The sequence below is a fragment of the Natator depressus genome, chromosome 3 (assembly GCF_965152275.1).
Source record: "Natator depressus isolate rNatDep1 chromosome 3, rNatDep2.hap1, whole genome shotgun sequence".
NCBI classification, from domain to species: domain Eukaryota; kingdom Metazoa; phylum Chordata; order Testudines; family Cheloniidae; genus Natator; species Natator depressus.
Genome location: NC_134236.1, coordinates 156904207 through 156973094, shown reverse-complemented (window position 1 = coordinate 156973094; position 68888 = coordinate 156904207). Strand labels below are relative to the sequence as shown.

At 44.3% G+C, this 68888-nt stretch overlaps 2 long non-coding RNA genes across 2 annotated transcripts in view; one reads left to right on the top strand and one right to left on the bottom strand.

Moving 5' to 3' along the window:
* LOC141984154 (uncharacterized) overlaps positions 1-6107 on the bottom strand; it is a 23075-nt gene extending 16968 nt beyond the window's left edge. The window contains exons 1-2 of the long non-coding RNA XR_012638668.1: positions 5874-6107; positions 5473-5581 (exon numbers count right to left, since the gene is read on the bottom strand). This is a non-coding gene — a long non-coding RNA (uncharacterized LOC141984154). The remainder of the gene's footprint in view (positions 1-5472; positions 5582-5873) is intronic.
* Positions 6108-10125: 4018 nt separating this feature from the next.
* Positions 10126-45415, top strand: LOC141984153 (uncharacterized). The gene is made up of 5 exons (XR_012638667.1): positions 10126-10264; positions 28698-28805; positions 29753-29963; positions 31029-31085; positions 45281-45415. It is a non-coding gene; the product is annotated as an uncharacterized LOC141984153 (long non-coding RNA).
* The last annotated feature ends 23473 nt before the right edge of the window (positions 45416-68888 follow it).

Genomic DNA, 68888 nt, shown 5'->3' with positions numbered 1-68888 from the left:
GTGCTCTACAGTTGCATTACTGGTATCTTTGCCTTGTAAAGCACAGTAGTATTCCTTGAGTTGGAAAGACGTTTTAGAAAATCTGATTCTAGTCTCTCCATTCACTTTGTTGTTCCATTCCTCCTCTCTTTATTCTCAGCTATTTTCCACTGGGGAATCATGTGAACGTGTAACAGTGGCGAAGCAGTTGCTTGGATAACCAGAGTTGCTTAGCTACAAAAAGAAGAGGAGTACTTGTGGCACCTTAGAGACTAACAAATTTATTTGAGCATAAGCTTTCGTGAGCTACAGCTCACTTCATCGGATGCATTCAGTGGAAATGCATTCAGATACAAAAGTGCTCTTCCTTTCACTGTCTGAAATCACCTTTGGATAACAAAAACCTTCTCTCCGCTCCTCTCAGTGGAAACTTCTTTGACAAGTTTAGGTTAATAAAATCTATGTGATAGATCACTTATCTGCCACATTCCTATTTCCTATGTACTTCCCTGTCTTCACAGCTTCCCTGGCTTAAGACTGATGATAGCCTCTAATGCTGCAGCAGCTCAAGAGTACTGCTTGGAGCATGTGCATATTGTTGCCAGTAATTAGGGCTGGGATCCTGTGATTTTCCTGAGGGGAAGGTCAGTGGCCATATGCTTACATGCAGGCAGCTCACTCACTTTGCGATATAGAAACAGAATTTAGGACCATAACATCAGAGAAATGTAGGGATCTCAAAACCTCACCTAGTCCTCCCAGCTGCACTGAGAAAGGATTAAATATACCTGTTCTAGACCCCCCTAGAGATGTCTGTCATTCATTCCTGTTCCTTAGAACTCAGGTAGCGGCAGGAGCAAGAAAGGCCTTTAAAATACAGCTTACCCCTGGAACTGAATGGGGGACAGTTTCAAACTAATAATAGTCTTTTATTTGTAGAACACTTTGCAGCCTGAAAGGCCTCAAAGCACTTCACAGGCTCTATTCAAACAGTGAAACTAAAACACAGTCACCTCTGGGTTCGAGGGTAGCACAGAGCCCCTGCACTGCACAATAGTGTGGAGCAGGCCCGACGACAGGGGGAGAAAGGGAGCAATTGCCCAGGTGCCTGGGCAATTTAAAAGGGCCCCAGGGACACCCGGCTGCCAGTGCCGCAGTAGTGGAGGCGGGAGCCCCAGGCCCTTTTAAATTACCAGGGCGCGCTGCAGGGCTCCTAGGTGCGTGCAGGGTGGTACCGGCGGCAGCGAAGGCAGCCGGGCGGGCATGTGGAAGCCCTGGCTGTGCCCATTAACTGTTCTGCCCTGGGGCCCGGAATTGCTGTCAGTGGGCCTGGTGTGGGCTGTAGCAGAAAAAATGCCTATCATTATAAAACAGGTTTCAGAGTAGCAGCCGTATTAGTCTGTATTCGCAAAAAGAAAAGGAGTACTTGTGGCACCTTAGAGACTAATAAATTTATTTGAGCATAAGCATATGCTCAAATAAATTTGTTAGTCTCCAAGGTGCCACACTATAAAACAGAGAGCGCTCTGAAGGGCTAAGTTCCCACGGTCTCTTTGGATGCTACTGGTGTAAACTTTGCTGGAGAGATGCAAGCAGTGTTATGTGAGAAGGGGCTGTGGCTAGAGCATGTCAGAAAGGTTTGGGAAAAAACTGTCCCTGATTTTTGTAGCAATTGTTCAAAATGCAGAGTGAAATCCTCTGGGGTAGTGACACACATGATTTCTATCTCCACAGGGCCCCTGTTCGAAAGAAAGGAGACTGGTATTGAGAAGAAACTGAATGTTGTGAGACTTGTGAGATGGCTGGTTTGAGGCTGCCCCGCTGTGGAAGCTGCAAAAGAGAAGGAAGTGCAGAGATGCCATTGCTCACCTCTGCTGGGAGTATCAGATCCACATGAACAGCAGCCACACGGACAAAAACAACGAGGAGTCAGGTGGCACCTTAAAGACTAACAGATTTATTTGGGCATAAGCTTTCATGGGTAAAAACCCACTTCTTCAGGTGCCACCAGAATCCTCGTTGTTTTTGTGGATACAGACTAACACGGCTACCCCTCTGATACTTAGCCACATGGACATTAACTCAGCACCCCAGGAAGTGATGTGCCACAGAACAAAGTCACAGCAGATCGCTGCTCGTAGGGACAGGAGCGGGAACGGAGCTATGAGGAACATCAGCCTTTACCCAGGAGACAAAATTACTTCAAATTAATCCAGTAACACTTCCACATCTCCTCCCAGCACTTCTCACTGTGACACCCAGCCCAACTCCCCTCCCCCTCCGTGACACCCAGCCCCATCCCTGCCCCTTCCCATCCCCCTCATTGTGTTACTGACCCCCCACCCCCATCTCTCATCACCCTCACTATAACAGTGATGCCCCATCCCACCATTAGCCTTCCCTTCACTGGAACTAGTTTGTACCTTTCCTGCTTTTATACCTCATCTCCCCTTTTATTCCCTCACTATTTCTGCTCTGTGTCTTTCCCTTCTGTGGTCAGAAGGCTCCATAGCACTGAGCTCCGCTGAGCCCTTCTCTCCTGAATGCTGTCTACAGACAAACTGTATTGCATTATAGCTTAACAGGGTAGAGCTGCTGGAGACCTATTTGAATTCTGCACGTGTCCAATCCCACAGCATGTTGTTTCTTGCACTGCTCACTTTGCTTGTGACAGAGGCTTTTCATTTCAAGCAACTGATCGTTTAACACGTCATTAAATCCATCCCTGTATGAAAGGGGGACCGTTAAAACGCCGGGCCCTGAAAGCTGTGGTTGGTGACTGCTTCACAATGACATCTGATTTGGCTTCTTTTATTTTTCTTTCCCTTCCACTCCTTTCGTTTTCTGTCCCAAAGGGGGAAATGGGAGAAATGACCAAGAATGAATTCTAAGCAACAGGAAGTCATTTTCCAACTGGTGCTGTCACTGTAACACATGTTAAACTTTATAATAAACAGGCTAGCAGGAGAAAACAGGTTTCAGAGTAACAGCCGTGTTAGTCTGTATTCGCAAAAAGAAAAGGAGTACTTGTGGCACCTTAGAGACTAACCAATTTATTTGAGCATAAGCTTTCGTGAGCTACAGCTCACTTCATCGGATGCATACTGTGGAAAATACAGAAGATGTTTGTTTTTATACACACAAATCATGAAAAAATGGGTGTTTATCACTACAAAAGGTTTTCTCTCCCCCCACCCCACTCTCCTGCTGGTAATAGCTTATGTAAAGTGATCACTCTCCTTACAATGTGTATGATAATCAAGGTGGGCCATTTCCAGCACAAAGCCAGGGTTTAACAAGAAAGTCTGAGGAAGGGGGCGGGGGTTAGGAAAACAAGGTGTTACCTTGCATAATGACTTAGCCACTCCCAGTCTCTATTCAAGCCTAAGTTAATTGTATCCAATTTGCAAATGAATTCCAATATGGACACAAATCAGATGTCAAGAATTATAACATTCATAAACCAGACAGAGAACACTTCAATCTCTCTGGTCACGCGATTACAGACATGAAAGTTGCGATATTACAACAGAAAAACTTCAAATCCAGACTCCAGCGAGAGACTGCTGAATTGGAATTCATTTGCAAATTGGATACAATTAACTTAGGCTTGTATAGAGACTGGGAGTGGCTAAGTCATTATGCAAGGTAACCCCTTGTTTTCCTAACCCCCGCCCCCTTCCTCAGCCGTTCTTGTTAAACCCTGGCTTTGTGCTGGAAATGGCCCACCTTGATTATCATACACATTGTAAGGAGAGTGATCACTTTACATAAGCTATTACCAGCAGGAGAGTGGGGTGGGGGGAGAGAAAACCTTTTGTAGTGATAAACACCCATTTTTTCATGATTTGTGTGTATAAAAACAAACATCTTCTGTATTTTCCACAGTATGCATCCGATGAAGTGAGCTGTAGCTCACGAAAGCTTATGCTCAAATAAATTGGTTAGTCTCTAAGGTGCCACAAGTACTCCTTTTCTTTTTTCAGGAGAAAACAGGCACCTTTTCCGAGCATGTTTCTAAAGCAGAGATGGGCCTAAACCAAAACCCCAGATCTCAGCATGCTAGAATGCTTGAAAGTGCTTGAAATCCAAACTCAGATCTGGATTTTTCTAATGTCCTCTATTGTTCCAAGGGGACTGAACCAAAACTCCAGGCCTAAACAGCCCCAAACTTTGGAGTGTTCGAAATCTGGATCTAAATACTGTAGCTTAGGGCCATCTCTGTTTAAAGTAAAAGATAAAGCCCTTCTCATTTGGTTCTGTTTTTTCTTGGTATCACACTATCCAACACTTACAGACATAGATCAAGATAAAGAATAGCAGCTCATGCAGAAATCTCTCATGTTACCTTACGTGGTCTAGTTAGTTTGAAACTGGGTTAGCAGTTTTAGATTGCTAAGCAAGAACAAGATAATAGGGTCAGCCACATCTTAACAGAAATTTTCTTTGTCAATCTCCTCCACTCACATTCGCGATCACATGGACCTACCCCCACCTATTTGCAATCATGGGAACACATGCTCCATTTCATTTTAATAAACCACTTTCCTTGCCATTTGTAATTGCATAACACATCTGTGGACAACTTCAACAATTGCATACATGGAAAAGTAACAATGGAAAAGTGTTCATGTATTTTTATGGGTTTAGTGAATTGGGGGGGGGTCATTTTTGGACACCCAACTAGAGAGATCTGAAAGGGGGCTGATTTTCAATGGATTCACTTTCTGGAAATTGTCCCTTTAGGAGGGTGTTTGAATATAAACTCCAAAAAACTGAGGAAATCAAAATTTCTAGTCCCTTTTGTTTGTTTCATAAAGCAAACAGTGTTTGAAATACCTCAAAAAGAAAAGGAGTACTTGTGGCACCTTAGAGACTAACCAATTTATTTGAGCATAAGCTTTCGTGAGCTACAGGTATGCATCTGATGAAGTGAGCTATAGCTCACAAGAGCTTATGCTCAAATAAATTGGTTAGTCTCTAAGGTGCCACAAGTACTCCTTTTCTTTTTGCGAATACAGACTAACACGGCTGTTACTCTGAAATCTGAAATACCTCAGTTTTTGCCTCTTGTAAGAATAGAGTGGAAAAGAGTGATACTTCCAAAACCACTATATGGTAATTCTTGTCAAATCTTAACTTTTTAAAGGTGACCCACAAAGGGGGGAAATATATTAGGCTTGTGCTACCCATTCCCTTTAAAAATTATTTACAATGAAGTCCTGCAAGTTTAATTTCGATTTTTTTCCGACTTTTTTTAAACTATCAAAAATTCAGGTCTTGTCTATCAGCTCAGAAAGATTCTATGACAATTGCAGAACTAACAGAATGATGACAGAAAGAGCTAAACTAAGAAATTGGGAGGGGAAGTGATTTTTGTCACTTTTGTTTAAAACACTTTGGATTTTGTTTGGCGTAGTTAGGAACTTTTTGACTCAAATGCCTAATGAACATTTTTGGGGAAAGGACATCTTCGGCAAAGATTCAACTTACCTGTCCCTTCTATTGAAGTGCACCAATTCATAATAAACTTATAATAAGTCCAAAAGTGTTCCAGCAAAATCATGGAATGACGCACTTGATATTCCTAATATTTCTAAGGCTAAAAACAAGAAGGAAAGAAAAACACAAAAACATTTAGACCTTCTTTATAAATAATAAAGAAACACAAAAGGCCGCAAGTCCAGTCTTTAAAAAATAATCCTTTGCATGTCATCTTTAATGGCAGCCCCTAGATTTTGGCTATTTTTTTCTCCCTTGGTTGCAAATGCAACAATGTTTTTTCTTATTTTTTTTCCAAGCTAACCAACTGTAGAAGTCTCTTCCTTTTTAGCAGACAGGTATTAATGACTGCAGATTTGGGGAGGAGAAGGGAAATCAAATATGTGGCTTACCGGAATGACAGTCAGTTCTGTTGCTGTGCACTCTGATGGGGTTATCATGCACTCACTCACTCACTCACTGAACATTGCCATGCCGCTGACATCCTACTGCCTCTATTAGTAATGGCTGTTGCCATGGCCACTGAATGATGAATCACTTTTTGAGTCTGTCGTATGAATCTCTCCCAACAAAGTTGGGCTCAGACCTGTAATGCTGGTTATTTTTAACCACATGCTGCATAATGTAGGAGCTGATGAACATTCACGGGTCTTCATTAGTCAGCCATTTCCAGCTGAAAGGAGGTGGCGTTAATCCGGACCATGGTTAAATGAGAACAAAATGGGAGAGCTGGAGCTCTCAATAAGGCTGGGGACAGGAGCTCAATGAGGGTATCTGCTTGATGCACCTTCAATTCAATTCCACAGTATGCATCCGATGAAGTGAGCTGTAGCTCACGAAAGCTTATGCTCAAATAAATTGGTTAGTCTCTAAGGTGCCACAAGTACTCCTTTTCTTTTTGCGAATACAGACTAACACGGCTGCTACTCTGAAACCTTCAGTTGAAGGGCTCAAGCTTGGTTCTGCTGAAATCAATGAGAGTTTCGCCACTGGCTTCAAGTAGATCGGGATTTAGCCCAATGCAAAGGAAAGGAATCAGCTCCTTCAAACCATAGCGTCAAACCCCGTTAGGGCTGGGTCAACCCTACTCTTTGGAGATAGATAAACTGAGCCCCATGTAGTTTGGGGGTGGGTGTCTGTCTGTTTCCTGAGCCCTTACAAAACAAAGATATTTAAACCACCCAGGACACAACTTTTAAGAGTAGGGGATTCTTTCCAACAGTTCCCCTCTCCACCTTTCCCTGTACCTTAGAGGTGGCTGCATTTCAACACCATTGTACGGTTGGGAAAGTGCTTTGGGTTCTGCTCTTGTCCACAAAGTTAGATGAATTTGAAGAATCTCTCCCTGCACTTCCCCCTTCTCCTGCCCAGTTTCCTGCCGATTTGGTCCCAGAGTGCAGGCTGTTTGCAGCTGTTCTTTTCCTTGTGTGGCATTACATATGTGCATCATGACACAGCCTGATATCACAAAGCCAGACATGAACGTGAGGTGCTGGGAGTTGGTTGAGCCGGCTCCACTGTGACTGCTTTGGGCTGGGGGAAGAGGCGTAGGATTTCCCTGCTTCCACGTGTCCTTCTCCTTGTTTTATGCTCGTGTTGTGCCTGATGTGCAAAATTCTGATCCAGACAGGGAGGCAGATCTTCAACGGGTGTAAATGATCATAGGTTCATTTCAGTCAATGGAGCGCTGGACAGTTTACACAAGCTTAAGATCTGAGATCAAAAACACCTCACAGTTCAGGGGGTTGGTATCGCCCATAGACAACCAGCTAGAAAATTCAGATCCAGATCTAGGTTCAGATTCTGAACATGCCCCAGAGGTCAGGCTTGTCTGGCTCTGAGGATAGCTCAGGGATATTTCCAGTTTATTTGTTGACACCTCTGGGAAATTTTCACAAATGGAAGATGGGAGCTGGGTTTCTGGTCTCACCCATGAAGCTGTCTCCTCCACCTACCAGAAGGGTGAGGTTCTGGCTCAGAAAACTCAGAAACATCAAATGTAATTTAAAAAACCCCAACAACTTTGTGTCTTGTTCATTTCAGTTTACACATGCTGAAAAATTTCTGCATCTAGGCAACTAAGCCGGACTGAGGACAGCTGTCTTTCTCTCTCACTTCAGCAGAGAGTGTAAAGGCAACACAATACAGGAGCGTGACTGTTTGGAGTGACAGTTCAGATCTGGATGCTCTGACCCAGCAAGGCAACATTTGCCATTTATGTAACTACTATACTCAGTCTAGAAATGTGGTTCCTGAAAACGATGCTGGTTATAGGTCACTCAGTACATACGCGATGGCTCATCCTAACCCAGAAGAATGGGAGAACGTAATTATTTTGCTGATTTTCATAGTGAGGCACAGTTTGTGGGATATATATTCATGGCCCCTTCCCTGGCACCACAGGAAAAGAACCAGCCCCACCGCTCATTTTGGCTTTATGTTCCCGGCTGGCAAGCTGATGCCTCTGAAAGAGCATAAAGACAGTGGCCATTCAAGCAACTCACTCCCCCTCCGTGCCTCCTGGCCATCGTGCAGCACAGATACAGCAAAATGACATTTGTGTGGCCCCGAGACAGATGTGATATGTCCTGCTTTCCTCCTGCTGTACCACTACAGAAAGCAAGATCAGTAAGGAGTGGGGGGACCCTGTAGGGCACCTGTGAGGTTAAATAGCTACTGCGACGTCTTTTCACAGGCTCTGTGTTTAAGAGCCCACATGGCTGGATTTTCTTCTGACCCATTGGAGGCCTGATCTTCAGCTGGTGTACATGAATGTAGCTCCATTGAAGCCAAAGGCCCCATACCAATTTACGCCAGCTGCAGAATTGGCCCTAGAAGTGATGTTGTCACAGGCACTTTGTCTTATTCAGTTTTTGCCAGTGGCTAAATCAAACCCAGGGGAGGCTTTAAATTAAGACATTCTCATTTAGATTGAAGGGAATTTGTGTGTAGGAATAAAGGAACCAGCATGCCGGATTACACCAGGGGTCCATGTCATCCAGTGTCCCACCTCTAGCAGTGGCCAGCCAGCATCAAATGTTTTAAAAGAGGGTGAAAGAACCCCTAAAGCAGGCAATTATGGAACAACCTGCCCGTAGGAGAAGTTTCCTCCTAATCCTAGCCCTGAGTGGTTGCTTTATGTGCTGAAGGATGAGTGTTTATAACCCCTTTCATGTTTTTGCTCTAAATAATGTAGCTGAAGCTGTATTCCTTCCTTACACTCCAACTCAGTGAGCCAGATTCAGAGGTAAGGTGGAAAGGGGGGGGTGTAAATTACATACTGGGGAGTTGAGTGTGAATCTCAAGCGAGTAAGGCAGTCAATCTAGTCTAAAGGAGTCTAAGGGCTTGTCTGTACGTGAAATGCTACAGCAGCACGGGTGCAGCACTTCAGCATAGATACCATTTACACCGATGGGAGGGTTCTCCTGTTGGTTTAATTAATCCATCTCCCCCAGAGGCAATAGCTAGTGAGATGGTAGAATTCTTCCATTGACCTACCAATGTCTACATGGGGTATTAGGTCAGTTTAACTGTGTCGCTCAGGGGTGTGCATTTTGCACAGCTCCGAGTTGTACCAACCTAATTTTCTAGTGTAGACCAGGCCTAAGTCTAACAGGCATCTACATCAGAGTAACATACACATTCAGAGGGCTAGAAGAAAATGTAAGTCACACACCATCACAACTCTCTCTAGCTCCACTTAAGGTATTGCTGTCCCCACACCAAGCTCAGTCCTTGGCCTCTCTACTGAAGCTATCATGAATGGTGGCAATTAAATGGTCATTTTTGTGTTCTAGTAGGAACCCCACCGACAGCATCGAGATTATTTCATATGAGCCACTAACCAGCCACTATCAGGTGGTCCTGACTTCCAGCCATTACCAGCAGGGCCAGATTCAAAACAATGACCTCCATGAGAAATGAGACTTTCTAGCTATAATAATGTCCAGCTTCTACTGACACAGGCCAGGTGTAAATCAGTGGCCTACTAGTCAATAATGTTACAATATGTTATGTTCCCACTCCTGATGATCTGCAGTTGAACCAGTGATCTACAGGTGAAAGGCATTACAGCCCATAGCAATCCCTTGAGCCGTCTACTGTACTCCCCTTCAGCACTATATGTATGTGTGTGTGTCTACGTGCAGAAACCCAGCTCTGACTTGCATTTAACTGTACTGCAACTCAATTCCTGGGACCTCCTGGGCTCTGGCTAGGAATGTACACACAGCAAATGAGGGTCTAATAGCTGTATTCAGGGGGTTGACAAATTTGGAATGGAGCCTTCACTATTGCATGTTGGAAATGTTTGTTTATCTTCCTGCTTCCTCTCCCAAACAATTCTTCCCAGCTGGGGCATAAATAAAGGAACAATAGCTACATATTTTTATGATCTATCTGTGAATCACTGGTAACTAGTTTTTCCATTTTGTCACCCGCATGCTTTCTTGTAAAGAGTGGGGTTTTTGTGTGTGTTTTTTTTTAGAAAGAGACCTGTGATGGGGCAGAGTGGCCCCGCACTGGTACCACAGGGGTTAACCCTTCCTTCCTAGCAGAGGAAGCCATGCCCCGGAAGCTCTGCTGGACATGCTCCAGCTGGAGAACAGGTATAAAAGCCTGCAGAGCTGCTCAGTCTGGGATGAATGCTGGAGGGGAAGGAGGCATGCTGCTAGCTCTTGAGGTGGAAGAGCCAGTGTACCAGGATACAGAGGCCAGCTAAGCTGGGATGCACCCTGATACCCAGACAGAGGACTGCCTGAAGCGGAGAACCCAGTGTTTATGGTAGGATGTGACCCAGGGGAACTTCACAGGCAAACAGTGTTAGAACCACACAGATGCTTGGCATGTTGTGGGTGGATCCCCTGCTGAGCTGGTGGCAAGGGGAACTTGCCACTACCTGGGTTGGGACCTGGTGGAGAGGGTGGGCCTGGGTCCCCCTGCTGCACTGTGGGAATCCTATGGACTCTGGCTGCTAGGCTGTACTACTGCACTTGTGAGGGGATTGTATGTACTCTAGCCATTATGCTGCATTGCTCCCACATGGGGTGTGATTTGTATGGACCTTGGCCATTGGGCCACACTGCCCTGATGCTAGGGGGTGAGTTACCTGGACTCTGGCCACTAGGCTGCACTGCCCTGCTTGCAAGGGGATCATATGGACTCTGGACATTAGGCTGCACTGCTCCTGCATGGGGAGGGATTTATATGGACCCTGGCCATTGGGCCACATTGCCATGTTGCTTGGGGGTGAATTACCTGGACTCAGCCTGCTAGGCTGCACTACCCTGACCAAGGGGTGATTGTGTGGAGCGAGGCCATTAAACTGCAACCGGCTTCCCACAGAGGTGGGCCTGTGAACTTGTGAGTGATAAGGTGTGGATGCCCCATCCAACCCCCACCACAATAGGGTGGTGTGGAACCAGGCCTGCCACAAGACCCTATAAAGGAGTTTAAGCTGAAATAGACGTTGTTTAAAGTGTCTTTGCAATTAAGCAACAAAATGAGCCTCTTTTTCAGAAGTCGGGAGTGCCTAACAACTTCAGTTGCAGTTGATGGGATGTCTGTGTGTTCAGTACCTCTGAGAAATCCACTTCAACAGGAATTTTTTAAATTACGTTCTAGCCACGGCATGCACACCTGGATTTTAAACCTCTCACAGTGCAGGGGCAGTTGGCCCTTGAGAGTGGGGGAGGGAGTGCTGCCTGTTATAAAGACTTGGGGGCACCAGCACAATTCAGATCCAGGTTTTGATTTCTAGTACCCAAAGCCTGTGCGGTGATTGGATTTGGGATCCTATCCAACTCCAACTGAAGTCCATTGACTCAAGTGCAAGCTGGAATGTGCCCCATTCTGGTTCCAGCTCTGTGACTCCATTTTTTTCATAACTTCCTCTTTTAAATGTCAAATGGATTTTTGACAGCTGTTTTTTCCTCTTCCAGCACAGCATCCTCCAGCACATTACACACAGAAATTCGAGGGCTGTCAGAACCATATGGTTGGTAAATGTTTGGTGCAACAAGTGAGCTTTATGCTCACTAAGACCCACAAACTGATGATGCAAATCTGTAACCTAAATATAGTGTGCAGCAAAAAGTCCCTGTTTGAGCACACAATAAGAGACCTCAGGGGATGTCAGATGCAGTTACAGCACAGGAGCACAACCAAAGGCAAATAGAGAGCATGCAATGAGCTTTTTGGCCCAAATCTGTCTCACTCCCCCATCCTGAGAGATCTGAGCACCTTCATTAAAACCAAAAAGTCTCTAGCAAAGGCTGACAAGAATAAACATGTAGTAACTAGATCAGATCTTTTGTCCCTTACCTACGGGGAGGTCCAGAACAGAAGATGTAGCCCAGAGGAGTGGGGCAAAGGGAGTTTTAAGCCACTTTTGTGCTTCCCAGGGTATGCCTACATTGAAATCAAAGGTGTGACTATCGCATGTATAGACATTCTCAAGCTAGCTTTGATCTAGCCAGCTCAAATAACGAGCAGTGATGCTACGGCAGCACAGGCTAGCTTCTGGAGTACATACCCAGGGTCCTGAGTGGGATTGGACAGCCCATGCTGCCACAGTTTCACTGCTATTTTTATTTGAGCAAGCGAGTGCGGGTTATGTCTACATGTGCTGCAGTCACACCTCTGATTGCAGCGCGGACATACCCTCAGATTCCAGGCTGCTATTCGGTCCAAAACAATCCTGGACATAACCTAAAGCAGTCCCAGGGGTTGGTTTAGCTTAGAATAACCACCTCAGGGCTGCCTATGGGCTGCATTGTGGATCACAGTCCCCCACAGAACTGCATGCCATGGCCACTGCCCCTCTTGCCCCCAACAGATCCTGTAAACTGGGGCTTGCAAGGGAGAGGGTAGCATAAGGCCAGTGTTCCTGCACTGGAGGCTTTCCTCCCTGTCCCCTTGCAGATCATTTACAGACCTTACAAAGCAGGGTCTAGTGGCCAGAACCAGGAGCAGAATTGGCGCCCATAGGTTCCCTAGACATGAAAAGTAACTACACAGAAGCTAACTTAAGTAAGGTGGCCCTTGGGCTAGGGCTATGTGGTCAGGGCTTCCCTTTGCAGATTTGAATCTACTGAGTTTGAGCCTCCAGGAAAACCGGCCAGGATGCTTTGCTGCCAAATCTTTGGAAACAAAACCAGTTCGGGTCCTGAACCACTTGAGAACTGAACCCATTAAGGGTATGTCTACACTGCAAATAAAAACCTGTGGGAGGACCGTGCCAGCTGATGTGGGCCAAGGGCCTCAGGCTAAGGGGCTGTTTGCAGTGTAAAGATTTGGGCTTGGGTGGGAGCCCAGGCTCTAGGACCCTGCAAGGTGGGAGGGTCCCAGAACCTGGGCTCCAGCCTGTGCCCAAAATCTAAACAGCAATTAATCAGCCCCTTAGCCCAAGTCCCACAAGCTGGCACAGGCCAGCAATGAGTTTTTTTTATTGCAGTGTAGACATAACCTAAGGTTCCAGAAGCTTTAGCTGTGCCCCCTGGCAACACCTGACACAATCCACTTTTATGCCTTTAAAATACTTGTAGAGACTAAAGGGTGGGATTGTCAAGAGCCACTAAGTGAGGGAGGTGTCTCAAGCGTACACTAAATATATGCATATACATTTTGTTTCATGAGACTAAAGCTTTGTGAACCCTGAACTGTTGACCTTCAATAGGAATCCGTAGGACAGCCTAAAGAGATGAGCTTTGGAGTCTTGCCACTTTCGACTATGTAGATGTCTTATGCTCTAGTAATTGTTCATTCTGCAGCTTACATTAACCATAAACATTTTCTTCTTTTAGTTTAATTTTAAAAAGTCTCATGTTTTAGTGCCTTAGATCAGAGGCTCAGTCATCTTGTCCTGACTTTTCATAGGCTTTGTCTAAACTTTTTAAAGTTTTGCTAGTTTAACTGCACAGTATAGGTAAACCAGCAAAACCCCACTAGTGCTGATGCAGCTATTCCAGTATAGAAGTACAGGCTACACTGATTCAAGAAACCAGCATAATCCATACTCATGTAAACACTTTTATACAGATAGAACTGTATCTGTACTAGGGTTTTTACCTTTATAGTTATGTCAGCAAAAATCCACTCCCTCTCCCCAACCAACACAGCGATGACAATAAAACTTTTAAGCGGAGACTGAGTCTTACACTTCCTAAGCGTGATCCTAAACACCCTTGTGGCTGCTGCAGCATTTGCTCACAGGGAAAAGTAACATCAGGGAAGGATTTAGGGTGGGATTGTCAAGTCTCAGTGAGTTGGGAGCACAAGTCCCATCAGCCTCATGACATATTTGCTGTGTTTAATGTGAGAAGGGTTTTGTCCTCTTTTTAAAAAGTCAGATTGTCCACTTTTCCCACCTCACTCCATCTTCCATGCCTTTGTATGTGCTTCTGTACTATCCCTCTCCCTATGCTTCCTTGCTGCCGGGCTGGGCTTTCCTCTCCCACTGGTGGCTGACCACTCAGCTCTCCTCCTAAGTGGCGCTACTGGCCAACAATGTATTAAGCCTCACACCAATCCTCGCAGGAAAGTCTTAGTGTCATTTTATACATAGGGAAAGCTGAGACGGGGGGTTAAAACTTGTCCCACCTTGCACAGGAAGTCAGCAGAAGAGCTAGGAGTGGAACCCAGCTTTTGTGGCTGCTAGCCCTTGATCTTAACCCTCTCACAAACCTTGTTTGCTGCCAAGCTGACACTTTCAAGCACTCCTTATTCTCTAGTTTGTGTTCTTCTGCAATGTATTACTCACTCTTTAGTACTTTTGATGATTGTATATGGCTGTTGAAAGATTCATGCTTTATCATTTCCTCTCTTACAGGCAGGGACTGCTGGGCTCAGATTTGCGTGTCTCCCCCACATTCTACCCTCCTCCCCCAGTTCTCTGGCACATTCATATTTTAATATGAATCATTCCTCTTTCAGGCTCCCACAGATAGAAATGTTTCCACAAAAATACTATTGGCTCTCAAAAGGTTCTGTTACTCATGTCTTTCCCATATTATCTAGCACGCTTCTCTAAGGAAGTCATTCGGCACCGCTTCCTAGGAATACATTTGTATGATCTTCAGAATGCAGTGCAGGGATGGGGGGAAAGGATACAAGGGAAATGATTTGGGCAGAAACTATAGTAGACTTGATGCACTCATTTCCCAGCAGGTCAGACTTGGGAATTGACACTTTTGAAGACAAATATGTGGAGATGACCATGGGTGTGTAAAGTGGGGGAAGGTTATGAGTCTGTCTATATGCAGATGGGTTTAGCAATGTATGTAGGTGCACATGTTTATATGTAATGTGTATGTACATGTCACATCTCTAGATTTGGCCACTCTCCCTATCTCTCAAGGTTTCTTTTCCCCTGACATACCAACCAATGCTGGGTAAGTGCATCTTCCTCACATGAGACTGGTTACCCTTAAGGTGGGAGTGGGAAAAACATGACTGGATCAGCTATCCAGGGCTTGGCTCAGACTTGTGCCTTTGTGAGCAATCCTATTCTGTAGTAGCACCTACTAGTTAATGGGAAAGGAGTGAACCCTCATAAATCCATTTTCACAGGTTCATGGCTTTCTGAAACATTCACCCTTAGGGCTGAAATTTTCCATTTTTGGTCTTTGCCTGGAGGTTGGTTTGTTGTTTTGGAAAGTTTGAGCAAACTCCCTTCGGCTGTTTGAGTAATTGGGCCTGGGGAATTACATTTTTACCATTACCAAAAATATAAAATTCCATCCTTAGGTATATTTTAAAAAAACAAAATCCAAAGCAGGGCTACAAGAAAAAAATGAGTGACATGTGAAACCTGGCCTGGAACTCATCCTCATCAAGGATGTTTGCTTTGCATACCCCAATAGGAAAACTTTATTACAAAAAACCCCACCTAATTTAATTGGGCACCTAATTTAATTGGGGGGGGGGAATCATTCTGAGCAGAATTGGGTGAAATTTTCCAACAAACTTTTTTTGGGAGGGAAATGTGTTTTTTCTCCAAATTGTTTCAGTAAACTAAAATTGACATTTTCAAAACATTTCCTTTAGAAATCTCCTGTAATTGTATTTAAAAAAAAATTCTCAGTCTAAACCATGTTTTGTTGTACCTGAAACAATTTTTTTGATTCAGCAAAAAAAATTTTTAAATGAAATTTTCAGAATTGCCAGCAAACCAAAAAACTTCTTGTTTGCTCAGCTCTATTTCTGAGCGTAATACACTGGCCTAATTCAGGTGTCCCCCTAGTGTATGGACAGTAATTATAACCACCTCCTACTTACTCTCACCTAAGGATCTATTTTAATTCAGATGGTAGATCCTGAACACAGGTGCCAACTTTCCAAAGTGCAGGGGGATGGGGGTGCTCAACCCCCACGCCACCTCTTACCCCATGGCCCCAGCCCTGCCCCACCTTTTCCTGCCCAGTTCTGCCTCCCTCACCCTGAGCACTCCACTTCCTTGCTCCTCCCACCCAGAGCCTCCTGAATGCTACAAAACAGCTGATAGATCAGCTCTTCCCCTTCCCGCCCACCACTATGGGGCTTGCTGGTGGGCAGGATGTGCTATGGAGGGAGCCAATTGAGGGCTGCTGGTGGAGGCTCAGCACCCACCATTTTTCCCCTGTGGGTACTCTAGTCCTGGGGCACCCAGAGAGTATGGGCCTATGGTGCTGAAGATCCCTAGTTCAGCTCTTCCTGATGAGTGTAAGGCCTGGTCTACATGTGGGGGTGGGGGAGCAATCTAAGTTGCGCAGCTTCAGCTATATGAATAATGTAGTTAGATCTACTTACCACGGTGTCTTTGCTGCTGTAAGTCAACAGCTGATGCTCTCCTGTGACCTCCTCCTGTGCCTCTCGCCCTGGTGGAGTACTGGAGTTGACAGAGCGCTCAGCGGTCGATTTATCATGTCTAGACTCGATGCGATAAATCACCCCACCCTCCCCTCCCCGGGATCAATCGCTGCCTGTTAATCCAGTGGGTAATGTAGACAAGCCCGTAGTGTTCATGAACAAGGTTTGTTACACAAGCATGCTCAGTGGACATCTGCTAAAGTTTCTTCAACAGAATAAAGCCTGCCCCTTTGGAACATCACTGCATATGCTTCCTGCCAGACCTGATTAAAGGGCAGAGACCGACAGAGGCTGCTGCTGGGACAATTTGCACAGAGATTATAAAAGTGTCTCCTGGCAACACAGCCAAATCCTCAATGGGGGAGATACCTTTATGTCAGGAACAGGTAGAAATTGGGGCATGGGGAAAAATTGCAGATCCCAGGATTTTAGTCTCTCTCTCCACACTTTCTGCATTTTATAGTAATCTGCAACATCTAAGCTTCCAATTTTAAAGGCCCCACGATCCTTTCAATTTATGCACACAGAAGAGGGAGTTCTACCTCTGCAGCATGCTCCCTGTGGAGCTGAAAGCCAGAAAATTTGATCCATATTCCCAATCCTCCCAAAGCTTTGGGAGTACAGCTGAGCAGGAAATAGACCATTTGACACTGGACAAAACTGAGACCTTTTGAGATTATTTTATTTAAAAAAATAAAATAAAACCCACACCAGAGACACACTCCAGCATAGCTAATACCCAAGTGATTAGGGTACTCATCCGGGATCCACAATGTCCCACTCCAACTCAGATGTGACTATACTGGGATGGATATGGATCTGTTTCTCACCTGGATTAGAGAACCTCTCCAGGAAGAAGTTTCATTGTAACTGGTACATTCCCATAAAAAGTTTGAGATGAATCACCATTTTCCTTTGAAAAACAGGGTTGGAAAATTCCTGTCCTTTTCAATTCAGGAGTATTCAGCTCTGGGCTTTGTCTAGGGCCCCCTCTAATATGAGAACATGCACAAACACAACCTCCACATACCCAGCCCTCACAGAGCCACGTCATACTTCTGTTAGCACGTCTCTGAAAGGGCTTCTGGCTAGGCAGCAGGTTTTGCAGCTGAGTGATGCAAATCCCACCCTCCTCTCATGCCCCAGGAGTGGAGAGCATTCTGCCTCCTCTGCCAAGCTCTCAGACCTGCTGGCTAGGAAAGCAAGAGCCTGAGTCTGGTCCCTCCTTGATATCCCATGAGTCATCCTTCCCTCCTGCTGCTGCTGCAGCAGCCCCTGAGCCAGCCTTGTAGAATGATGATTTACAGCCGCCTCCTCTGGCAAAGCTCACCTTAGGAAACCTCATTCTATTTAAAAAAAAAAAAAAAAAAGTACTTATGGCACCTTAGAGACTAACCAATTTATTTGAGCATAAGCTTTCGTGAGCTACAGCTCACTTCATCGGATGCATACTGTGGAAAGTGTAGAAGATCTTATTATATACACACACAGCATGAAAAAATACCTCCTCCCACCCCACTCTCCTGCTGGTAATAGCTTATCTAAAGTGATTACCAGCAGGAGAGTGGGGTGGGAGGAGGTATTTTTTCATGCTGTGTGTGTATATAATAAGATCTTCTACACTTTCCACAGTATGCATCCGATGAAGTGAGCTGTAGCTCACGAAAGCTTATGCTCAAATAAATTGGTTAGTCTCTAAGGTGCCACAAGTACTCCTTTTCTTTTTGCGAATACAGACTAACACGGCTGTTACTCTGAAACCTCTCGTTCTGTTTGTTTCATTTAGACTCGCTGCTGCCTCTTTTATACCCTTTTTTTTTCCCCCTTTAAGCTTCTTGTTGAAGTCATAAAATAGTGGGTTAGCGGGTGCTATTATTTGAAGGAAGTTTGTTTGTTTTTTTTTTAAAGACCTCACACCTCTCATATTTTAAGTGCAGCTTCTTAGTGCGTGTCTGGGCCCCTACATGCCATCTTACCTGTTCGATCTACAGGACTGGGCCTTCTGGAGCCTGGGAGTTACATAGACAGAAGGGATCCTCGGGATATGGCTCTGCGGTCTCAATTTTGGGGAAGCATTTCATTCATTTCTGACTTTAAAAGGAAATCGGAGTTTGCCCCTTTTAAATTGCATCTAACCTTCCCCCATGTTCATTTGAGAAAGCACAGCATGTTTGATCTGATTTTAGATTTTGGGGGGCCCAATTTTCAAAGCCAGGCATGCAAACACAAATGCACAATTGTGCACCTCCACTATGTGTGTGCAAATTACTGAGATAGCATGCACCTACTGGCTGTTGGCATGTGCAAATAGACAGCTATGGGCCTGATCTTGTTCACTGTTACACCAGGGAAAATCCAGTCATTTCACTGATGGGAGTTTGGACTCTAGAATGATGTGACTGGATTAATACTGGTGTAGTATAAAAAACCCTTGGGCCTATGGACCAGAGTCTCAGCTGCATGGCTTGAGTTAGTTATAGCACCTCAGGATCTGGTTCTGTGTGGTTTGTGCATGCAAATACCTGATTTGCTTTTCCTTAATCTTCAGGAACTTTCTGAAGCAGCCCATCAAATAGTACTAAAGAACAAAGAGTAAATAGCGTGGGACACAATTACCTTGTCTCTTGTAAAAAGAAAAGGAGTACTTGTGGCACCTTAGAGACTAACCAGTTTATTTGAGCATGAGCTTTCGTGAGCTACAGCTCACTTCATCAGATGCATAGCATATCGTGGAAACTGCAGAAGACATTATATACACACAGAGACCATGAAACAAAACTTCTTCCCACCCCACTGTCCTGCTGGTAACAGCTTATCTAAAGTGATCATCAAGGAGGGCCATTTCCAGCACAAATCCAGGTTTTCTCACCCTTCCCCCCCCCCCCCCCCCCCCACAGACACACATACAAACTCACTCTCCTGCTGGTAATAGCCCATCCCTCTTTGAAACCTCTCTTTATAATGAGCATGATAATCAAGGTGGGTCATTTCCAGCACTAATCCAGGTTTTCTCACCACCACCCCCCTCCAAAAACCACACACACAAACTCACTCTCCTGCTGGCAATAGCTCATCTTACAATGTGCACAGCAATAATCCAAGTTTAACCAGAACGTCTTGGGGGGGGGGGGGTTGTAGGAAAAAAACAAGGGGAGATAGGCTACCTTGCATAATGACTTAGCCACTCCCAGTCTCTATTCAAGCCCAAATTAATAGTATCCAATTTGCAAATGAATTCCAATTCAGCAGTTTCTCGCTGGAGTCTGGATTTGAAGTTTTTTTGCTTTAAGATAGCGACCCTCATGTCTCCAACCCCTCAGACAGAGACAAACACCTACAAGATCTCTATCAAGCATTCTTACAACTACAATACCCACCTGCGGAAGTGAAGAAACAGATTGATAGAGCCAGAAGAGTTCCCAGAAGTCACCTACTACAGGACAGGCCTAACAAAGAAAATAACAGAACGCTACTAGCCGTCACCTTCAGCCCCCAACTAAAACCCCTCCAACGCATTATTAAGGATCTACAACCTATCCTGAAGGATGACCCAACACTCTCACAAATCTTGGGAGAAAGGCCAGTCCTTGCCTACAGACAGCCCCCCAACCTGAAGCGAATACTCACCAACAACCACATACCACACAACAGAACCACTAACCCAGGAACCTATCCTTGCAACAAAGCCCGTTGCCAACTGTGCCCACATATCTATTCAGTGAACACCATCACAGGGCCTAACAACATCAGCCACACTATCAGAGGCTCGTTCACCTGCACATCCACCAATGTGATATATGCCATCATGTGCCAGCAATGCCCCTCTGCCATGTACATTGGTCAAACTGGACAGTCTCTACGTAAAAGAATAAATGGACACAAATCAGATGTTAAGAATTATAACATTCATAAACCAGTCGGAGAACACTTCAATCTCTCTGGTCACGCAATCACAGACATGAGGGCGCTATCTTAAAGCAAAAAAACTTCAAATCCAGACTCCAGCGAGAAACTGCTGAATTGGAATTCATTTGCAAATTGGATACTATTAATTTGGGCTTGAATAGAGACTGGGAGTGGCTAAGTCATTATGCAAGGTAGCCTATCTCCCCTTGTTTTTTTCCTACAAACCCCCCCCCAAGACGTTCTGGTTAAACTTGGATTATTGCTGTGCACATTGTAAGATGAGCTATTGCCAGCAGGGGAGTGAGTTTGTGTGTGTGGTTTTTGGAGGGGGGTGTGTGTGTGTGGGGGTGGTGGTGGTGAGAACCTGGATTAGTGCTGGAAATGACCCACCTTGATTATCATGCGCATTATAAAGAGAGGTTTCAAAGAGGGATGGGCTATTACCAGCAGGAGAGTGAGTTTGTATGTGTGTCTGGGGGGGGGGGGGGGGGGGGAGGGGGAAGGGTGAGAACCTGGATTTGTGCTGGAAATGGCCCTCCTTGATGATCACTTTAGATAAGCTGTTACCAGCAGGACAGTGGGGTGGGAGGAAGTTTTGTTTCATGGTCTCTGTGTGTATATAATGTCTTCTGCAGTTTCCACGATATGCTATGCATCTGATGAAGTGAGCTGTAGCTCACGAAAGCTCATGCTCAAATAAACTGGTTAGTCTCTAAGGTGCCACAAGTACTCCTTTTCTTTTTTCTTTTTACGAATACAGACTAACACGGCTGTTACTCTGAAACTTGTCTCTTGTGTTAATGTCAGTGATCTTTTGCTTACGTCATGCCCTTTTTTATGCTGACAGTAGTTGGAGTGATTTTTAGTTTGTGGGTACAGTGGGTGTAATTACAGCTGCAAATCAAGAGCTCATTTTTACACGCTCAATGACTCCCTCACATTTGTGAAAAATGAGGCCTGATGCATAGAGAGAGGTGGAAAAAACCTAGTGGCAAGAGAGCACCTAATTTGGAGGTACAATTGCCACCACTGTGTACACAAACAACAAATCACTCAACATAGCAGCAGGATAAAAAGCGGCATGACAGAAGCATGTGATTAATGGCAGTAAAACAATACATAAGGTGATCATGAACAATCATTGTGTTCATTGTTGCTATTTGGTGGGTTACTGAACTGAGTACCTGAAGGTGAAGGTAAAGCAAAGCAAATATTTACATGCTGAGAAGGCCAGTTAGACACTTAGGGCCAAATTCCACTCTCAATACCATTCACAGTACCATTCCAATGAATATAGCGAAGTCACTCTGGCTTTATGCCAGTATTACTGAGAGCAGAACTTGTTTGTTTCTACTGTGTTTTGTGTAAGGTGCCTAAAACATTTAACAACCAACCTAAGACAAAGTGGTGGTCATGATGTACCACTAAATACTTGTTGAGATTTTCTCCGAGTTTATCTCAAGATCCATTGTCTGCAATTATGTGAACAAGAAGACCATTTGTGGTTATGCTGCTAAAGTGAGGGTAACTAAATTCCATGCTTCAGGGTGTAAACTAGTTGTCGGCAGGGGTCAGGAAGGAAATTCCTCCCAACTCCTTTTCCCCGTGTACAGTCTGACATATATAATAAGATGCATGATGGGGTTTTGTTTCTTGTTGCCTTCCTTTGTAATATCAGATTAGATGAACTAATGTTTTGATCCTGTATGATAAATATGCTGTAATATATTTCTCCCCTGCTCTCTTAAAAGTGCTGACATTATTGATAACGAGACTGAGGCTGGCAGAGTGCAAAGCTCTGTTTCCTAGTTAGGCCCCCAATACCTTTGCCTCAGGAGGTCTCTGTCCCAGCTTCCTAGGTTCCCTGTCCTAGTCATTCTCTCTCTAGTAAGTCTGATTAAATACAAACAAAGGTGCAAATCCTCAAAGATTTTTAGGCTCCTAACTTCCCATAGCCCCAGAAGTTCCCTGGCATCCCTATTAGATAGGGATCATTCTACTTAGATCTTAGGCATTAGAGACCAAACCTTTAAGTCCTCATTCAGGTAAAACCCTCCTGGAGACAGCTCTCTAACATGCAACCTTAATGGGTCTCACTTAAGGTTAACTAGGCCAGCTGTCCTGTCTAACTGAGGGCTTGTCTACATTACCCGCTGGATCGACGGGCAGCGATCGATCCAGCGGGGGTCGATTTATCGTGTCTAGTCTAGACACGATAAAATCGACCACCGAGCGCTCTCCCGTCGACTCTGGTACTCCACCGGAGCAAGAGGCGCAGGCGGAGTTGATGGGGGAGTGTCAGCTGTCGACTCACCGCAGTGAAGACACCGCAGTGAGTAGATCTAAGTACGTCAACTTCAGCTATGTTGTTTACGTAGCTGAAGTTACGTAACTTAGATCGATCCCCCACCCCCCTCAGTGTAGACTAGGCCTGAGGCAGCAAAGCAGCTCAGCTTTTCTCCATCCTCATCTCCAGACAAAAAGGAAGCAACTCCCATCTACTCCGAGGGAATCACAAGACTTGACTAGGCTCCAGATTAAATATAAATCCCACCAATCAGACAGGAACAGCAGTGGGGTAATTGTGCATCTCCTACAGCAGCCACCTGTAAACCACCTCAGCACTTGTTTAAGGCTCATGGTGGTTTGCCACAGCATGGAAACTGGGTGAGCTGCTTCTGCTGACCCCCAAAAGAGCTTGTACAGTCCCCTCCATATGTACATATGGATCCTCTTCAGCAAATAAAAGGGGCAGCTTCTAATCCTGTAAGGCAATTCCAAGATCCCATTATCAGCATTTCTTGAACGGTCATGACTGAGTCTAAGACTGAGATGGTCAAAGATGCCTGAAATTCTTTCCTAAGCCTCGCCATTTCTGACCCTTCACAGATTTCTCCTGTGAACTCTTGAAAATGCAATTAAAATAAAATTAAAAAAAAACCCCACAGCTCATGTCTGAAATCTCTGATTCAGCCAGTCTCTCTGTCTATAAAACATTCATTAATAAAGCCAGCCTTCTAGGACACTGATTCAATAGAGGCAACTGTCTGCCTCTATCCCAGTTCATCAAAAGTTCATTAGGTTTCTGCTCTGGGAGTGCAGCGTTTAATTCTGAGCTGAGCTTTTAGAAGTCAAGGGGACATCTCATTTAATGGTTTAATGCCCTTGACATTGCCATTTGCTAGGTTGGCAGTGCAGTTCAGCAGCCCTCCACGCTCATTATGCTCCTCTATAGAGACTTATGCCAGACTCCCTACTGCTGCAAACTGGTATGACCTTATGAGAGTCCATGGAGCTCCTGCCAGCTGACGATCTGGTCCTTTGCTTTATTTCTGTTAGCTAATCAATCAAAGCCTCCTTTTGCATTGCTGCAGTGTTGTGGATTCCAGTGAGTACCTTGACCAGACATTTCAGCTTGGCTATCTGAGTGCATGTGTACACACACACACACACACACACACCCGCACCTGAAATTTGTACTCACTACCCCCATACCTAAAATATATCCATAATGAGCCATGCGAGATCTAACAGTTTCCGTGGGGATGATATTCTTCTTCACAATATGGCCTGAATTACTGCATGATACTGTACTCTTAGGGCTTTATCCAAAGCAAACTGAAGTCAAAGGGACTCTTTCCATTAACAGTGAGGGCTTTGGATGAGCCTTAAATCACTGCTGCATTCCACCTCAGAAGTTGCTAAACTTTACAATACTTTGGGATCACTTCAGCCCTCACTGAAACAGTATGAAGCCATGTTGGGAATTTATGATTATCACTAGAACTATTCAAACTTCGGCATTGGCTACATGTCACATGGACCCTAAGTCTTGTGGCAATGCAAAGATCATCTGCATAACTAAATCTTCACACATCAAGGAATTCTGGTTGGTCATTTGTGCATACATTAAACAGCAAGGGTGATGGCACTGAGTCTTGGGGCAATCCATTCCACTTTTTCCATCAATTTTTTCCCACCATCCATCTCAACACAGAAATGTTGATTCTCAAACAGGAAGGAGGAGTCCTGGATTATCTTGCTATTTCTCTGAATTCTTGCCAGTTTCAGTAGAAGTGCACAATGGTTCACCATGTCATAAGCAGCTGACAGATCAAAAAAACACAGCCCCTGCAACTTTGTAGGTTTTAAAACCATCTTTGGTGTACTGAGTTAGGTTTACAACTTAGCCACAGCATAAACGTCTTGGAGGGAAACCAGCTCAGTCATCAGTCAGCTGCCTGTCTGCTAATGGCACTGTTCTACCCATTATCATGTACTCACATTGCTTGTAAGTAGAGTAGAGTAAAGATATTGGTCAAACTCTTTGCAGAGTTAGGGCTTTATGTGGTTTGAGTAGTGCAACCACTTGGGCCTGTCTCAACAGCCTCGGTATCAACTCTTGCATGGATGCAGTGTGAAGTCAAGCAGCCACTTTTGTGCTCTTGTCCTGAAATGTAATACTAGTTCATTAGATATACCATCAAGTCTGACTGCCTTTCCACAAAGCCCGTTGCCAAATCTGTCCACATATCTATTCAAGGGACACCATCATAGGATCTAATCACATCAGCCACACCATCAGAGGCTTGTTCACCTGCACATCTACCAATGTGATATATGCCATCATGTGCCAGCAATGCCCCTCTGCCATGTACATTGGCTAAACCGGACAGTCTCTACACAAAAGAATAAATGGACACAGATCAGAAGTCAAGAATTATAATGTTCAAAAACCAGTCGGAGAACACTTCAACCTCCCTGGTCACTCAATTACAGACCTGAAAGTCGCAATACTCCAACAAAAAAACTTCAGAAACAGACTCCAATGAGAGAGCGCAGAATTGGAATTAATTTGCAAACTGGACACCATTAAATTAGGCTTGAATAAAGACTGGGAATGGATGGGGTCATTACACAAAGTAAAAACTATTTCCCTGTGCTAATTTTTCCTCTACTGTTACTCACACCTTCTTGTCAACTGTTGGAAATGGGCCATCCTGATTATCACTACAAAAGTTTTTTTTTCTCCTGCTGAAGTTGCATAACTTAGATCGATTCCCACCTTAATTGATTAGTCTAGTTATAGTTGGCATGGCAACACCCATTTGTTCATGTTCTGTCTGTGTGTGTGTGTGTGTGTGTATATATATATATATATATATATATATATATATATATATATATATATATATATCTTCCTACTGTATTTTCCACTGCATGCATCTGATGAAGTGGGTTTTAGCTCACAAAAGCTTATGCCCAAATAAATTTGTTACTCTAAGAAAAGGAGTACTTGTGGCACCTTAGAGACTAACAGATTTATTTGAGCATAAGCTTTCATGAGCTACAGCTCACTTCATCGGATGCATCTAACAAATATATTTGAGCAAAAGCTTTCATGATGAAGTGAGCTGTAGCTCATGAAAGCTTATGCTCAAATTTGTTAGTCTCTAAGGTGCCACAAGTACTCCTTTTCTTTTTGCGGATACAGACTAACACGGCTGCTACTCTGAAATTTATCTCTAAGATGCCACAAGTACTCCTCATTCTTTAGATAAGTTAGATGTTTTCAAGTTGGCAGGGTTGATGAAATATCTCCAAAATACTTAAGGAACTGGCTGAAGAGATATCTGAGCCATTAGCAATTATCTTTGAGAACCTGTGGAGGATGGGAGAGATCCCAGAGGACTGGAAAAGGGTGAATATAGTAACTCTATAAAAAGAGGAATAAGGACAACCCAGGGAATTGCAGACCAGTCAGCTTAACTTTTCTACCTGGAAAGATAATGGAGCAAATAATCAAACAATCAATTTGTAAGCACCTAGAAGATAAGGTGATAAGTACAGTCAACATGGATTAGTCAAATCATGTCAAACCAACCTAATCTTCTTTAACAGCGTAACAAGCCTTATGGATGGGGGAAAGCAGTAGATGTCATATCTTGACTTTAGTTAGACTTTTGATACTGTCTTACATAACCTTCTCATAAACAAACTAGAGAAATACAGCCTGTGTGAACCTACTATAATGTGGGTGCAGAACTGGCTGGAAAAGTGTACTCAGAGTCATCATTGATTGCTCACAATCAAGCTGGAAGGGTATATTGAGTGGGGTTCTGCAGAGATCTGTCCTGGTTCTGCTTCTGTTCAATATCTTCATAAATGGTTGGAATAACGGCATAGAGAATACATAAAGTTTGCATACGATACCATGCTGGAAGGAGTTGCAAGTGCTTTGGAGGATAAGATTAAAATTAAAAATGATCTGAACAAACTGGCAAAATGATCTGAAGTACATAGGATGAAATTCAATAGGACAAATGCAAAGTACTCCACTTAGAAAAGAATAATCAATTGCACATATACAAAATGGGAAAGGACTGCCTAGGACAGAATAGGCAAAAAAGGATCTGGGCATTATAGTTGATCACAAACTAAATATGAGTCAGCAATGTAACACTGTTGTGAAAAAAGCAATCATCATTCTGGGATGTATTAGCAGGAGTGTTGTAAGCAAGATGCAAGAAGTAATTCTTCCAATTCACTCAGCACTGATAAGGCTTCAGCTGGAATATTGTATCCAGTTCTGGGCACCACACTTCAGGAATGATGTGGACAAATTGGAAAAAGTCCAGAGGAGAGTAACAAAAATGATTAAAGGTCTAGAAAACATGACCTATGAGGAAGGATTGGAAAAAATGGGTGTTTTTAGTCTGGAGAAGAGAAAACTAAGGGGTGACATGAGGACAGCCTTCAAGTACACAAAAGGTTGTTATAAAGAGGAGGGTAATTGTTTTTCGTATCTACTAAGGAAAGGACAAGAAGCAATGGTCTTAAACTGCGGCAAGGGTGGTTTCAGTTGGACATTAGGAAAGACTTCCTGTCAGGGTAGTTAAGCACTGGAACAAATTGCCTAGGGAGGTTGTGGAATATCCATAATTGGAGGTTTTTAAGAGCAGGTTAGACAAACACCTGTCGGGGATGGTCTAGATAATAGATAGTCCTGCCTCAGTGCTGGGGACTGGACTAGATGACCTATCGAAGTCCCTTCTACTCCTATATGTCTGTAAGTGACAACATCAGGTCTTGGTTGTAGTTTTGAAGTGATAAGCTAGAGGATGATGACCTAAGTCTTGTGATGCCGTTTCTGTTACATGCAGGGGCAGGAGCTGGGGAGGGAAGGAAGGAGGGACAGGAGTCGAAGAGTTTTTAATCACTAGAGAGTACTCCCCTACAGAATCTGGAACTGAACCAAGGATTCCTGAGCCTCAACTATCCTTGTCAGCAAACATGTATATGAAACCCACTAGCAAAGTGCCCCCATGCTCCTCTAGGGGCAGGTTCACATAGATAACAGCCTTCTACTGCTACCAAAAACTCTGTTTCAAATAGTAGAGGACTGTGCTGTGTATCTGAAGATCCCAACTTGCTGATGACCCAAATGGAAGACCGATGTGGTTCCACGTAATGGAATTTTTGTTTTTTTAGATATGTACATTTTCAGAAAACCTGAGATTTTTAAATGATAAAAAAGCAAAGTTAAAAGAACATTAAAGTTGCAAAATCAAGCACTCGAAAGATAGGAAATGCTGGAATAAAAGTTGTCTATGTAGCCTCCTAAAACTGTAGCTTACAAGCCTGTTGCACCCCAAGTCACACAGAAAATATGCATGAATTATACTATATATAGTGTGTGTGTAATATATACACATTCCCATTCCCAAAGGGCTAAAAGTCAGCCTTGCTGGCTCCTTTACCCAGTTACTTCTTGAATCAAAAGCATCATGGCTCCATAGTTCATCGTCTCCCCACTCCCCTATGCACAAGTTGGTACCTAGAGTTTTATTCAGCCAGTATTAATCAAGGTATCTCCTAGCGTACCGTAGCTTGTAGGTGCTCACCATGGCAGTGCAGCATCCTTGTAGCGAACACAGGCACTTACCTGGTCTTTTTTACTCTTTTGTGTGAAGAAGCAACATGAGCCAAATATTGAATGAGCTTCTTGGTGTTCTCTGTCTTACCAGCTCCTGATTCACTTCTGCAAAGACAGAGCCTGGGATTCATTCATTCTAATTTCACATAAATAATGCTTCTTATGAACCTTGGGACCTTCATAATAATTCTAGCCCATTATGGATTATAGAAGGGGGATCAGTAAGAGGAAGTGTATAGCAACCAGTCTGGTTTTTCTGCTTTTTCACTAAAGCCTTTCCTATCTTTGAGTGGGTTTGCATGCTTTGGACTGGGTGCCAAAGCTGGAATGGGATCAGTTCACGCTTGGAAGATCAGAAAGGTGAAATTTTGTTTTCTCTAGTGCAAAAAAAAGGGCTTAGGCTGAAACAGGAGGAAGGTGGGTTAAAGTCTGATAGGAAGCTGTGAATAGATGGTTTTTATTTTAAATGTTCCATCCATCCCTTCTCTGTTCTTAACTTTCCTCCCTTGTAAATTTCTCCCATACCAGACAAGTCCATACATCATCATCCACCTTGAAATGCCACCTGAGGCCTGGCTGTTAGGGGCTCCTGCTGCTCAGGTCACCAAGTACAAAGCCTACAACTTGATCCCTAAGGTAACATTATACTCTTCTGTTTAATACCATTAAGCAAAACCACTTGTGTTTGTCCACTTAAGTAACCAGAGAATGTATTCTGGCAAAGTTACAGGATATCCAGTTTCAGCGAGGCTCTGTTTAGACAGTAGGGTAACTGGTCCCCACGAAAAAATCCATGTGTCAGAAAAAAAAAGTGCTGCTGTACCCGTTTGGATTGGGATTTTCTCCTCTTGTTAAGCAGGGTTGGTCTCGATCAGCACTTGGAAGAGAGACCATAGAGGGCCTGTAAGAAGTGTCAGGAGTGACTCAGCAACCAGAATCAGTACTTGCTGAACCAACATAGTGAATGTGTGGGCCACACTCTGCTACTGCAGGTGCAGCCTTTGGAAGGGGGTATAAAACCAAACGACACTTCAGATTCTGCCCCACGCATCTGAATTTCCACCGCAATGCTGGACCTTCAAAGTGATGTGCCTGGTAGGCAGGGCAGCACTTGAATGTGGTTGCCTTCTGACACAAAGCCTGCAGTGGAGGGCAGCAGCTGGAGGGACAAAGCAATGCAACAAATGGTGGATTTTGGCTTGGGGGATGTTTTGGACATTTCAGATTTTAATGGGTTTTTTACATACGTTTTACCAAAAGGGGGGACTAAGCACCAAGCTGAATACATTGCTCTTTCCCCCAGCGTACCTGGAGTGTGGGGGGAGGGAGTGCAGAGAGAAGCTCTTTACAACAAAAGGGCCACTTTTTGCCCTCAGATTGGGACGGGGCGGGGGGAGGAATCAACTTTTTGATAGACTATATTTAGTAGCAGCACTTGCAGGGTGAGACTGAATTTGAAACTTTATGGTGCCGAGTATAGTACAGACATGTGGTAGGTGACAGCCCTGCCTTATAGACCTTGTAATCTAAATAGACAAGATAGAAGAGGTGAGAATGGAATCATTAGTATCCCCCTTTTACAGATGGAGAACAGAGGCACGGAGAGATTAAGAATCTTTGAGGAACTGGGCCTCAAGTGACTTGCCCAAGTTCACTCAGTAAATCTGTGTTAAAGCTGGGAATGCAGCCAAGATCTCATGAGTACCAAGCTTGTGCCTCAACCACAAGATTGTTCTTCCAAAGGAGAGTTTCCTTGTTAAAATGACTCTTTTCCCGAGGATACTAGGATCCCAGGTAAAAATCTTCAAAAGTCCTGAAGTAACTTAGGGCCTAACTCCCATTTTCGAAAATGACATAGGCGTGCAGGAGCCTAGGTCTTGTTGAAAGTCAGCGGGAAAGCCTACACACGGTGGGGTTGTTTGGTTTTTTTGCTTAACATGTAGTTTTTTTAAGAGTCCAACAAAGGGAACTTTTCCTCACAGCTCGGGTAATGCTACCTCAGACTGAGAGACTATTTGGCAATTGCTCTAAAATGGGGAGAAAACTGATGAATCACAGAAAGGTAAGGCTGGAAGGGACCTCGAGAAGAAGTCATCCAGTTCATCCCCCCCTGTGCTGTGGCAGGACCGAGTAAACCTAGACCCTCCCTGACAGGTGTTTGTTCAACTTGTTTTTAACAGCTTCTAATGATGGGGACTCCACGACGTTCCTCAGAAGCCTATTCCAGAGCTTAACTACCTGTACAGCTAGCAAGTTTTTCCTAATATCTAACCTAAATGGTAGGGCCAGATTTCTAAAAGGCATTTAGGCTCCTAAAGATGCAGTTAGGTGCCTAGTAGGATTTTCTGAAGTGCCTACAGTTAGGCGCCTAGGTAGTTTTCACAATCCCGCTAGGCACTTAACTGCATCTTTAGGAGCCTAAATACCTTTAAATGTCTGCCCCTTAATGACTTAATAGGAACAGCAACACATTTAAAAAACAATTCATCAACAGACAAATGGTTGGCTTGGCAGCAGTGGCCTGAGCGCAGACTGAAGCCCCTCAAGGCTGCAAGTTGTCAGCACCAGGAATTCTAGTTCTAATTAGTTAACCCAATGGCAGTTTGAAGCAGAAAGTTACTTCTGAAGAAACTCATACTCAGTCTTTTAATTCTGTCACTTACCAGCGCCATATTTCAAAAATTCCCTTGAACCCAGAGAGTCAGTATTATATCAAGTTACTTTTTACCAGTAAAGCATTAGACTGGCTTAAAATGATCTTACAGCCGTGAAGGGGATGGTGGGGGAAAAGCATCCACAAGTGCCTCTGCTGTTTGTTCATACGCTTTCTTGCTCTCTTTTCCCCGGACATTCACACAGGTGTATTGTGCTTTCATGGACTTCTGGAGAGTGGCTTCAGAGATGGATCCTGAGCTGGTAAGTCAACAAAACTTCATTGACGCTACTTGATTTACATCAGCTGAGGATCTGTCCCTCTGTTCATAAGAACATGGGTGCCTGCTCACAAATGAGAATATTCATGCCAGACATGTTTACTTTAGGCCATTCAACTTGGGAACAGAAACCATGCCATGTGACTTAATTAGCCAATCACCAAGCTCCAATACTGGACATCGAATACTGCATGTATCACTTGCTATGACTACTTCTTGAAAAATCCAATAGGATGAAACCTGTTTGTAAAAATTATAGGAACAATGAAATTGTGATCAGCTTGTAGAGAGTTGAAATACAAAAGAGGGCTGAATCCAAGGTATACAGGGCTGATCCAAGCAGCTGTCATTATGACAATGTACTTACCAGTCCAAACATGCATCTTCAATCTAGACAAGCTTCATTTGTGATTAAAAAAAAATACCAGCAAAGAAAAAAGTATTAAGGACCTGATTCTGATCTCATTTACACAAGCTTTGGGGAGGGGGGGGCGCACCACTATTGGCGTCAAAGGAATTACATTAGTGTAAGAGCAGAGTCAGAAATAAGTTCCCCATGAGAGAGAGAGAGAGAGAGAGCACCATGTACAACTCACTCTAAAATACACTCTTATCTTGAGCTGTCTCCAAGGCACTGTCCCTGCAGGCGACTAGAGAACTCCTCTACATTTCAGAGTGCAGTATATAGAAATAAAATCGCAACATAGCTGCATTATACTTACATAACTACTGAGTTGCAACAACCTTTTGTGGGGTACTTTGGCATTTCTGTTTGCAAGCCTGGCAACAACTTGAAAGTGCAGAGGAGAATGAAAATGTAAGAAAACAACCTTTAGAAAGGAGTTGTTTGAACCTCAACAAAGAGCACTAAATATATTCTCATTTTGGGTGATGATTCAGGTTGGCTCAGATTTTGGCCCAATCTGTGGCAAAAATCCTATTGATTTCAATGGGAGCCTTGTTGTGAAAGGACTGCAGAATCAGGCCCTTTATTGTGCATCCCTCATTCCAGCATTATAGTCAATAACTGATGCCTGCTAAATGTTGCAGAAGGTTAACAGAGAATCTATTTCCTGCCACTGATAGAGCTGCTTGTGCATCCCAATAGCCACCTCCAGCACATAGTGTGTCTGAAACTTATGGTGTATCACAGTCAAGTTAACAATAAATATATAGTACAAAAACCTGGGGAGATCTTCCAAAGGGTACCCAGGTGCAACAGGGAAAGCTTTTTGAAAGACACAGAAATAGGAAGGCAACAATGATCAATTCAAGAAGTCACCACGTGTATAATATTCCTTTGATAAGGTGAGAGATTAGTGATGGATGAACCTCAAGAAGTTTTTGAAACTTTGAATAAGCAGCCAACAGTTGAATACTTATTCCAATCTCTTGAATCTCGACAACTGGCCTGGAGGTTGTACAAGAAGGGGCTTTTCTTGGGAGATTGCTGCTCCTTTTTCCTTCCACTTGGGCTGGAAATACCACAGGGACAGCATCTCTCTCCCAATTTATTAGAACTACCACTTCAGGCCCCCCGCACAATTGACATTATCTAATGCATTCCCTTATTGATTCAAGGGACGTGGACAATGACCTCTAGTGCAGATCTAAGGCACCATTGTGGGGTGGTGAATGTGGAAAGTTCCACTGTCATGGCATATTCTGTACCTGACTCACAAACAGAGGATTTCAGTCTTCAGCGAGGACAATCTAGCACCTCTCATTTAATAAAGAAAGCTGATAATCTAACGGAGGCTACAGGCTCAGACCCCAGCAACTAATGAAAACAGGTTTGAAATTCCAGTCTCTGAAACAATACTTGTAAGTTTGCCATGGCAAACTTGGTATAACATATGTAAAATTAGGTACACTGAACATATCAAAAACACTCAGGTTAAAAAGTAGTCAACTGTATTGCATCTCATGGAGCTGGGCCCTTGTGCATTTCTCTTCTTCAGAGCCAATAGCCCTATTTAACAACATGCAACCTGGTCACTTAACATTTGCAAAAATGTTCTCTCTCCCTTTCCTCTTAACTAAATGAGTCAGATTTGTTGTTTGCTCAACCTCTAAATCCTCTTGTGCAAAGATCAGAAACACGTAGGCAGCATATCAATCACAGCAGCCACAACTGGAAAGCACAGTGCTGTCTTTTTCTCTTCGAACAACTGATGTATCAATTCAACATCATGTTGGACAGCTCTTGTGCGTGGATGGTAATGGAAGTTATGCTAACCTTAATCTTCAATACCGGGCTATTGCAAGACTCAGCAGTCACCATGTGAATTCAGGAAGACAGGAGTCTTATTTCACTCAATTTCAGATTGATAGTGAATTTAGGGGCTAGGGAAAGGTGCCAGACTGACAGCCCAGCCTCTGACCGCTGAATAGGGAGAGGGCCTGTGATGGGTTGGACCCCTTGGGAAGCCACCTGAGGTGCTGAGATACCATTGAGTCTTCCTATTCTGCCAGTATGGGCCCACTTTAACCTGTCTTGCTGAGCCAGGCTCTTAAAAGCTCCTCTAACACAGACAGGCAGGGCAACACCCTGCTGCAGATCAGCTCTGGGAGGACTCGGCTTAAGGGCTTTGCTCCAGCACTCAGATGTCCACCTCCCTTGGAGTGCAGACCCAAAGATATACTATGAAATTCACTCCCTCCCTCAAAGTGGAGAGAGGTATGCACACTTCTTGTCCGCTCCCACTCCCCCTGTTAGAAATTACAGAAACTGGGTTTAATAACAAACAAAACAAATTTTATTAACTAAAAAAGGCAGATTTTAAGTGGTAAAAGGGGTACAAACAGAACAAAGCAGATTACTAAGCAAATGAAATCAAATATGCAAACTAAAAAAAATGGTTACAAATAGTATTTCTCTCCCTAGATATCGTTGCAGGCAGTTTGCAAAGTTTCTGTGGTTCAGAGTTCCAGTTATATTCCTTTTCAGACTGGACCCCGTCTCAGTCTGGACTCCCCCCTTGCCTTCCCTTTTGCAGTCTTTCTTCTTGGGCAGACAGGCTATGGAGAGGAAAAGTCTTGTTTTGCCTTCCTCACCACCCTTAAATAGGGATTTACATAAGGTGGGAATCCTTTGTTTCCCGAACTTGACTCCCCTTTCCCTTACAGTGGAAAGTTACAAGAAGTTCCAGGTAATGTTTTAGTATCAGGTGACAGGACCACCTGACCCTGTAGTATCACAGCGTCCATGAGTCAGTGGCAGTATGGAGTGTCCACAGGAAGGCCAAGCTTTTCACAGCTCAGTGTCCTCGCTGATGGGCCATCCGCCCTGTCTGGCTTTTCCATTGTTGTACCTGAAGTGTTAGCAGTGGGCGCCTCCCAAAGTAGCATAGTTGAAATACAGATACATAGTCAATATTCCTAACTTCAGATACAGAAATGATACAGGCATACAAATTGGATAATCACATTCAGTAAATCGTAACCTTGCCAATGATATTTCACACGAGCCATCTTGCATACAGTACATCTCAGTTATGTCATATTGATATCATAAGCATATTTTCATAAAGAATATGGAATGACATGTCAGAGGGCCAATGTAAGTTTACTCCACGCTGCCGCAGTGTTCTTCTGTAGGAACTAGTTCTGGGGTTGAAAGAGGAATTTAGTCTCCATATATACAATATTGTCCTTGAATTCTCTGCTATCCTTGAATTCCTTCCAACAAGGTCACTGACTGGTGCCAACAACTTAGATGCTTGTCCAGAAGAAAGTGGACTATAAAGATCCACTCACTTTCCTGTCAGTTAATGAGGACTCTTGGTCATATTCCAGCCTCATTGGTTTTGAGCCAGCAACTTCAAGAGGTAATGATCCTTAGCCTCCAGACCATACTCTAAACTATCCCATCCTAAGCTTTTCTTTGGATCTGTGTAGGTTTAATATTATTGATATTAAGTCAATCTTGCAATTTTTTACATTACAATAATGGAAGGCATGATTTCTTAGAGTAGTTTTACTACTTTCACTTCTATAGTCCATTTTCATTCAAGTCTGGAAGAATTTCATAAACCATTAATGATGCCCTTGGAAGGAGGTAGTTTCTCCATTGTACAAATGGAGAAACTGAGGTACAGAATGTGTGACCCACATGGGTATAGAACTCAGGAGTCCCAATTCCCAGTGTTCTTAAGATGCAGTGACAGTGAGAGCTTACAGAGCTGCTTTTTTGAGGTTTGCCTGTTTCACCCATTGTTGCTTTGTTACACATGCCAGGCGATGGGTATAATCAATAGTAAGCAGGCAGCATATTAATTATCCTTTACATAATGCAAATGTGACTGTATTAATAATCTGTGCAAATCAGGCAACTGTATCGTGTAACCTTTAATTACTCACACAGCTCATCCCATTCCTTTCTGTTAGAGTTTGCTTTACTTTTTATTATCTCGCTGGGTTGTCATTCCCTGGAACCTTGCAAAGTAAAATGCTTAGTGCAGCTTTGAATGAGCCACGTCTGCCTGAAAGCCCTGCACCTATTCAAAAGCTATTATATTTATCTCTCCCCATTGTGCCATCCAGTCGAGAAAGCAAGTGCACATCTCAAAAGCACATGGAAGGATGTAAGCATCAATGTATGCGTGTGTGGAGTGGCTTCTCAGAAAACACATTGCATTCAAAGAGCCATTTGTATGGAACCATCTATATTATAATGATGACAGAAGAGACTAACAGCTGCTAGTCACATTGCATGAGGCCAGAATCTGCAAAGCAGTTAAGTACGTGCATACAGCACTTAGGAAGAGCTAGTTGAAAAAAGTTTCAATAGGAATGATTTTCCAGTGAAAAAATGGCCATTTGGCAAAAGCAAATTTTCTTTGAAAAAAATTCAGTTTTGGAAATAAAACATACTTGATTTTCTCCTGGGAATATCGAAATGACAGCTCTCGGGTGCCTGCCTTTCAGTCAGTATAATTGACAAACGCTTGCCTGGAGGGCCCTTCAGACAGCGCACCCCGACTCTGGGTCTCTCAGCCCCCCACCAGCTGCAAGGTTGGAGAATCCCTGCCTCCCCACCAGCTTCAGGGACAGAGAGGAAAAGGTGTGGGGGCAGGCAGGGAGACTCGGTACCTGGGCTCAGTGCCTCTCCACCCTGGCTAGAGCTGGAGGGGAGGTGAAGTGACCTGGTGTGTTCCCTTGTGAAACTGACAACTACCTTCTAGCAGGAAAGCTGAAAAAAGTCCGTTTGGGTTTTCCTGAAGTGGAATTTTGCTTGAAAACCATCCCATGAAAAATGTCATGTTTTTGACTTTTTTCATCCTGGATCAGGACAAACTTTTTTAAGTGAGAATCATCACAGGAAGGGATTTCAGTTTTCCAGCAAGCTCCACATGTAAGCACAATTTTCTTTTGATTTGAGTTAAGCATTCACTTAAAATAAAGCATGTACTTAATGGCTTTGCTGAAATGGGGCCATAGGCCCTGATCCAACACCAATGAAATCAGAGTTTTGCCATTGACTTCAATAGGAGCAGGATGAAGACCTTAGGCCAGGTTTTTAAAGCTATTTAGGCATTGACAGGCAATGGGATTTAGGCTCATAAGAGCCTAAATCACTTTAGAGAATGAGACTTAGGCATTGCAATATTGAGAGCAGCAATGCCTCAATACTTTTAAAAATGTGGGCCTTAGTATTTTGCTGGAAGGTGCTCTGTTACAGAGTGATAGATGTTATGTAAGAACCTGAATAGACAACGTTAAGGGGAAAGAGTTGTGTGTTTCTTTCCACCTGCATATTGTCTACAACACTGTCAAACACTCACCAGTGCTCCATAAGGTATCTCCAACAGATACCAAAAAGCATTGTGTACCCGACCTTCATCAAATGTGTGCTCAATGCAACACCTTAACAGTGATCGCATACTCACTTCTATCAATTGTACCAACAGATCAACACACCTGGCACACATTCCATGTATTCAGGATGTTAGGGCATGTCTACACTACAATCTTAAGTCAACCTATGTTAGGTTGATTTATAGCCACCGCATCCTCACGAGGAGCGCTTCTGCTGACTGAAGAGAGGCAGTGTGTGTGTGGGTGAGGAGGAGGGAGGGCTGAGAGCCAGGGCTCTCAGCTCTGCCCAGCTCCTCCCCCCCTCAGGGTTTCTCGCCTCCCCACTCGCTCCAGCAGGAACAGTGGGGCAGCCGCCCAGGGCTTCTTGCCTCCTGGAAGCTGCAAGATGCTGCAAGCAGGACCGGCTCTAAGCACCAGCAAAGCAAGCATATGCTTGGGGCGGCACAGTTCCAGGGGTGGCATTCCAGCCATCTTTTTTTTTGCTTGGGCAATTGCGCTCTCGGAGCTTGGGGTGGCAAAAAACCTGGAGCTGGCCCTGGCTGCAAGTGGAGAGCCCAGGTGGCAGCCCAACTTGGAGCAGAGACCAGGAAGCAGCCCGGCTGGGGAGCTGGGAGCCAGCTTTCTTGTCAATTTATGTCAACAGCCATAAGGAACGCAGTGTCTACAGAGACACTGCATCACCCTAACTACACTGACATAAGCCCTAGGCCTCTTGTGGAGGTGGAGTTATTATATCAGTGTAGCAGGGCACTTACATCGGCGTGAGCCAGGCTATGGACACTGAGGCTATGCCTACACTTGTGGAGATTGTGCGCTGTCAGTTTCACAGGTGATAGGAACCGGTGAAAGAAAAGCACCGGTTTGTGTACTCACTTACTTCCACAGGCGTCAGAGACTGTTTACATTTGCAGCACTTCCATCGCTGATGAGCGCAGTGCACGGAGGGCAGCTATCCCACAGTGCAGCTCTCTCCATTGTGACGATAAGTCTTGTGGGAAGGGGGGGTGTCCAAGCGGGGGATCATTTGCTCCATGGAGCAGCCATGGTCACTTGGCCGGATGAGTACTTGCAAACAAAACAGGAAAGGGAGTTTCAAAGTTCCCAGAGCTTTACGGGGGGAGGGTGGACGTCTGTTTACCTGGCATCAGAGCAGCAGAGCTGCTGGCCAGAGTGGTCACCTTAGGCACTGTGGGATATCCTCCGGAGGCTAAAAGCTGTTTACACAGGAAGAATGTGGCTCCACTTTCACATCACCGCAAAAGGATCTTCGGTAAGAGCTGTACGCCTCTCGCGGAGGTGGTTTTCTGTTGGTGGTGAAACTTCTGAGTTTCACCGCAAAAAGTCATTGGCAAGTGTAGACGCTCCCACGGTTTTTGTGCAAAAAAGAGACTTTTTGCCCTTTTAAATGACAAGTGTAGATGTGCCCTGACATAGATTGACATAAGTTCCCTTATGTCAACCTAACTCTGTAGCGTAGACCAAGCTTTATTTTGCCTTAATGCTGCTGATGTGACTGTCAAGGTTTTGCCTTTTATTTTCTCTGTCTCAATGCATTTTTGTAAATCAAATCACCACGAAAAACTCATAGTGCTCACAGTTGGTGTTCTCTATTTAGGTTTTTGCCATCTCAGTGAGATTTCCACAAAATAAAGGTTTAAAGCTCCTGTTAAAGACAGAACTCTGTAATGCAACTTTAACGACAGTGCAGCCACCTAATAGAATAAAATAGCTCCATGGAGAAATTTTAAAATATCAGATTATGCCTGGGTCCATGGGGGGAGGAGGGGAAACGGACAAGGATTCTTCCTTCTCCACAATATTCGCACCGCCTTAATCAAGGCTCCGACATAATTCCATAGGATCTTTCTTGAATTTCTGCCCCCATTCCAGTCACTTTTTGGGTATTTCTTTACTACATATGCCATAGATTATACAGAAAAATAAAAGCTGGTTAAATAGTTATAGGGCATTTTAAAAATGCCCTGTATCAGTGGCTGTTAGTTTATTGATTATATGCCAGTGTAACTCCAGTGATTTCAACAGAATTACTCCTGGTTTACACCTCTGCAAGATCAGAATCAGGCCTATTACTTTGTTTTCTTAAGCATTTGTGAGGCTACCTGCAGGTTTTTTTCCGGAACTTTTTAAATGCAATTAGTTCTTCTAAAGTCCCTCCTGGGGATTGTTTGGTTAAATAACTTACTGTTACTTTGCTTTACAAGATTAGAGATTCATTTCTGTATGTTAAATTAATGCTTCAAAGTAAATGAAGTCAGTTGTGGAATAAAGATTTCTACTTCCTAAAAGATCAGAGATATTAGGGTTTATGGGGACAGATTATCAAACCTGGAAATGTAAGAATTGCCACACTGGCTCAGATGAGTGGTCCACCTATTTCAGGACCTGTCTCTGACACTGGCCAATTCCAGATGCTTCAGAGGAAGAAACCTTGTTGAAGGCAGTTCTGGCTAAGTTTCCCCCAGGGAAAGTTTCTTCCAAATTGCCAGTAATTAAGGTTTGCTTATGCCCCACAGTTTAAGGATTTATACCCCTTTGAAAGCTCTTAAAATATTTACTGCTATAACTCTGGTTGTTGTTACTCATAAATATTTAATCCTTTTTGGAATCCTGCTTGGCTCACTCTTGTGGCAATGAGTTCCACATACTAACCATGCATGGGGTGAAAAGATATTTCCTTTTATTAGTTTGAATTGACCACCTTTCAATTTCCTTGTAAGTCACCTTGTTCTTGAGACAGGGAGAACAAATGCTCCCAATGTGCCTTCTCTCTATTTTGCATGCTTTTATCAAGACCCCTCTTATTTATCTCCACTCTAAGGTAAACCGTACCAATCTTTCCATCTCTGTTCATATGAGTCTTATCATATCCCTCATCATTCTTGTCAGCCATGTCTGAACGCCTCTATTTCTATTATCTTTTTTTTTTTTTTTTTTTTTGAAGAACACACCTAGTAGTGTGGCCAAGGCCAGAGGCAAGGAAAGGGGAGTGAGGAAAGTGTGTACTTCCCCTGAGGAGAGCATCACGTTGCTTAATGCACTCCTGGAAGGTGCTCGCATACTACGGTGATGAGCGTGGTATAAGGATCTAAATAGAATAATGCTAAGTTTTGACGAATACAGGCACCATGGGGGTATAACTAAGGGCAATGGGATGAAACTGAGCAAAGAGATTTTTGGCTCAATGTATAAAATCATGGAGGAGTTCAGAACCCTAGCTCAGAGAAAGAGGTGTGGTAACCAGTAAATGGAGTCACTTAAACTAGCCTGGACAGACTGAGAATACAGCCTAGAGAACCAATCTGCATGGGCTCCTGGGGACTGACTGCTTGATTTAAGGGGACAGTGTCAGATTAACCATGTTTAGTACAATACAAAATAAGGAAACAATTTTTGCTGACTATATTACAAACACCACCTTGGGTAGTTACAGCTGAAGATCTTTAAAATGTATTATTCCATGACTTAAAATGAACATAGGGGAAACTGGTTGTGTTTGCTGTTGAGGGAAAGAGACTTGCTCTGAATGACTGCTCTGTCCTCCTAATCATCATTTTCCACTGCACCAATCTTTGTGTCATCTGCAGATTTTATCAGCAGTGATTTTATATTTACTTCCAGATCCCTGATGAAAATGCTGACCCGTGTTGGGCCTAGTACTGATCCCTGCAGAACTCCACAGGCAACCTCCCAATTAATGATAATTCCCCCTTTTTTCTTTCTCTTTTTTTTTTGGGGGGGGGGGGGGGGGAAGACTGTCAGGTAGCCAGCTCTTAATCCATTAACATGTGCCCTGCTGATAATGTATACAGTTAATATTCAATCATAATTACAGGAATCAAATTGTTACATACAAATCATAGACACTAAAGATGGAAAGGGTCTGTTAAAAGGAGATGTTAATTTGTGGCAAAATATAAGCTTTGTAAAAATAAACTTTTCCTGAACTTACTACAACAGAAAGTTTTCCAGGGTGTCCTTTTAAAGTTTCAACTGGCTTTTTTAGTAATTAGCCTCTTACTCCACTTTTTCATGCTCTCTGTATGTGTGTATATATATATCTTCTTACTAGATGTTCCATTCTATGCATCCGATGAAGTGGGCTGTAGCCCACGAAAGCTTATGCTCAAATAAATTTGTTAGTCTCTAAGGTGCCACAAGTCCTCCTATCCCTTCAAGGGTTAGCATCCCCAACAGGGGGACATTCTGCCATGGTCTCATCCTGCTCCCATTTAAGCCCAGGGGGAGAGTCCCATTCACTTCAGTGGGAGCAGGATCAAGTCTCTAGAGTACAGGAGCTGGAATGCAATTATGGAAAAATAGTGGTGGAGTCTCCCTCTTTTAATGTCTTCAAATCGCGACTGGATGCTTTTCTGGAAGTTACACTTAGTAAAATATAAATTATTGGGCTCAATACAAGAGTGACTGGATGAAAAGTAATGGGCTTAGATATACGGGGGAGACTGAATGACCTAATGGCCCCTTCTGGCCATAAATTGTGAAACCATGAATAATTCTAGTTACTGACAAAATTAAAATGACTCATCTAAGCTTATATTATCAGTCAAACCCCCCCCCCACCCAACTTTTTTTAAAGACAAACCATTTCTTCAGATCTGCAGTGCTACAAACTACTGACTTGAAACTAAAGGAGATCAGTCTTTAAAAGGAAAGATATTTATAATGTTTCAGAAACTAAGAAATGTTACTTCTATTCACTAAAATATGGGAGGAACCCTGCGTGTGATTTCTTCTCATTACTCTGAGCCCTGGTGTGTAAAGATGGCCCCCAAACAAAAGTCAGGATCTGAACATGTCTGAACGGTGGGATTAGAGGTTGAAGTTTTCAGCATGGGTCTGTCTCTGACCCTTAAGTTTGACCCCCTAGAAATGTCCAGTGATATTCACAGTGCATAGACATAATAATCAAACTGCAGGGAGCCTGCTAGTTACTTACTCAAAGACAATTGCCATACGCACCCCAGGAAAACAAAAGGTGTAGGAGTATAGGCCCATGTTAGACATGAGTGAACTATCAGAGATTAGCATAAGCAATAGGTCAAAAGAAGTGACCAAAAAATGAATTCCTGAGGGGAAAAAAAGGATGGTTTATGTGAAACTGGTAGAGACCCTTTGGAATAGCAGTGTTGTCATATTTGGGAAATAAAGAAAACATGGTTACTTGGGCCCCAGGTTCAGTAAATAATTGGTTAGAAATGCTTAGTCCAGTCTTTGGGAAAAATATGGCTAAGAGAGCAGAGTGTAGCTCTAAATGGCTTCAGCTGGCTTTAGCTAAGGTCCAAGAATCAGCAATGACACCACTTGCTTGTTATAGCCTATAAAAAAAGCGAGGGTTTCTCGGGGTTCTTTATCAGAGCTTTTCCTTACCTCTCTGGAGTCATGCTGCGATGGGGAGGCATCTCCCAGGCCTGAACCTGTTGAGAGAATTCAGCCAATGCTTATAACTGCATTGTTGCTAGGCTACAGAATAAAAAGGTGTTTATGCTTACATTGACATTTTGGGTGTGACCAACACCACATGGAATTTTGCAGTAATAAAAGAATGCTTGTGTGGAAACAAACAGTCATCATAGTAAATCTGAATCAACTTATTGAGAATTACTTCCAACAAAAGGTCTTTTTAAAGAGGGTTTTCTTTACAAAAAGTGCAGTTGTCTAGTGTTTACAGCCAGGGATGGAGGGTCGAGGTTTGTAGGTTCAACCACTGGCTGGCTCTGCATCCCTGGACAGCTCATTTAAACTTTCTATGCTTCAAATTTACCCATCTGTAGTATCATAACACTGTTTGCCTACTTCACAGGATCCTGAAAGGTTTAATTAAGGTGTTATTAAAGTTCTTGGAGAACACTTCAATCTCTTTGGTCACTCGATTACAGACCTCAAAGTGGCAATTTTTCAACAAAAAAACTTCAGAAAGAGACTCCAACGAGAGACTGCTGAATTGGAATTAATTTGCAAACTGGACACAATTAATTTAGGCTTGAATAAAGACTGGGAGTGGATGTGTCATTACACAAAGTAAAACTATTTCTCCATGTTTATTCCCCACTCCCGCCCTCCTGTTCCTCACATGTTCTTGTCAACTGCTGGAAATGGCCCACCTTGATTATCACTACAAAAGGTCCCCCCCCTTGCTGGTACTAGCTCACCTTACCTGATCACTCTTGTTACAGCATGTATGGTAACACCCATTGTTTCATATTCTCTGTGTATATACAATCTCCCCACTGTATTTTCTACTGCATGCATCCGAGGAAGTGGGCTGTAGCTCACAAAAGCTTATGCTCAAATAAATTTGTTAGTCTCTAATGTGCCACAAGTACTCCTTTTCTTTTTGCGGCTTTAACACAGCTGCTACTCTGAAACAGATTAATACAGTGATTAGTTAGATTTGTGGGCTGTATCATCATAATTAACTTCCATAAACTAGCTGATAACTCACCATTGTGATCATAGGCCTGCATGTACGTGAGCTTTGAAAGATGAAATCTCATGCATCCTCTTGCCCTTTATTCACTTAGCAAGAGGAATCTAATGCTCAGAATAGCAGTGGCACCTTTCATTTTGCATGTAATTAAGTGAATTATTAACTTCTGGCACTGTAAATATGGTATTAAGTATTCTGTAGTGTTGCTCTGTGCTGTTAAACAGCTCCTGGGTTTGAACCCAGAGGTGGCTGCATTTCAGCAGCAAGCAAAGTGATCTCTCCCTCTTGTTTGTATATTAGTCCAAAAGGCCTATATGAATGTAAAATACTTATTCTTATTTTTTTCCCATTACAGTAAGTGCAGGAAGCAGGATAGAAAATTCACACCACAGCTCTTGCTGCTGTAGGGAAGAGCAAAGCACAGTTCCAAACCACAGCAGATGAACTTCTTCTCCTTCTTTTAGTTTTAGGGCATTAAAATCCTTCCTTGCTTTTTATCAGTTTCTGATATAGTATTTATTGCAGCTTCCCTCAGAAGAAATACCAGTCCAGAGGCGAAGCTACTGCCCAGAGAGAGCTGAGCTTCCAAGGTAGTGCTAATTAGTCCCCGTCTGAGAAATCTGGTTAAAGCAAGTGAGCAGGTGTCTCTGAAAATTGGAAATAATCTGTACAAACATGTTCTTTTCCTATGTGACGGCTACACTAATTATACCTCACTGGGTCACCATTCCTTTCTACATAATCGCTCTCTGCTGAGCATGCACACTGCCTCGCATAAACATCACCAGTGGAAACACTGTCGCACTTGGGGGCAGCAATGGATTAACTCATTTCTGTTGCCATGGGCTGAGACCTAACCCACTCCACCTAAGGGCCGCAAGTAAAGTTAGCCTCCACCCCTTTAGTCAGCATAGGATACTGGCAGCAAATAGATAAATGGAGTACATTCAAGAAGGCCTGGATATTGAAGTCAAAACTAGGAAGCAGCTCTGAAATACATGACCGAGTCACACAGAAAAATCTTTTCTATTAAACTCTATATAGCCCTTTTCTCTCTTTTGACCAATGTTGTCCTGATCCTTGGCCAGGACAGAACATAGTTGAATACATCACTGCTTGGAGGCCAGTCCCATAGTCCCTAAGCAATGCAAGAAAGGTTACAACAATGTGAAAAATGCACCCAGGGGAGCTTCCGCCCGGAGGGGATAGCTCAGTGGTTTGAGCATTAGCCTGCTAAACCCAGGGTTGTGAGTTCAATCCTTGAGGGGGCCATTTAGGGATCTGGGGCAAAAAAAAAAATAAAAAATTGAGGATTGTGCCTGCTTTGAGCAGGGGGTTGGACTAGATGATCTCCTGAGGTCCCTTCCAACTCTGATATTCTATGATTCCCTACCACATGATAACCTCTCTATCCTCATTTAGGTTCAGCCCTATGTCAATGTAGGAATGGTTTATTCATGCGATATTCTATATTCCACGTACATCGCCTCTAATCAAAGCATTATAACCTCTCAGAAAACAAAGGATCCCCTAGAGTGAATTTGTAATTAACATATTAAAAGGGATTGATTCCACCAAAGGTTTTAGAGGTAATCATGGGGGCTTATTACCTTTTATGCAAGGTGTTTTTGTTCAGAGCTTGACAGGCACAATGGACTCATGCCTTTGACTTGATCAAAGGATTAATTTTAAGGATGAATACAGAGGAATACAATTTGGGCAAGTGGAAAGACATCATTCAGCATAAGCTGGTAACAGAAGAAGGAAATCAGGTGTGCGTTTATTTGGATGTAAGTAACAGACAGAAGTGAGGACCTACTCAAAAAGTGGTTGACTTGCCTCACCCCATACACCAGTTTTATACAAGCATAACTCCTGATTTACATCCACAGAAGTGTGAGAAGAAGCAGGCCCAACCCTTCTAACAGGAAGATGTGACGGTAGATCTGGACAGAGAGATGAAGTGGTCACCCAGGCTATATTCTGCACTAGGATTACACCTGTAGATCCGAAGCCCAGGATCATCTCAAAGGGAAGAGGTTTCTATATGTTGAAGAAGATTTATATTCACGCAGATTGTGCCAGATTTAGAGATGATGCAAGAGGACATAAGTCTGGGGCTAGGAGAGTTTAAGTTGTTGTAACATGCCCACATAGTGGCCCAAAAAGAGCTCCACCAGATTAGACAACTCTAAATTTGGACCATCCTCTCAGGAGATTCTCGCTTTGCCATAACTCTGCCGGGGGTCAGAATCAGTAGGTTTGGATAAACATGAAAACCTTTGGGTGGTTAGCTGAACTGAATCTGTGCACTTTTCACAGTCAGCCTATTGCTATCTGCTACATGCCTTGCTACTTTAAACTCAACTCCATCAGACCATAAAGTGCTTGTAAATTTCAGCCACAAGCCAGTGAGTGTCTGTAAATGCAACAAAAACATACAAGTATAAAAGTAAAGGGAGGAAATCCAACATCAGTTCAAAGATGCATGAAGAGTGATGTCCTCCCCCATCCAAAAGTCCTAGGATGGCAGTCCCATAGCAACCCTTTAGGATACGGCATCACACATAAGGTTTGGATGGGGTCTCAAATCTCTTTTTTGGTGACTTCCTGGGAAGGTTCTAGCTGTGTTTTAGCCCAGAACTATAGAACAGCTTATGAATCCAAACAACCCATCTATGTAGAATAGCATTCATGAACCCAGCCCCTGATTGGCATGACCCTCCAGTCTTGAACCTGTGGCTGCAGGCACAGCAAGGCTTTAGCCCTCTACTTGGCAGCCTGCTGACGTTCACCTACCTGGGAACCTACGAAGCCCAGTCCCAGTTTGAGGCTCCACCCCTACAGTCCTATTGGCGGAGTCCCAGAGCAGCTGACTAGATGGCTGGCCCTACTTAAGCCAGCACCAGAACCAGGAAGCTATCTGAATGACTGGGCTCCACCCTGTTCTGGACAGCATGCCCTATGCGCCCTGCTCCTTGATTTCCTGGCATTCTGACTTGGCGTGACTCCCAGCATCTGTTTTGTCGTTCTGACCTCCAGGCTGTCTCCAGACTCTGCCCTTCTGGTATCCTGACCCAGCGGACTCCTAAACTCTTGTCTTGTGACCATGGACACTCAGTCTGGCCGCCTACAACCCAGCTGTGACACTGATGAGGCTAACACAACTATTTCTTGCTTATTCCCAACCCTACTCTTTACAAAATGCTTTTTGGGTTATTGTTAGCATTACATTAGCCCCTAGAGGCTTCAACTGAGATCATTCTGCCAGACCCTGAACATATACAGAGCAAAAGGGTACCTGCCCTGCAGAACTAACAATCTAAATAGACAAGACAAGGGGAGGGAGAGAAAACAGATGCACTAAGAGGTGAAGTGAACCTAGCTGTCCTGGTCACCAGTCCAGTGTCCTAACCACTGGCCCATACTTCCTCCCTTTTGGAGAGTTTTACCTTGCTAATCATAACAATTCATTAGTAGTTTTCACCTCAGCCTCCTTCACAACCTCATCAGCAGCATGTGCCACCTTGGTGCGATTACTAGCAACACCACGTTTAAGGGGGATTTACATTACCAAGGATTTATACCATCATAGATGGGAAGCACACGCAGGTTCCTTTCTTCATATTTTAGCCATGTGCCAAGAGACAGGATTCCTCGCTTCTAGGCTCACCTCTATCTCTGACTCACTGTGTGATCTGGAGCAAATGAAAATTTTTGTGCCTCAGGTTACCCATTTTAAGATGGGGATAATAGTCTCCCTGGAGTGTTTGAGTCTTTTACAAAGCACTGAGGAAGCTCTTCAAAAACCTTTGGATGAAGGGTGCTATAAGAATTCGAAGTGCTGTTGTTATATCTGGCGGGGGCGGGGGTGGAATTTACAAGTATAAGTTTCTAAAGTGTCCAGCATTGTCTTTTCCAGGTCCAAACAGCAAAGGTTCAGTTTCCTGCTATCTATGATTCTCCTGATTCGATCCAGGCAGTGAACCACTAGGTGTACTCTTCTCAATGTCAAAAGTATGCCAGCATGTTTTGAAAGAGTTTCAATGTTCTGCTTTTCAAATTGACACTTGCTTCTAACCTTTTTTTTTAATCAGGATGAAGAGGCACCTGTGGCCTAGAATGCATTCTTGCCGTGGAGACAGTCTGGTAGTTCCATCTGGTTATATATAGGATAATAAATGGGGACAGATGCAATGGCTGAAGTTATGATAAATCAATTGAGGGATCTAAATAATCTAGTGACAGCCAGAGCAGTAAAGTTGGACCTGGCATATTTCAGCCCAAAGGTGAAACACAGATTGAGGCAGCCTGGGGCTCTAGCAGGTTTGGGAAACCCAGAAAAGTTCCTTAATATACGGATGATGGAATTCAAGAAGATTTGTCCTGATGGCAGCATCAGTAACAATGGCACCTGGACAGGTTTTATACAGCTATAAATAGGACGTCATATGCCTCATTTGCTTTCTGGGGGTGAACAGAGGACAATGCAGCTCAAGGTGTCACCCTTAAGGACAGGGCTTTTGCTAGTGACGCTACCCTCTAAATTTACAGCAATGGCTATAGTGCATATGAGCCTATGCACTAGCGAGGGACTTGAACCTACAGCCGTCTAGCCCCAAAATGGAAGATTTGTCCTGTGAGCCATAGACCCTGTACACAAAGCAGTCACTGTATTTGCATGTTACTAATGAAAGTGTACACTGGTGTTTTAATGGAGATTTAAGATCGTAGGAAGCCTCAGAAAGCCCTCACCCTTAATTATCAAAATGCCTGCTCTCTGTTGCTGTTTGCCTTTCTACAGTAGCCCTTAAATGCCCATCTGAAAGCAGTAGACAAGTGTGCGTGCTCCGTGATGCAGCTGTGCCCTTGCAGTTGGTCAGTGCTTTCGTTGTCCCAGCAGCTGCTGGGAGTCACGCTGGAGCGTGGGCTGCAAATATGGAGAAGAAAGAAAATCCTTCAGCAAACAGAAGTCCTTTGTAAAGCTGAGTTCACACATACTGTCCTGCAAACGCATCTAGCGAAAAAGTCAGTTACAGCTCATATAGCTAGAGCTATTACGAGGTGAGAATCAAACTGTTGATTTAGTGGCAGACGCATAACTTGGGCTGGTATTTAAGCTGCTGCCATGAATTATATCCCTGTATGAAGCTTGTATCAAATCATATTTTCCTACTCTGTGAGCTAGTCACCTGTTGACCAATTGCTCCGGCAGTTGTTCATTGTTGTCTCCAGAGGGAAATAACTAAAGCTGACACACCATTTCTCTCCCTAGCTAACACAGGAAAGAGCCCACACTGTGCCTGACTCCTCCTAACGTGATCGCTAAGCCCGGACCCTGAGTCCATTGGAGTCTATCTAGATAGACCTTTTAGGTGTTTAGCTGCTGCCCATTACTATAGTATCTGACCTGAGCACCTCACAATCTTTAGTGTATGTGAGGCAGGGCAGTGCTATTAGCCCCATTTTACAGGCAGGGAACTGAGGCACAGAGGGTCGAAGTCCCAGTTTTAGGCTCCACTACGATCCACAGAACTCCTGCCTAACACTGTAGGTGCCCAAACTCCCTCGGCACCTACGTTTCTGCCTCTGAGTATGCATATTGCTGTGACCCTCTAAGCATCCAGCTGCCTATCTCCCACCTAAGCCCCAGTACTATCCATGTCTGGGAAGACAGGCGTTCATCTGCCTAAATTGCATGCAGGGCCCCTGTGCACACCTACCAGATTGGGTCCCATCTCTAATCCGGCTGGAGGGTGGCCAACTCCAGGAGTTGAGTCTTTAAGAAACACACTAATTATGGCAGGCCTCACAATCAAATCATGTGAGTTGACAGCACTGTGAAGGCCAGTCCAAGGCCTAGGCACCACGTAAGTCCTGCTTAAGCCCTGAGGGTTTAGATGGGGCCTACGACTCGTGCCACAGGGAAATTTCACCCCGGGGGATTAAAAAGAACCCACTGCCTCCACAGGCAGCGACTGTGACACCATCACATAGCATGCTTCTCCAGAGGCATTTTCCCTTGTAAAATGGGATAGTGCTCTTAACTGTGAGGCTTAATTAGCTCACCTTCACTCTTGGGACTGTGTAAGCGAAGTGTCCAGTTCAGAGTCAGCAAGTCTTAAGTGAACAGTTGGGTTCTGCTTGGGAAAAGCTCAAGGGTCTAACTCTGGTTTTGCTGCTGCTGCAGCAGGAGAGAAAGTGTAATTGCGCATATACTTTCTGGTCTAACCTCTGCCTAGCTGTTTAATTCTGCAGCTGCTTAGGTTTGCCGCATATCGATGGGGTACACTGAAGCCTAAAGGAGAGAACTCTGAAAAGTGGGTAAGACCCTGTGCTGGATTTGTGCTAGGTCCACTTGGATTAAGCCCCAGCAGTTTAAGAAGCTCCCTTACTTCCTTTCATAACAGGTCCAAATAAAATAAAAGCAAGCCACACACACCCACTCCTGTTCTGCCACGTTCCAGCTGTGAAGAAATGTGCTTTTCTCTGATGCTGTTTCAGCTTGCAGAGAAGTGTTGCTAACATATTCACCCGCTGACAGAACAGACTTGCTGGATAGTTTATGGCACCTTCTGTACTCTCATCTCAGAGTTGTAAAACAATCTCTGCTGTAGCTACTGTGAAATGTTTGGCTAGTACAACCACATCCAAAAGTATCCAGCAGGGGAAAAAAAAAAAACCCACAAAGCTATTGAAAGACGCACACAGATCAGGAAGTATATTATAGATCTTGGTTTGAGGAAGGGAAATTAAATACCCAGACCCCTACTCATTATATGCCCCCATATATATTTGTCTGATCCATTTATTATCTGAGTCCAGTGTAATTCACACTGGGACATGCTCTGGTCTTCACCATGAAAAAGTCACACCAGACTCCATTGCTAGTTTACTGCTAGGTTTCTCTGATTTGGCAGTAGTACAATTTTCTTTTTAAATCAGACTGGAAGCTGTGGGGCACAGTAAGCATAGCCTTTTGCTATATTTATAGCATCCTGCTGTCAGAAGGGAGGCAATTCATTCACAGGCTGGTCTTCAAGATGATGGTATAGAGACTGCATTGTTTTGAATGGGTTGCCTTTACTAAAGGTATATTTCACGTGTGCATTTCCAAGGCACTCGGTTTTATTCCTCAAAGAATTTAAAAGCAGCTGTGGGAATGACACGCCATACATGGAAAGATAGATATGAAAGGGAAAACGTTACAACATTCCAGTACTGATCAGGGACATCTCTTCGGGAAGCCCACATTCCAAGAGGGGCCAGATTCTCAGCCTATCATACTGATGCAGGGACACTGGAACAGCTTTTATAGTGGGGGTGCTGAGAGACATTGAACTAAACTGTAAACCCTGTATATAAGGGAAACCATTTCAAGCCAGGGGGTGCTGCAGCACCCCCCACGCCCCTAGTTCCAGCACCTATGTACAGTTGCTTTGTGCTGCTCAGCACAGGTGCTGGAACTAGGGATGCTGGAGATGCTGCCGCAGCCCCTTTCTTGATGTGGTTTCCATTATATACAGGTATCAGAGGGGTAGCCGTGTTAGTCTGGATCTGTAAAAGCGGCAAAGAGTCCTGTGGCACCTTATAGACTAACAGACGTATTGGAGCATTGTTTTTCTTGGGTGATTACCCACTTCATCAGATGCATGTAGTGGAAATTTCCAGAGGCAGGTATAAATATGCAAGCAAGAATCAGGCTAGGGATAACGAGGTTAGTTCAATCAGGGAGGATGAGGCCCTCTTCTAGCAGTTCAGGTGTGAACACCAAGGGAGGAGAAACTGTTTTTGTAGTTGGCTAGCCATTCACAGTCTTTGTTAAATCCTGAGCTGATGGTGTCAAATTTGCAAATGAACAGAAGCTCAGCAGTTTCTCTTTGAAGTCTGGTCCTGAAGTTTTTTTGCTGCAGGACGGCTACTTTTAAATCTGCTATTGTGTGTTTGAAGTGTTCTCCTACAGGTTTTTGTATATTGCCATTCCTAATATCTGATTTGTGTCCATTTATCCTTTTAAGTAGGGACTGTCCAGTTTGGCCAATGTACATAGCAGAGGGGCATTGCTGGCACATGATGGCGTAGATTACATTGGTGGATGTGCAGGTGAATGAACCGGTGATGGTGTGGCTGATCTGGTTAGATCCTGTGATGGTGTCACTGGTGTAGATATGTGGGCAGAGTTGGCATCGAGGTTTGTTGCATGGATTGGTTCCTGAGTTAGAGTTACTATGGTGCGGTGTGTCGTTGCTGGTGAGAATATGTTTAAGGTTGGCTGGTTGCCTGTGGGCAAGGCCTGGCCTGTCTTCCAAGGCCTGTGAAAGTGAGGGATCGTTGTCCAGGATGGGTTGTAGATCACTGATGATGCGTTGGAGAGGTTTTAGCTGAGGACTGTATGTGATGGCCAGTGGAGTTCTGTTGGTTTCTTTCTTGGGCTTGTCTCACAGCAGGAGGCTTCTGGGTACATGTCTGGCTCTGTTGATCTGTTTCCTTATTTCCTCATGCGGGTATCATAGTTTTGAGAATGCTTGGTGAAGATCTTGTAGATGTTTGTCTCTGTCTGAGGGGTTGGAGCAAATGCGGTTGTACCTCAGCGCTTGTCTGTAGACAATGGATCATGTGGTGTGTCCGGGATGGAAGCTGGAGGCATGAAGGTAGGCATAGCGGTTGGTGGTTTTCGGTATAGGGTGGTGTTAACGTGACCGTCACTTATTTGCACCATGGTGTCTAGGAAGTGGACCTCCCGTGTAGATTGGTCCAGGCTGAGTTGATGGTGGGGTGGAAGCTGTTGAACTCGTGGCGGAATTCTTCCAGGGTTTCCTTCCCTTGGGTCCAGATGATGATGATGTCATCAATGTAGCCTAGGTAGAGAAGGGGGGTGAGTGGACGAGAGCTGAGGAAGCGTTGTTCCAGCTCAGGATTAAACGAAGACTATGAACGGCTAGCCAACTACAAAAGCAGTTTCTCCTCCCTTGGTGTACGCAACTCAACTACTAGAAGAGGGTCTCATCCTCCCTGATTGAGCTAACCTCATTATCCCTAGCCTGATTCATGCTTGCATATTTGAAATGCCTCTGGAAATTTCTACTGCATGCATCTGACAAAGTGGGTATTCATCCACAAAAGCTTACGCTCCAGCACGTCTGTTAGTCTATGAGGTGCCACAGGACTCTTTGCCGCTATTATGTATAGGGTTTACAGTTTGGTTCAATGGCTCTCAGCGCCCCCACAATGCAAATTGTTCCAGTGCCCCTGCTGCTCAGGCAGTGTGAAGCTGGAGCAGAAGAATCCATAGGGGACGTACAACATGATTTCTGTTAGGCCCCCTATGTGTGGGTGGGTGGGTGGCAATGTGGGAAGGAACGTGCCTCTACACTCTGGCAATCCCTATGGAACTGTTCCAGCCCCAGTGAACCTTTGGCAACTCTAAATTATGCTAGGTCCCAAGATGGACTCGAGGTGACCCCAGGACTGGGAAGGCAGAAAACCTCTTACTGGGCAGGGCTGCCCATGCACATGGGGTTCTGACCCACCCACAGGTTCTCTTTTTTTAAATTATGTTTAGGTCCTGTCCACACTGGGACCAGAATGGTGCTAGTTTCAAACTGGGTTGAAAACTCTTGATGCTAGTGGGGCTTTAGTACCGCTTTCCTTCCTCCAGGCGGGATTGCGCTATTAAAGCATGGCATGATAAATTGCTCAGAGGGAGAACCTGGAGCACACTTGGGCTATCTTGCCTGTGATCTGTGCTAGCCAATCTTCACACTGGTCAGGGAAATCATACTAATAGCCACCTAGGAAACACACAGACCGCACCCTGGGGATGACTCTGCTCTCTCTCCTTTCCATCACACGGCAAAAGCCCCATCTGCCAGATCTCTCAATACCTAGCTGAGACCATCACCTTGATGAACTGCAACTGGCTAAAGCTTAAAGCCAGCAAGACTGAGGGGTTGTAAGACGAGGCGCAGACTTGGAAGGAACTGGTCTCCTCAGTAACCTCCCCTATTATCAAGGGCATCGGCCTCAGACTGTCAAATCAACCTGCAGTCTTGAGGCTCTTTGGGACTCAGTGCTACTGGATGCCCACAAAGCCAACCTGGGGGAAGGAAGCTTAGTAATCATTGCCATCATTTTTATAGGAGCTTAACCCAAATGGAGGAGGCTCCTTCTGCTTGTTCAATGCATCCAACTCAAACTGCAGGGCTTTGCAGAACGAGCTTTTATTAATAGCCTGCCTGTCCCAAGCTTCTATTTTCCCGGTTCTCACGAGTTATTTTTTCTGCACAGCTTCCCATAATCAGTCAATTTTGGGAGCTGATTAGACCAACTGGTGGGATAAATCCCCACAGATGAAAATAAAACAAACAAACAAAAAACAACCCAAAAATGTTTCTATAAAAAGTTTAGAACGTGTGCAGTGCATTGTGGGACGAAATGTGACCGAGCACGTAGATTTTTCCCTTGCTGAGAAAAAGCTCAGTTACACGGGGCTTTTAAAAACAAGTTTGCTGAATAGTACCTCAGCAGTTGTCTATAGAGCAGATTGAGATTGGTTGAGAGATAACTGCTAGGTCCTGGGCCAGGTTAAGCCCAGTTTGCCTAAAGGGCCAGCCAGCCTGAGACAAGACCCCAATCACATGGAGCATCTTCCTTTCCTGTGGGGAAGTCCTCTGCCAGCGTGTGTCATAGGGACAGGCTTAGTAATTGGTGCATTATAGGACTCCAGTGGAGAGAGATTATTTTTGAGCACTGGTGATGTGATCGGTGCTACGCACACAAGATTACAATCTAATTCAAAAGACAGACATGTATGTACTTGGTGATGGTGCAAGCTCAAAGCAGTAGTGACATCTGGGAGAGATCACCAATGAAAGACTTTACAGAAGATTTGCCTCCTTTACTCTTTGTCTTGTTTCCTTACAAGCAAGGCCTAAAAACACATGCAGTGATGCATGGAATGGCATGAAATTTTGAGCATATGACCTGAGCTCCCAGGAAGGCGCAGATCCTTGTAAATCCAGCAATTTATACACAAGCACACATAGAGTGAAGATACACTTTAAAAAATTCATACATCTATATTGTTTATACATGCACACACGTACCTAAAATATACCCATCCAAATAGATAAACGACATCCATGAACATAATTGTACACACATGTATGTGGTGCATATAATCAAACCTCTATGTAAGGTATCATGTTATGCTATTATACATATCATATTACACCCAAAAACAACATTAAAAATATTATTGAGGTTATGAAGTCAAGCACTCAAAAGTTAGGAGATGCAAGAATTAAGGTAACCTGTGCAACCTTAATTTGGCCCCCTTGTGTGTATGTTTATGAGACAGTCTTTAATTACATGATTGCATATGAATTTTTCCACTGGACCCCTGCCTCATTGAGTGCACTGTACATGTAATGAGCAGCTATTCAATATTTTGTTTTCTCCTTATTGTTCAACGTGTGGCCAAATGCCTTGTTTACTACTCACCATTCAACCCTGCTCTGAAGACAGAATTATTAATTTCCTCATAGGCTTTTCTATAATGCTCACAATTATAGTGTCTGATTGCTTCACAAACAGTAATGGGTTTATCTTCACAACACCTCTGTGAAGTGAGAGGGTGGTATTACCCTCATATTGCAGGTAGGAAACTGAGGCACAGAGGGATTAAGGTCAAAATTACCCACTAATTTGGGGTGCCTCATTTCAGTCACCTAGCACTTTATATGTTCAAAGTACAGCTCCCATTAATTTCAGTTGCAGCTGTGAGTGCTCAGCACTTCTTAAAATAAAACCCCACGGTTGCAAGTTGGGCACCCAGAAAATGAGGAACACACAATTAGCGATCACCTGGGAAAAGTTTGGTTTAACCACAAAGAACTCTATGGCAGAGGCAGGGATAGAATCCAATTCGACACAGTGGTATTCAACTGTCTAAAAACCATCCTCTCTCTTTCTGCAGTCCCCCTGTCTCATTCACTCAAACAACGCCCCATCCAACTTTTGCAGCAAAGGTGGCAGGGGTCCCTGCACACCATGGTCCGCTTCGCTATGCAACCATGCTTCATCCCCAGAGCAGGTCCATCCCGTGCAATGAATGAGTAGGGTCCTGTGGAAAAAATAGAATGGCTATGGCTACACTAGAGAACTTACAGCGATACAGCTGCACCGATATAGCTATGCTGCTGTAAGCTCTCTAGTGTAGCCACTCTAAGCTGACAGGAGAGAGCTCTCCCATCGACTTAATTAATCCACACCCAATGAGTGGTGGTAGCTATATTGGTGGGAGAAGCTCTTCCATGGATATTGGGCTGTCCACACCGGTGCTTAGGTCAGTGTAACTTATGTCACTCAGTGAGGTGGCTTATTCTTAAAGAGCCAATGTCACCCTGTGACAGCCCACATTACCTCACAATCTTTAATGGATTCAGTCCTTGCAACAGGCCTGTGAGGGAAAGCAGTGCTATCTCCATTTTAGAGATAGGGAACGGAGGCACAGGGTAGATTATGTGACTTGCCCAAGGTCACACGGGAAGTGTGTGTCTGAATTGGGAACTGAACCCAGGTTTCTTGAATCCCAGTCCAGTGTCCTAATCACTAGCTCTTCCTTCCTCCCTCCCCAATATTACATGGTGATACTTTATATATCATATGTTTGTTGACAGATTATTTTTATTTTAGCAATGCAGAGGATAACATGCCTGGCCAGGGCTGGAACACCCATATGGCTAAAGACATGAAAGATACATATGTGTGTGTAAGAGAGAGATGTGACATATGATCACGTACTAAGGAGATGTCCTTAAGGGATAGAGAACTTGAAAATTTTCCACTCATTGTCTTTCATGTCTCTAGCTGTATGACTGTTCCAGCCATGGCCAGGCATGTTGTCCTCTGCATTGCTAAGATAAAAATAAATCTTTTCATAAACACACTGCTGTAGTCTCCTGTGGCCGAAGACGACTCCTAATAGAATCACTTGTAGGCTTTCAGAATACAATTTCCCATTTATCTGACAGTGGAAAGTCAGTTCCAAGCAGTTGTTTTTTCTCTCTGAGGCTTTGAAGTCTCCAGAGTTTAACTGTTTGAAAAGATTGCTTAATGAATACATTTTGTGGACATGGATCACCAATACAGGGGCATTATGAAGCTGCTTGTTTTCATGAGTTATTCAGAGACAAGCAAGTTAGCCCTGGCTTTCTCAGAATTAATCAGCATCTCAACAGAACATTTGTTCCTAGGTGCCCCCCTCCCCCCCCCTGCTGCCAATACCACCACCCACCATTGCATGTTTCATGGACTTGCTGATTGCCATGTGTATTCCAGCCAAGCTGACATTGCCCCAGTCACCAGAGGACAAATAAAGAGGTGCTCTGAGCAACGAGGCAAAAATAGAGCGCATCCCATGATGGGTCTGAACTTTGAACTCCTTCAATAATTACTGTGTCTGGTGGCCAGCTTCAGGAAGAAACTTGTACACACAGTTTTGTTGGGGAGTATGTGTTATTTTTTATTGTGGTCCCTTTCCACCTTGCACTGTATTGAGAAAACAAAGGTGTTCAGTGGATCAGGGCCAATCAGAGCAAACCTGTGCTACTGCAACACAGCGTTACCTTTGTCAAACAAATTCGTATCGCCTACCTGCCCAGGCTTGCCCTCAACCACACACAGCTCTGCTGCCAAGGGAGAGCTGGAGAGAGAGGGGATGGTATGACATTCATCTCCAACCACCACTGCTCAAAGTGCAAAGCGGGGAAAAATGAAAGCCATTCAACCTAAAGTTCCCTCTTTATCTACAGAACAAATCCAGCGCAGGCTCTGGCAGTGCAAGCTGTGAGCAGGATGGGGACAAGTAGGCCTCCGTCCTACCTACCCAGCTGGGAAGGGGGTTGAACCTCCATGCCATTCAGCTCCTGGGCTTATGGCAGAGACTGGTAATTACACTGGTGAAGCGGACAGGCCTTGTTTGGGAACCAGGCTGCATGACATGGCCAGCACCGAAGGCTGCAGAGGAACAGGGATTGGGTTTTGTATGTTTGGGCACCGATACTGGTTGGGGAAGATCCGATCATAGTAAATAATAGTAATCTACTCCCCCCGCTCCCTGCCTACGAGCAGTGGACAATTGGGAAGCATAATGTTAGCTCTACACCACTTAGTTTGCTTGTGTGTGACCCAGATACATTGCTTTGGACTTTACCAGACCCCTTCATGTTGTTTTGACCGTCAGCTCTTCAGAGCTAGGCCGCTGGTCTGCAGTTAACACCATTTACCAAGTGCAACGAGTTCTGCGTAAACAAAGAGAAACTTGTTTTTAATGCAAGCAGTGTCTGATCTGATTGACAGCCCACTGCTCCAGAGGAGCCTGGAGAGTTTAAAACGTGGGAGTTTTGTAAACCAGGCTGTTAAGAAACTGGATCGCTATTTCTGTCCAAGGTTTAGGGCTGTGTTACATAAGACTAAAAATGCGAGAATAAAAAGTTAAAAAAACTTGTTATTTTTCTAAGACCACATTAAACTGTCGTGTCCTTTGCCCTCTGTTTCCTTTTCCATCATTGGCAATTGCCAAGGTTTTTATGTGCACTAAAGAGAACAAGGCTTCTCCTTTATAGCTAGCTGCCTCTTCGCCTTTCTCTTTAACCATTGTGACACTGCAATCCAGAGCTTGTGACACCACTGTCACCACTTCCATCATGATGAAATGTAACGTTGCCAACCCTAGAGGCAGAGGGGGTGGTGACTGAGTTAGTCATAAAGGAGAATAAGGATTACTGCCACTCACCGTAAAACAGAAACACACCCAGAGCCCACTAGAGCCTTCCTTGGCGGGACAGGTGAAGAGCCCCAAATTGATTGTCATGAAGTCTTCTCAGTGTGACATTGCAACAAGGTGATATTGTGTCCTCATGTAACACTCTTGAGGATAGCTGTACTGTTTCTTTAAAATTGTACCAGGAAGCCAGGAGAGGGCGGAGCTGAGGGAAGGATCTAAGCAAATGGGGAGGAAAGCAAGGTAGCTTGAGATATAATACTGTTTTCTTTATTCTCATAAAATTCCTTGTACAGTGTTTGAAGAAAGTGACCTTTTCTGTGATCCTTTATCATTGTCTCATAGCAGCAATTAGAGATGCTCTCACGTGTAATAAATACCAAAATGAGAATAAGAATAAGCAAGAGAGCAAATAATTCCCAACCAACAAACTATTTGACAAAATTTATCCCCATCTTCTGCATGAGAATATCCATGAGGAGATTACCATTTCTTCAAAATAGTTTGTTACTCAAATCAGTTGGGTGAATATCTGTTTGAATTAAAACAGAGACGAAATACGGACTGACTATTCGAAATTGGAGCTATAGTCCTTAGTTCTGATTGGTCAGATAAACCCCATGGTCTTGTTTCTGTTCCCTCAGTGTATAAATATACGAGTGTAATAGCTGCCTTCATGGGCCACACACTGGAGGTGAAACAGGGAAAAGCATGAGCTGCTACAGCCTGAGCTAAACAAGCAACATGCCCTACTTGGGGCTGTACCAGACTCATCATCTGTGAATCGATGCAGAGAGGGGTCAGCAACTCACACTTTCCATTCGGTTACACAAGCACTTCTGGTGAGAATACTGAAATTAGTTTTTAATTTCACTTTCCACCAGCATTTGTGCTAGTAAAGCTCGTTGGCAGGCGAGGCCTCACTCAATTCCATTGAGGATTTAACCGAATGCTTGCAAGTAAGCATTGTCAGCATTATGTAGGCGGCATGGCGGGGTGAATCTTACCCTACAAACATTAATCAGTCCTCACCACATCCTTGTGAGGTGAGTAAATGTTGTCATTCCCATTCTGAGGGAGTTACAACAGAGGGGTGAAGTGACTTGCTCCAGGCCATAAAGCAAGAGTGGAAAATCCAGGATTGGAACTAGGGGGGGTTCAGTTTTGCAAAGCCCTTTCTGTGCAGAACATCCTGTGACTCCAAAGTGACCTCCGCACATATGTGTCTCAGGACTGGCTCCGTGCTCAGCCCAGTAGACCACCCTGCCTCTCTCAGGGGCCCTATAGCAGTCGGGACTCACCCCTGCAGCGCCTCCTGCTGGTCATCCTTGGGAATTAGCTCTTCCAGCTCCCAGAGCGCCCTCTGCAGGCCAGTGTCTCGCTTGCCGCTGGTCCCCATGTCCCTCCCAGACCACAGTGCCCCTTTACCTGGGGTGCTGCCCCCTGCACTACCCCCCACAGATCTGGGTCTCCCCCTCCCAGGGGAACCCTCACCCACTATCCCCACCTCACCTCAGTATATGGCTACTGCCCAGTCACCATCTAGCCCCTGTTCACTGGGGCAGACTGCAGTATATAAGCCAATCATCACAGGCAAGGGGGGTTTGTACCTGCTGCCTCTGCCTACCCCTTGGGCTGCCCTCTGCAACCCCAGTACCTATTTGGCCTTCTACTAGGCCTGCAGCCTGGGGGTTTCCAGGCTGGAGCTCCCCAGCTCCTCTGGCCTTCCCCCAGCCCTGCTCTACCTCTGGTACACTCCCCAGCAGCCAGGCCCATCCCCACAGCTAGAGGAGACTCTCTTTGCTTCTGGCCCACTGCCCTCTTATAAGGGCCAGCTGGGCCATGATTGCACTGGCTACAGCTGTGGCTGCTTTCCCCATCAGCCCAGCTTTTCTCTGGCACAGCCGTCTCCTGGCTGCTTTAAGCCCTTCCAGGCAGGAGTGGGGTGACCACTCCGCTACAAGCCCATAAGAGCTTGCAGGGAATCTTTGTCCAAAATTCCAACTGAACCTCTAAGGCATAATGCCCTCCATTCTTCCCACTTCCTGCCAGTCTCCACTGCTGGCTCCCGTTCCCCACCATTCCCTGGCCACCCTTTCTGGGAGGAGAGTAGAGGGGCATCATGCAGCACAAGCTCCTGGGCACCTGGACAAACTCCAGAAAGCCCATGCAGGAGTGTAAGTGCTTCTTTTCTCTTAGTTCTCTGTGTTGGCATACAGTCCAAGTCCAAGAGAGGAAAGATGGTCCCTGGTTTGAGTGCAACCCGGAGACGTGTTCAGTTCCCTGCTCCACAGCAGACTCTGCCTGAGACCTTAAGCAAGTCACTTGGCCTCTCCATGCCTAAGTTCTCCATCTGTAACAAAGGGATAACAGTACTACCCTGCCTCACATGGGTGTTGTGCAAATAGATGCATTAAATATTGTGAGATGACCAGAAACTACAGTAATATGGCCCGTGTATAAGGTACAACTACGTCACAATCTAGCCTTGTGAGTCTACATGGGCCAAAGAAACTTAGGACTGAGTAATCATTGCATAAGGACTGTGGGCCCTGTATCTTTTCAGTGCTTGGAAATGAACCTCTGAACTTTTTGAGGTTTGCCCAGCATAAGTTAAAAACTTCACAAAGTTAAATGATACTTGCTAATTCTGGTGCTCTGTTTGGTCCAGATATCTATCCACAGTGGCAGGTCTAATGATGATTCCAGCCTGCACATGCCATGGTTATTCATTGGCTCTCCTTTTTTTCCTTATGTAAATATTCAGCTCAGTCACAGAAGAAATGAGAGAATAGCTATAAATAAAATGCAAGTAGCTATTTCGGGAAAAAAAATCTTGTGAAAGTGCGTGTGTGTAAACATGTGTTATCTTCCACATTTACTTTGGCTTCTCTAATCTCTGCAACAAATCCCAAAGCTCTTTTAACAGCTTAGTCATTTCAATCAGTCTCTCTAAAGGGTTCCATAAGGGTCAGGTTCTGCCATCCTTACTCACGTGTTGCCAGATTTTCAAAACATCTCAGAAAGTCCTCGTTGTAAGTGTCCATCGGAGCTGAGCACTTCGGAAAAATCTGGCCCTTGGAGTAGTTCCTTAGGCCCTTATCCTGTAAAAACTGACACCTGCATTTAACTTCATACACTGACGGGAATCCCAATGAAGTCAATGGGGCTACATACAGTATGTGAAGTTAAGCAAGTGCATCAAACCTGGGATTTCTTGGTGCCTCACGCTGTGAATACACCCACTGATTTCAGTGGGACTATTCTTGGAGCACGACACTACTCACTGTGAGTAAAGGTGGCAGAATTTCCCTAAATTTAGAGAAATAAGCTACACCAGTGTAAGGCCCTTTGTACCGTATAACTGTCCACACTTAGGGGGTTGTGTCACTTTAACTATAGCTATATACACACACATGTAGTTAAAGTGGTGCAACAACAGGGATATCCCTCATCTCCAAGGATGGCAGAGCTTCCTCTGAAGCTCCTCCTCCTTTGAAGGTCAGCATGAGCTTCCCTGGCCAGCGGGAAAGTAAAACCCATTCAGTGTGGCACTCTGTCACCCTCAAGTGGTGGCTGGGCGTTAGCTACAGGTCCATGAGCCTGGTGCAGCTTTGCCTAAGGGAACTGGGGCCTTTAGCTCAAGCAGTAGAGGCTTATGTATTTCAGTCCAGCAATTCCAAGTTCTATCCTCACCTTTGAGGAATGGTAGCCAGCCAGAGTTCTCCACACAGGTGGGGCAATGAGAAGTGGCGGCATAGACCATTCCCTGGAGCCAGCACTGCCACTGAAACAACAAATGCCAGAAGCCCTTGCACCTGTTCAGATAGAGCGCTCCACTGTAAGCCTGTCTCTGGAAGTTATTAGACGGCGAGGAAAATTCACCCAAATCCCCTCATAAAGAGGTGGAATAACGTAGGCAAGGGAAAGGATTTTAGACTCCAATAGCTGCTCCTCGGAGGAGTTTTTAAGAAAGGAGACTGAAGCGTATGCAATTGCAGACAGGGGAAGGCAACAGCTGGGGTATAATCAAGGCAAGGTGGTCTAGGGAGCAGAGACAAGCAGCTAAAGGCAGCAGCCCATCCCTGCACGACAGACTATAGCCCGCATGTTATTGTCCATACGGATAAGAGATAGGAACTTCACTTGCCAGTACTGTTGACAGCTCGAGATGGGTGCATAAGCAACACGCTCTGGAAGCTGATAATGGAGGAATGTCAATACTGAGCTAAAAACCTCTCTCACATGCTGCTTTAAATACTCCCCAAGCACTCAGAGGTCAATTTATGTGGATCAGGCCCAAAACCCAGGGAGCCATCTTTGTTCCAGTTTATGACGTAACTCCCAAAGCCGGCGCACTGTCTAGGAAGGCAGACAGAAGAGAGGAGCCTGGGATTTGTTTGGTGCATGTCAAGCCATTTTCATTAGGAACAGACAGATACACCAAGAAAGGGGTGTAGGGAGGAGGCAGGGAAGAGAGCTGGGTTTCATAAGGAGCCATCAGGCACATACATGGAAGGAGCTTTCAGTGGAAACCACTGAAAATGAGAAAACGCAGAAAAACAACAACATAACTTTGGACGTATTTGCTGAAATTCTCGCCCTGTTGAAGTCAATAAGAGTTTGTGCCATTGCCTTCAATGGGGCTTGAATTTCGCCCAAGGTCACACAGGACGTCCGTGCTAGAGATGTTTCAGAGTAACAGCCGTGTTAGTCTGTATTCGCAAAAAGAAAAGGAGTACTTATGGCACCTTAGAGACTAACCAATTTATTTGAGCATGAGCTTTCGTGAGCTACAGCTCACTTCATCGGATGCATACTGTGGAAACTGCAGAAGACATTATATACACAGAGACCATGAAACAATACCTCCTCCCACCCCACTCTCCTGCTGGTAATAGCTTATTTAAAGTGATCATCAAGTTGGGCCATTTCCTGCACAAATCCAGGTTCTCTCACCCCCTCGCCCCCCTCCAAAAACCACACACACAAACTCACTCTCCTGCTGGAAATAGCCTATCCAAAGTGACCACTCTCCTTACAACGTGCATGAAAATCAAGGTGGGCCATTTCCAGCACAAATACAGGTTTTATCACCCCCCACCCTTTTTTTTTTCTCCAAAAAACACACACACACAAACTCACTCTCCTGCTGGTAATAGCTTATCCAAAGTGACCACTCTCCCTACAATGTGCATGATAATCAAGGGGGGGGGTGAGAAAACCTGTATTTGTGCTGGAAATGGCCCACCTTCATTTTCATGCACGTTGTAAGGAGAGTGGTCACTTTGGATAGGCTATTCCCAGCAGGAGAGTGAGTTTGTGTGTGTGGTTTTTGGAGGGGGGTGAGGGGGTGAGAGAACCTGGATTTGTGCAGGAAATGGCCCACCTTGATTATCATACACATTGTGAAGAGAGTGGTCACTTTGGATGGGCTATTACCAGCAGGAGAGTGAGTTTGTGGGGGGGGGGGGCGGAGGGTGAGAAAACCTGGATTTGTGCTGGAAATGGCCCAACTTGATGATCACTTTAGATAAGCTATTACCAGCAGGAGAGTGGGGTGGGAGGAGGTATTGTTTCATGGTCTCTGTGTATATAATGTCTTCTGCAGTTTCCACAGTATGCATCTGATGAAGTGAGCTGTAGCTCACGAAAGCTCATGCTCAAATAAATTGGTTAGTCTCTAACGTGCTAGAGATGACTCCCTAAAGCCCGCCCTGGGTGATGCCGACTTGTTGGAATCCAAGCAGCCAGCTGAAATGTTGATGTGCAGTGCACAGATGCATCTGCTCCAAAGGGGGCAAAGAGAAGAAGAGGTGACTGGATAGTAAGTGAATAATGAATGAAGGGCTGAGGGAAAGTCTCAGAAACCCCATTTCTCACCCTTACCCGGGCTGAACCCTTAGGTCACTTAATCATTGGCTGGGGTAGGCCAGGACTGATAGGTCTTGAGTGTAATGGTGCTTACAGGTGAAAGACTGAATTCTTTTCTGACACGGATGTCATTATGGTTGCACGGATGTAAGTTAAAGTAGAACTTAGCCTTAAGGTTATAAGGGGAGGAAGGGAAAATTCTTTTTAAAAGGAAAACAAAACACAATGCAGTCATTCCTTTAAAAAGCCCTCTGCAACCATATTCTACAGACATGATCTCAAGCCCTGCAGTAACCCTGCCATTCACTACAGGTCTTGGACTGCTACTGTAGAGTCCTGGGGACAGATTCTAGGCTGGTCTCAGTTGAAGTAAGTCAGTCGAGCTATGACAATTTACACCAGCCTAGGATCTGCTCTTGGGCCCCCACCCTCCATATAAGTTTGACACTTAGGGCTTGTCTACACTTGGAATGCAACCCTGGCACAGCTGCAGCACTTCAGTGTAGACATTACCTATACTGATGAGAGGGGCTCTCCCATTGGTATAGGAAATCCACCTCCCTGACAGGCAGCAGCTCGGTCAACAGAAGAGTTCTTCCGTCAACGTAGTGTTGTCTACATCAACATAGCTATGTCTTGCAGGGGTGTGGATTTTTCCTATGCTGACGTACGTGCCCGGTGTACATCAGCCTATGGATCTCTGTAACTATCAATTGCTGATATAGGCAAATGTGATTCTAATTTCCCATCACCCCAGTCTCTCTCCCTCTCTGCACCCTTCTACAAACATCACAATGTACTTCTATCGTCCGAAGAAACACCATATCAAAGCCAGAACTTTCTAAGGCAGCAAAAGCCAAACTAACCCAGATTTCTGTGCATTTCCACAAAGGTTTTTAACACCAGTGCTTGACCCCTTTATGACTAAAATGATCAAGTTATTTTTGGGTTGATTCCCCACTTTCCCACCCTACGCTCTTTTGGTCAGTAGTTCTGGGTGGCTTTTGAGTATCTCTGAGTTGGGCATTCCCTTTTAGGACTTGGTCAGTTGATTCGATCCCAAGGTCAACACTATTTGGTAGTTTTAGTAGTCAACAAAATAAAATGAAATTAAGTGTCTACCTGTAAAGTGTTACTAGAACCTGGAGAGGAAAGGGAGAGTGCATTTGCAAGGTGGGCAAGATGGTGTTGAGAAAGCAGGAGAGTTTCCAGCAAAAGGTATAACTACTTTAGGGCAAATAATTCATTGCCTAGCTTGTAAAAGCAAATCCCATTCACTGTTTGTTAAACCACTATAAAATCCTTGCCCCACTGACTCACATTGGGACCAAGACCAGATGGTTTGGCTCTGCCAACGTTTGTCAGTTCCCTGCCACCAATTCAGAATGCGACGAATGGATGAGCATCACCACCTCAAGTTCCCTGTGTGTATGCTACACTCATTCTTTTCAATTGGTGCCTCCTGTCGTAGTCTGTTCCCATCAGAAAATTTGAGCTTCTAAAGGGTTCTGGCAGGCTGCAAGGAATCTAAGTGATGGATGGCTGGTTTTATTGTTACTTTGGTGTCCCCAGTGCAGAAAACATAAAGTCTAATTTTGTGGCAATATTTTCATAGCTGATGACAGTACTTCACAATAATGGTCATCAGACTGTTACCACCCTGTTGGCATTGCTGTGAAACCCATGACACCTAAGACATCCAGCATGATAGGTTAAAATGTGACACGACTACCCTCATTTTGTATTTCTGTGTTTTGGTAAGCGGCCTTCTAACAAAGGAAATTCTTATCACTGGGGACCAGAAGTTACTGTTCAGTGACCTATGTGCAATGAGTTAGTTGTCTCAGTCCAGCTGGGAATGAACAGATGCTCCATTGACATCACCGCGGCAGACTTAGTAGGTAAGCCAAGGACTGAATGTAACTATCATCTCTCATTATTTTTTGGGAAAAATGCCATCGCTGTGCCTGGAGATGAAATTTTCTATCTATCCCTGGACAGTTCATCACCAGCATGACTCCACAATGATCTAGAGAGATCATTTCTAGGAGTGACGGGATAGTTCAGCCACCATGCCCATTCAATCTTTGGCATCCTTTTTATGGCTGATTTAAAGTTATGAGAGTGGTTGCTAGGGTGGGAACAAGTCTCCAATAGAAACTGGATTGATGTCTGTCATAAACATACAGCTAAGGGTAGCACAAAATTCCTCCTTTACCTGTAAAAGGTTAAGAAACTCAGGTAACCTGGTTGGCACCTGACCAAAGGGACCAATGAGAGGAGAAGATACTTTCAAAATCTGTGGGGGCAGGGGTTTGCTTTTGTTCTCTTCGTTGTTCACTCTGGGGTCAGTGAGGAACTAGGACAGGGAAAATACATCTCCCTAAGCCATATCTGAACTAAGCATCTAATCTTACAGAAATAGTAAGTAATAGCAAGGAAATGCGTTAGATTATCTTTGTTTCACCTTGTGAATTTTCCCTGTGCTAAGAGGGAGGTTTATCCCTGTTTTTGTAACCTTAAAGTTTTACCTAGAGGGGAAACCCTCTGTGTTTTGAATCTGATTGCCCTGTGAGATTATTTTCCATCCTAATTTTACAGAGGTGTTTCTTTTATTTTTCTTTTTAATAAAGTTCTGTTTTCTTTAAGAATCTGATTGGGGTTTTTCGTATCCCTAAAAACCCAAGGTCGGTCTGTGCTCATCTTGTTTATTCTCAAGCCCCCCCAGGAAAGGAGGTGTAGGGCTTGTTGGGGATATTAGGGGGGAGATAGGGTTACAAATGGCCCTTCCTAAATGTTTGTTTGAATCACTTGGTGGTGGTAGCATTTACCTAATACAAAGTACAAGGGAGAATTTGTGCCTTGGGGAGTTTTTACCCTAAGCTGGTAAAAATAAGCTTAGGGGGTCTTTCAGGCAGGTCCCCGCATCTGTAACCTAAATTTCAGAGTGGGGGGGGGAACTCTGACAATGTCATTGCACAATTCCACATTGGCCACCAAACGGCCTTCAAATGGTGTTGACTTTCACTCTTTTTATACCTAGACTGGATTCAAACTGGCAATTTAGAGGTGAAAGTCTCTAGGTGCCATCACAAACTCCTGAGCCAGCTGGTCCCCTCTAGCTGATCATGAAGTGCATACATGACTCTGTGGTATCCTGTGCCTCCGTAGTCATGTCTCTCATGGTAATGAGACTATTTCAGTGTTTCAGCAGCTATGCACATATGCTATAAATATACCTTGGGCAATTCTCCTAAGACACGACTTCAGGGAATGGTTCTTAGCCTGCATATTTTCTTTGAATGCAGCTTTAGTAAATGTGTGAACCAGTGTCTAAGAAGCATAAAAGATTTTTAAAAAATTAAAAACCCACTTCTAACAATTGACTTGAGGTCTACTAGGCCAGGTGCACACAGAATGATCAGTGGACTGAGTAGTCGAGGGATGATGTGTTATTGTGGACACGTTTCCAATATCATCAAGAGCTATATGTGTTCTGAGGTAGCGAAGGCCTTGCAACAGCCTCCCACGCTGTAACTTTAACCATTTCAGGAATCAGATTATGTTTATACTTAGTCTTAGGCACGCGAACAAGACTGCCACTGCCACCAGATCAATCTACCATCGAAGTTGAAGGCCTGATCTAATAACTTGCACTTTCTTGCTACAGTTTAAGGGCCAGATATAACCAATTTTCCAAGCCCTCCTTTTTCAGCTAAGTGGATGCAATACAGGAAGATCAGAGCACTCATGTCTCATCAGATAACTATCTTCTCGTTATCCACAAACTCTAAACCAAGACATCACACAAAGGGTTCAGGACTTCCAAAGACCACCTGATCCCTTCTCTGATTCTATATTTATTCCATGGATTTTAAATCCAGATTCACTTTTGTGTTAAATGGAAAAGCTAAAAATATTTGCTCCTTTGTACCTGCACGCAGCAATTCACCTTATTAATTTCCTCTTGGCAAGGGAAGAATGTATTCTGCTTTACAGACCATGATTCAGAGATTTACTTACTAAGTTTTTATTAAAGCTAAACAAAATTGTTGACAGTACAATTTTTTTTACCCAAATATTAAAAGGGAAAGTGACAAATACAAAAGTTAAAGGAATACTGCAGAGTTGAGACAGTATAGGGTTAGAAACGGATTTAGTTACATTGATGCCACTCCTTTGCAGGACGCTTTTATTTCAGCTGAAGAGTGTCAGTTTAATTGATTTCTCAACAACTAACTCAATAGATTATCACTTTCTAAACAGATTTAGTTCATTTAGTACAATGTTCTCACTCATGTACAAGGCCTCAGTCGTCTGCAAATGGATACTCTCCTCATTCTGCCTGTTCCGAGGAAAAGGCGGGCTAGTGAAGGAGAAACAGAGCTCAGGAACAGGTTTGCAGAGTTGAAAAATGAAGAAGGGGCACAGCAGGTGGTCACTGAAGGTGAGAGGGCAAGGAAGAAGAGAAGAGCAGCTAGTCCTATAGGAAGAGGGGAAGAGTCAATGAAGAGAACAATGCCAAATATGAGCCCCAGGAGGATACGGGGTGGGTTGCAGAGGATTGCAAGGGATAATAGGAAACGAGAGGACTTGCAGCCAGAGGGAACAGGGGATAGACCGGAAAATCGCATCATCGCCAGGAAAAGGCAGGTCTATGTGACTGGGGACTCCTTACTTAGAAGAATAGACAGGCCTGTAACCAAAGCTGATCCAGAGAACAGATGGGTGTGCTGTCTGCTGGGTGCTAAGATATGGGATGTGGACCTGAAGCTGAAGAGGATCCTAACGGGAGCGGGAAAGAATCCACTGATTGTCCTTCATGTGGGAACAAATGACAC